Here is a 69,304-nt window from a genome sequence, read left to right as displayed (position 1 = left end):
CGGTAGCCCCTGTAGGGTCCCCAAAAGGTCTTTGTTTTTGGGCATGTAGTGGGAAGCACCCTGGGGCACAAAGGCTCCTGGATGCTCAGTGACTTTCCCTCAGTCCCACAGGAATTGAGTCCCTCAGTGTTGAGGCCAGAACTTGACCTGTTGTCTGACTGCAGATTAACCACGGCTAAAGTCAACCACTGGGCTGTATCTCCAGTTTCTGGTATGTAGGGAGATGCTGGGAAAGGACTGTGTGAGCTGGGGGAGGAGAGGTAAGAGTGTCGAGGCTCAAAGGTAGCCAAACAGGAGTTCAATAGAACAAAGTGCTTCTGGCTGCTTCTGATCACCTTAGATGGGAAATTTGGCTGGACATCATCATACCTCAGGCTTGGGCACGGACTGGGAGGGCTTGGCTGGAGTAAGGAGGTGACAGGTGAAGGAGACACCCCTGGAGGTCAAGACTAAGCTAAAGGAGGAGATAGGAGAAGAGAGGGCTGGAGGTCAGTGAAATGGCCATGGGCTACTGGCAACTGAATTCTTGGGAATCATTTGATTGTGATTCCCACCATAAATGTAGGACATTTGTTGCATTGTATGACATGGGGCTGTGGGCAGAGGCCAAGTTACAGGAGACTGTGGCAACCTGTCCTTCCCTAAGGTTTGTCGTGACCGTGAGGAGAGAGCCCTTATCCAGGAGGACTCTGTCCTGGCTGGAAAGGAGAAGGCTTCTACTGCAGTGGATTCTGACTCTAGTTTCTGATCTGGTCTTTCTGCTTTCACCCTTAACCTCGTATACTCCACTGTCAGAGCCACACGAGAGCCATCCTTAAAAAACTTCGCATCACTTCTCTTTTTGAGTCCTCCATTGGCCGTTCATCTCATTTGGAATAAAAGCCAAGATCCTCTAAGGCCCTGTGTGATCTGGCCTCCGCCCCACAGCTGCTGCTCACCCCTGGCTTGCATTTGTGAGAATTAGGCAACATTGCCACCACTGGGTGGAACATCTCTCAGCTGCAAGGTATAGTGAACAGAGTGAGGGTTGGAGTTTAGCTCCCCAGTATACAAACTCATTGTCTGCCGTGACCCTACACTCCCTCCATACTCGTCTTCTGTGTCTTTCTTGCTTACCAACACACTATTGTATTCTTGCATCCTCCAGTACCCCACGCCTGCCTCAGGGCCTTTGCTCCTGCCATTCCCTCTGCTTTGCACTCCTCCTTCCCAAGAGTGGTCTGGCTTGCTCCCTCACCTCCTTCAGATCTTTTCTCAGATGTCACTACCCTAGTGGGACCTTCCCTAATGTCCCTTTTTGAAGTAGAACCCCCAGACCAGCATCCCTATCCACCATTCCTGTGTTACTTGTCTCTAGTGTCCCTAAGGCCATCTGACACATGATATTTTTCACATGCCTCTGGGTGTGGACTCCCCAGGCCACTCACCACCCCGAATAGAGGATTCAAGCTCAGCTGACCAACGCCACGCCGGTGTCCCCATGGGAAGAGATGGACTCCATCCCTTTCCTTCATGAGGTCCCTTTTCCTTGTCTTTGGTTCTACAAAAGCCCTTGTGTCCATTTCTACTCTCTGAGTGTCCAAGCCTGACACTAGAAGGGCTGACTCGATTTGTCATTCAAATCATCTATTGAGTTATTGTCATATGCCAGACTATTCTGGGTGTTGGAGATTCAATTATAAACAAAACAGATGAAAGCCCTGGTTTCTAGGAGTTTCCAGTCTATTCAGAGGGACAGCTGTCTACACTTGGAGGCAATTCCAAAGCCCTTAGCATTTTATCAGTCCATGATACTTATGAGCTGTCTTCTCTGTGTTGGGCACTGTGTGTCCATGAGGCTGAGCACCTTGCATCCACAGGAGACCAAATCAGACACGAGCCTGCCTTCCTGAGGCTCCCCCAGCAGGGGAGGGATATGCTCAAACAGCACCAAGTGATGGCCAATCACGCTAGATGCTCCAGGGAAAGGACCATGGGCCATGAAGGCAAGACACCAGGGGGATGCCACTTTAGTTGAGATTGAAAGGGTAAATAGGCAAAGAGCTGGGGAGATCTGGGCCACTGGAGGCAGCAGGAGGTCCCTGGGGCTGGAGTGTCATAAGCAACAGGGAGAGGGGCATGGCAGGCGGGAGAGGTGTGCTTTTTCCAGTCCGAAGGTGAGCTCAGCATGATGCTCATTTCCTCTGTGCTGATGGGACACAGCCCAGGAGTGTTTTGGGGGCCTGGGAAAAAATCACAATGGCTTTCAGTGATTTTTCTAGCGATTAAATCCTCTTAAAATTGCCTGGCGCTCTCTGCAGCCAGTCTCTGCCTGTGCAGCTCGGGTGGCCTGAGAAGAAGCACGGGTTCTTTTGCTGATGGGCTCCGAGGCACCCCGTGCAGGGGAGAGGGTGCTCTGGCTAGTCGGCCCCTCATTGTTCGATGTGGCGATTCCTCATGGGCCCGTGAGATTTTTTCCCTTCAGTTCCCACAATCCTGAGCACAGGGCTGAGGCCCCATGTCTGTTTGATTTGTCTACCTTCTGGCAGGGCCGCTAGAGCAAAACTAAGCCCGGTGGCAGGAATTTCCCATGGGGCGCGGTTTGTTTCAAGCAGAGACAACCTGTGAGATCTGCTTGCCTTAGCTCTTGCTTTGATGAAGTTAACAAAAATGAGCCACGTGTTGGCTGTGCACGTCTCCCAGCCCAGAGTCAGAATCCGAAGGGAGTTAACCAGGGGCTGGCCCCTCAGAAGGGCAGGCTTAAGGGCGGGGGGTTTGGGGCATCCTTCTCGCTGCCACATTGTAGGGGAGTGTCTTCAGGGTTCTGTTCTGACTGCACAAAGCAGTGGGTTTGACACAACTCCCAGGAGGATTCTGGAGTGTGTGTGTGTGTGCGTGCGTGTGTGTGTGTGTACGTGTGTGTGTGTCTGCACCTGAGCAAAGCACAGAGGCATCCCTTGTCTTCACCTAAGGGTGGGAAGGGAGGTGAGGGCAGCCTGCAGAGGAAAGGTGAGGGTTGATCAGGGTCACGCAGAGCACAATCCATGCACTTGGTCGGCACAGCCAGTCAGCTCTCGACCCTGGACCTGATCTTTGTGCCCAGTTTTGGGAGAAGAGATAGAATATAGGATGATGTCCACTCTCCATTTTCTGTGTCAACGAATGTCAATGAAGGGAATAGCAACGTGAGTATTTCCCAAACACTAGGCACCCCCAAAGTCCTTACTTTGGGGCACAGCCATGCATTATACAACATTTGTGTGAAAAGTGGGAACAGGGGCACCTGGGTGGCTCCGTCGGTTAAGCATCTGCCTTCGGCTCAGGTCACGGTCTCAGGGTTCTGGAATCGAGCCCCACTTTGGGCTTCCTGCTCAGCGGGGAGTCTGCTTCCCCACTCCTTCTGCCCCTCCCCCCGCTCATGCTCTCTCTCTCTCTCAAATGAGTAGATAAAACCTTTTTAAAAAGGTAAAAAGTGGAAACATTTATTTTTAAAATTCTGAGTTCGCATTTAAGTGAGGTGACCTTCCTGAAACACACCCTGGCAAGCAGACAGTGGGGGCCTGCGGGATGGGGGCGCCCAGGCGGGTCTGCTCAGAAATCAGTATAATATTCTAAGTCAGATTGTTTCTTCCCTCTTACTGTCTCGTCTCCTCAATCAGAGAAAACATTTCAGCCACAAGGAGAAATGCGCCTCGGATGCGTTAGTGCTTCGGACGCCCTGCATCTCCGTTTCCTCACGTTGGCACGGAGCGCGGGGTGTGGGAGGGACGGCGCAGTGGTGTCCGTGGCCGCAGCTGAAGGAAGAGGGCACTCCACTGGAGGTGGTTTACTTCAAAACCGGAGTTAGCTTAGTAACTTAGCGCGAATATTAGACAAGTTGACCTCNCCGTTTCCTCACGTTGGCACGGAGCGCGGGGTGTGGGAGGGACGGCGCAGTGGTGTCCGTGGCCGCAGCTGAGGGGAAGAGGGCACTCCACCGGAGGTGGTTTACTTCAAAACCGGAGTTAGCTTAGTAACTTGGCACGAATATTAGACAAGTTGACCTTATAGCCCTTGGTCAACCATCAGAAACCACATTGTGCTCCGTGTGTCCTGGTCCCACGGAAAGGGAAGCCCTCCGATCCCAAGAGGCGCCATCTTAATCCTCTGAGGCCCAGATACGCTGTTGGTTGCCACTCTCCCTACTCATGGGGGTGCTTCCTGGGCCCACAGCCTGGGGTGAACTTGGAAGTCTCTTGCTCGCAGGTGCGATTCCTGGAGCAGCAGAACCAGGTGCTACAAACAAAGTGGGAGCTGCTGCAGCAAGTGGACACCTCCACTCGGACCCACAACCTGGAGCCCATCCTGGAGAAGTACATCAGCGAGCTGCGGAGGCGGGCAGACATTCTCGACGCCCAGCAGACGCGCCAGAACACGGAAGTTAAGAACATGCAAGATGCCGTGGAGGACTACAAGAACAAGTGAGACCCCAGGCACGGAGAAGGGGTCAGAGGGAAGCACGGCAGGGAACGCTCTGCTTTAGTGTTAATATGTGAGGGGTGGACCGGGGTCCCCAGGTGCAGCCACCCGGCTCTGTACCGCACAACCGCGGAGGGCACTGGCTCGCCTCTGGCAGCTCTGGTGGCAGGGTGGTGCCAGTCCGCTCTCGGTTGTATTGGACAGGGAAGGGCAGACGATCCCCAGGGTGCTGGACCCAGATGAGCCAAGTGCCAGTGGGTTTTGCCACTTTCTAGCTGCTGGCAAGTCTGTCTTTCTAAGCCTTCGGGTTTCACCTTAGTAAGGGGGGATGGTAAGCACCCTCCCTGTGGGGTTGCTGTGACGGGCAGATCTGGGCTCTCAGGCTTCCGTGTGCAGCAGGCCTGGGATGCGACCAGGGTGTTTGCATTTCTAGTATGCTTCCACGTGATGCTGGTGGACTGGGGACCACACTCTGAGAACCACGTGTCGGGATGACATCGTGCTTCAGAAGTTCCTAGACTGCCTATACATACTAAGCACTGGCTTTTATTAATCACAGTGGTCGGGATGGCAGGACTAGTCTAACTCCAGCAGCAGCTGCTCCTGTACCACGCAGGCAACCAGGGGCTTCTCCCTCCCCATGCTACGGGTGCCGACTGCTACTCTTGACATCACCCCGACACGCCAATCAGAGAGTCAAGAGTGAAATTCACACTGAAGGTGTTGGGGGGCAACATTGTAGGGCCTTTTTTTCTCTTTAAAGCAATTTGGTCTTTATGTTTTCAACTGCAAAAAATGAATGAGTGCGGCAAATATGCAAACGTAAAACATCAAAAGAAAAGCGGACCTTTCGGGATTCTTCTGCATGGCTCTGCATTTTCCACGTTGGGTTGTTGTCCCCTCTATTGACCTGGAAGGCCTGGAGCTGGCTCCAGCTGCTTGTCTGTGAGCGTGGCAGGCCCTGGCAGGGAACAGCCAAAGTCCAGGACACTAAGAGTTTGGGACATTCCAAGCCGCCTGCTGTGAGGAGAAATCTCAAGGAGCCAAGGTCAGCCTCAGCAGCCTATCTGCGGTTCCTACTTCCCCCCACAGATACGAGGAAGAGCTCAACCGGAAGGCCAACACTGAAAATGACTTTGTCGTCCTGAAGAAGGTGAAGGATGGGGGTGGTCCCAGGGGGACTGGGGGCCCGGCGGGCTGAGCAGAGTGAGGAACTCCTGTGGGATGCTGTGTGACCAAGGGGTGGACTGGTGACCGCTGGGGGCAGCTTGTTGAGGGTGTGGCCTGAATGCTGGGCCGCTGCACTGAAGGGTTAAGTCTGAAAGTGAGGTTGATATGACTCTCCAGGCTTCCTTGAGTGCTTATCTCTCCACAGTCCTGAATGGGAAGTCCAATCAACTGACACCTGTTGAGTGTCCGTCATGTGCAGCCTTGAGACCTGGGGAGGGACCCCGGGTGCTGCATGTGAATGACCGGGATGAGGGGCTTGGGGTCACATTTCCTTCTGGCCAGGAAAGCCAGAGTTTTTGGAGGTCCCTCAGTTGAGTGAGGTGAGGAAATGTGCAGGCATGGAAAGAAACCCAGAGAGGTTTTGCCACTTGCCCGGGTCACCCAGTGAGCTGGTGGCAGGCAACACCTGGACACTAAAGTCAGGCTAGTTTTGCTTGCTGTTCAGGACGTGGATGCTGCTTACATGAGCAAGGCAGACCTGGAGTCCAAGGTGAATGTTCTGTTTGGAGAGATCAATTTCCTGAAGTATTTATTTGAGATGGTGAGTTCAGTCCTCATGAGAAACCCTTCTCTTTCCTCACATGTCACAAAGGGTGTGGGCTATTGGAGAGGGAGGCCCAAAACCCAGGATGACCCACTAGGGACTCCTCTCCCCAGTCACCTCCACTCTGTGGGACTGGAATCGGCCTCCCAACCCCCGGTGCTCAGATTCCTGGGTGCGGGTGCAGGAGGTGGGAGGCAGGGAGAATCCCGAGGGAGGAGAAGATGGAACAGCCCTTGATTCAACCTGGAACTGAGGTTAATACTCAGCACATACAGGGACAAAACTGACCAGAAATCTTCATCAGTGCTGGGAAGCCGATAGGGCTATGGGGGAATTCTGTAGGCGAGGACAGTATGGATCCTAAAGGGAACGAGGAAGAAGGCTGCAGTGGGGAGGGATAATGTGCTCCTACCACCCCCGGCCCTACTGCTGCTCATGTCTACCTTGGGCCAGATGCTGTGCGAGGAGCTTTGCCATGTCTTGGTCTCCATTCTGCTGATGAGAGAGCTGAGGCCCTGAGAGACTCAATCACGAGCTCAGGCACTCAGCTAGCCGGTGGTAGAGCCCAGGCTCAAAAGTCAGTGAGAGGCTGCACAGCGAGAGAACTTTCTACTGCTCTGAGAGCTCATGTATTTCTCAAGGAGCAAGTCTGCCTGTTGGAGAGCACCAGATGACAGCCAAGCCAAGTAAGGCAGGGAGAGAGGGCACAGGAGAGGCATGACGGGCAGGTGGTGCCTAAAGGGACTCTGAATTCACACTCCTTTCTTCTCGGAGGCTAGATCTTGCGGCCTTTACCTCTAGTTAAAGCGCAACAACTATTCAGAGAACTTTCCCCAAGACTCCTATCTGGCCCAGGCTTCTGGTTTCCCCAGNAAGTAAGGCAGGGAGAGAGGGCACAGGAGAGGCATGACGGGCAGGTGGTGCCTAAAGGGACTCTGAATTCACGCTCCTTTCTTCTCGGAGGCTAGATCTGGCGGCCTTTACCTCTAGTTAAAGTGCAACAACTATTCAGAGAACTTTCCCCAAGACTCCTATCTGGCCCGGGGCTTCTGGTTTCCCCAAAAAGCCTTGAGGGGACAGTAGAGGGAAACTGAGGCCCCAGGAGGAGAGTGGAAGGAGTCAGCCTGTGTTCCATGCCTTGCAGGAGCTGTCCCAGATGCAAACCCACATCAGCGACACCAATGTTATCTTGTCTATGGACAATAACCGCTTCCTGGACCTGGACAGCATCATCGATGCGGTGAGGACCCAGTATGAGCTGATCGCACAGAAGAGCAAGGATGAGGCGGAGGCGCTGTACCAGACCAAGGTGAGCACCGCTGCCCTTCCACCCAGGCTCGGTACCCCAAATCAAACATACCCCCAGAACTTCCATCATCGTTCCCGTATTTTGGAAGTTACGTGTATATNGCACCGCTGCCCTTCCACCCAGGCTCGGTACCCCAAATCAAACATACCCCCAGAACTTCCATCATCGTTCCCTTATTTTGGAAGTTACGTGTACATATATATGTATATATATATATACACACGTATCTATATACATTTTATACATATATATGTATATAAAATTTCATTTACTCCTTACAACAACCCTGTGAGGTAAGGATCTAATTACCCCTCTTTTGAAGATAGGAGAGTACGAGCTCACCCAGTTTCCCCAGGGTCTTACGGCTGGTAAGCAGCAGAGGCAGGACCTAGGTGTCTCGTCTACAAACCCACGTGCTAAACCACTATAATGTTTTTTATTCTTACTCTTTTCATGACAATATCTTTTAAACTGTAGTACTGTCCTTTTCTCTTTCTCTTATTATTTGTGAATGCCGTATTGTGACATTAAATATTCGACATCATTTTCAATAGCAGAACGGTGTTCTGTGGTTAAGAATCTACCCTTATTTATCGGATAAACATCTCTGTGCCTAAATCTTTGGGCACATTTTTGATTACTTCTTTAATATCAATGGACTCGGATCTTCTTGGACGGTGAAGACTGTAGTTAAGGATCAAAGGCCAGTCCCTTCATTCTGAACTCCTGGCACTTGAGATCTGCTTTCTCAACTCCAGTCCTGGAGGACCTCTGTCCCACCGCCCTGCAGGCAGGCGTTCTGAATGGCGTGGATTTCAGCATCAGACTAGGGAGGAAGATGGTCAACAGTGAAAGCATCAGAATGCAGAGCTTCCCTTGAACCAGCAACCCCCCCGCTCCCGCCCCCCCCCNCCCCCCCCCCCCCCCCCCCCCCCCCCCGGCTGCCTTGCTTCCTCCAGAGCCTTGCCCGTGAGAGCCTACTGTAGATACAGAAACGACATAGAGAGGAGAGTGGGAGTAAACAAAGGGCGTGCTGAGGGCCTCTGAGGAAGTGAGATTGTGGCTGCTAGGGAAACCATCCTGGAAAAGGGTAGGAAGGAATATGATGTGGTGGCAAAAGGGAAGAGGTCCCGATGTGGGTAAGGGCCACTAGGGAGGCTTTGATGGGGGAACAAGTAGGTGGAACAGCTTTGTCTGTCTGGGATGTGGGTCTGGCCCAGAGACTGGTGAGAAGGAGGGAGGCTTGAACAAGACTGTGTGTGCATGTGCGTGCGTGTGTGTGTGTGTGTCACGGCTCAGTGAGGGACCTTTGGCGCAGGAGGGTGTGTGGGGGGTATCACAGCTCTGGGGTGGGGTGTGCCCGGGTACTGCCCTGAGACAGCAGCTTCAGGCAGCGTCTGGGAAGGTAGAGGGCCTCATGCTGAGCAGCAGGCTGACCATGACGCTGCCTCCGACCCGCAGTACCAGGAGCTCCAGATCTCGGCGGGGAGACAAGGAGACGAACTGAAGAACAGCAAGATGGAGATCGCTGAGCTCAACCGCACCATCCAGAGGCTGCAGGCAGAGATCAGCAACATCAAGAAGCAGGTGAGAAGGACGCTCAGGGTGGGCTGACCAGACACGCCGCCTCCCACCAGGCCCTGCCAGCGGGGGCTCCTGAAACTCAACCCCCGTTCGGTTCTCCTCTGTGACCGTCTCCCGAGCAGATCGAGCAGATGCATATGGCCATTTCGGATGCAGAGGAGAGAGGAGAGCGGGCCCTTCAGGATGCGAAGCCAAAGCTGCAGGACCTGCAGGAGGCCCTGCTCCAGGCCAAGGAGGAGCTGGCCCGGCTGCTGCGAGACTACCAGGCGCTGCTGGGGGCCAAGCTGTCCCTGGACGTGGAGATCGCCACCTACCGCAAGCTGCTGGAGGGCGAGGAGTGCAGGTGGGCCGTGCCTCTGGGGCCCACGTGCGGGCTGCACCTGTGGAGAGGAGGGACTGACTATTTGGAGAGAAGACAATCCCCGCTTTTCTGGGAAGACTCGTAGCGGGGGCTGAGCAGAAACATTCTAATCAGAGCTGAGCATGTGTCATTGTCATCATCCCCCTGCCTCCCAGCAGAATGGCCCTATACCCCAACCCAAGCCACTGCAGCCAGTGTAAACGGCTTCAAGAAACTGCGTAAAACCCCCTTTAGCCCCATGCTCCCTGACCTCCTGGCCTGTGCACCCACCTTTCCCTAACGCTTGGGGACAGTTTCACTTCACGGGGATACCTCTGTTCCGGATGTCTCCAGGCTGTCACCTGCCTGCCTTCCCCCTCCCTCTGATGTGGGTGCTTTGGTTTTACAGGATGTCGGGGGAGCTGCAGAGCCACGTGAGCATCTGTAAGTAGCAGGGCACAGGCCGGGGCTGGTTGGGCCGGGCGGAGGGAGGGCCCGGGAGGGCTGACCAGCAGGGACGGGCAGTCAGCCATGTAGTTTCCAGTCCTTTCACCCTGAAAATCCACTGTGAGCCAACAAACTGCAAAGCCTGGAGAAATTCGCTGAAATAAATTATGATTTTAGTTCTTATGTATCTTAATGTTTATGAGACCGAATCATCAGTAGCAGCTTAGAACTCGTCAGAGTATACGGCCAATGAAAACGGGGCCGTCCTGACATCGCTTTGTCCCATGAAGAATACTTGGAAAACGGGAATCCCTTCATCCCACGCATCTCTTTGCAAGTCAGAGACTGCCCGCCACTCAGGATGCAGGAGGCTGCCGGAGGGCAGGTGCAGAGGGGTGCAGGCGGGTCCCCTGGCCAGCTCTTCTGACCCGCGCTCCGCGGCCCTCTCCCCACAGCTGTGCAGAGCAGCCAGACGACCGTCAGCGGCGGGGGCGGCGGGGGCGGCGGCGGCCGAGGCTCTGGAGGCTACCGCGGAGGCTCCGGCGGCGGCTCCGGCGGCGGCTATGCGGGCTCTGGCAGCGGCTCCCGCGGGCGCGNGGTCTAGGGCCGGCGAGCCGGGCCCGGACACCCCTCCCCCTCCCACGCGGGCGGCGGCAGCGGCGGGAGCTACGGTGGGAGCAGCCGGAGCAGCAGCAAGTACGGGGGCAGAGGCGGCGGCGGCTCGTCGCGCGTGCAGATTATCCAGACCTCCACCAACACCTCGCACAAGCGGATCGTGGAGTAGAGGGAGGCTCCCACAGCCCCGCCGGCAGGGCGCTCGCCCGTCCCCTCCCCCGCGCCCTCCCCGAACCCCTCTCGCTTACCTTTGCCTCACGGGTCTCAGCAGCTTTGCCGATTCGTTCCACGCTAGCTGGGGAAGCAGGCGGATAACCCCAAGCAGCCCATCTGTCTTCGGAGGGCGCTGGCTGGCGGTAACAATCACAGCCAGACCGCTCTGCGCGCAGACTCCACTCAGCTGGACCTGCTCCTGCCCCTGGGGACACCCGGGGGCCCAGTTTAGCACTGGAGAGTATCTACAAAGCGGATAATGGAGAGTTAAAGTCAAGGACACCAGGTTTCTCACTCCCAGGCTCCCTTTCATGCAGCTGGGCTGCCCTGTGAACAATAATCCATCCCTTAGGGGACCACAGAGTGAGGCCTTCTGGGGAATAGGTTGGCAAGAGGAACCCCTGTGCCAGGGACCCATTCCTGTCTGTTGGTCCGTTAGCCTCATCCTTTCATGTCCATGGAGAGTATGGATTTGCTGTGCTCATCAGACACCTCGAAGTCATGCTGGTGCTGACTCTGCATCTCTGTCTTAAGAAGCATCATTGTCTGGGTTAGCAGCCCAAGGTGGGGGTACTGAGAGGGCATGTGCCCTTGTCCCCCGGGAGCACTAATTACCCGTGGGTGGAGAAGCCAGTGGGCAAGCAATGGGGTTCTGCTCTATCCTGCTCCTCCGAACAGCTCTGTTCTTAGGCAGCTTGGCCCCTCCTGAGAATTGTCCAGGAGGCTGGCCGCGTGCAGCCCAGCGCTGCCGTGTCCAGGTGCGCGGCCCTGAGGAGTTGGAGGATGGGGCATGGGTCTCGGGAGGGTTCCATCCTGTTACGGGAAAGGAAGCAGGGTGCCCTTTACTGGGCTCTCAGAGTCTCTCTGCCTCCTGTTCTCTCTGACTGAGCACTTGGTGAGAATTTGACCCTTCCTTTCAGGCCTTTCACAAGGTGTTTGAGCCGCTCTGGAGCGGAAGGAAGGGGAAACTATCAGCCAACTAGCAGGCCCGGAGAGGGGGAGGGTGATGTTGCTTCCAAGATCTGGAGTCGCCTTCTCTTCCTTGCTGAGTCCTAATGCAAACTCCAAGTCCATGATTCTCTTGGGGCATCGGACGGGTCCAGTACGGGTCCCTCGCGGAGTGCTGTGACTTCAGCATTTCTTGGTTGAAGGTTGTACCTCGAAGGGCTTGCCATTTCTGGTGTTTCTACAATAAAATTTTCTGTGATCTCAAACGGCTGTTTAGTCAGAGATAAGTGATTTCTTCTTAAATTTCTGCAGGCCTCTGAAATGATTCATATGTGGAAAGTTTTATTTTTATTATTTTTTATTGCATGACTGATATGTGATCTTAAAAGACCTGACAGACATCCACTTACTAGTGCTGAAAGTGGCTCAGGGTTCCAAAGTCAGTGACACATTCTTTCAGCATACATTTATTCAGCTCCTGCTGTATGCAAGGCGGTGGCCTCGGCCCTGGGAATGCGGTGTTGAACAAACACGTTTCTGACTCTTCAGGGACTCACAACCCAGATGATAGGTTATGGGGGAGGGGAAGGTTCAGAGGGAGGAGAAATCAGAGCAATGTGTCCCTGTGGACCTTTTAGCCCGAAGGTGGAAGCGAGGCCTGTCCTGTGGACAGAGACAGACCCTCCATTGCAGGAGCAGTGGGGCCATGCAGGAGCTGCCAATGCTGGGGAAGGGAAGCTTGGCCCCAGAGCTTGGCCGTCCTGGAGGGCTAGAACGTGGAACGGGACTGGGGAACAGAGTAGAAGTAGGTGTGGGCGGGAACTCAGGGAAGGGCCCTTCAGACAGGGGACTAGTCTGCCGGATACTCAAGAATAAGAGAAAGTGAATGTGTGTGAGTGAGAGGGGTTGACCTCCCAGGAGACATGAGCTCAGAAGACAAGAGACCGAGCCCATTCATCCAGTGGGGTCCTGGGCAGGGGTGTCTCGAATCCATGCTTCCGGGGGAAGCATAGATGCAGACATTGAAGAACAGAGCAAGTTGAGCTACCATCTTATCCTGTGTGATATTTCTGAGTCTGCGTAAAGGAGTCGCATAGAAGATGTGACCTACTTTCTCCTTCCCTGAAGGAGTGCAGATGGCAGTTGGATATGAGATTCATTCAAATATGACTGCGGCCCATACTGATAAGACTGTGTGTTCCCACGCACGCCCCACCTCCTCTCTGAGATGTTTCTCCCCATCTCACCTTAGCGACAGCCCTGTGGGGGGACGGGCTGGGAAAGGAGAGGTGGGCAGAGGGGCTGCCCGAAGGGAAGGAGAGAGGGCGTAGACAGAAGCCATGCCACACTTGAAATAAAAAAAAAAAACAAAAAACCAAGAGCACAGGGCAGGGGCAGGGCGAGAGAAAACAGCAGTGGGTGTAAACTTGCTTTAGAATCTTCAGCTGCCAGTGGAGACAGCACATGAGCCAACAGTGGTTGGCGGCCACTGGGGACAGGCGTGGGGACCAGGAAGGTAGTAGTGTGCCGAACCCGCTTTGGCTCTTCCATAGTCTGACCACTCTGAGGACATTACTAGAGAGGAGTCCATTCAGGTGGCAGTGGCCAGGATGCAGTGGTGAGCGATCAGAAACCTGGCCACAGGGGAACAGTGGAAGGCCCTGGAAGTCTTTGGGAGGAGACGTGACAGTTAACTGCAAAGATTGGAAGAGCTTCCCCGGCAAAGAGGGATTGACCCGAGCTGGTGACCAGATGGGCAGGTGGGAACTGTGGCAGATTTGGCGCAGTGTTGGAAGCAATTTTTTTTTAAAGATTTTATTTATTTATTTGACAGAGAGAGAGGCAGCCAGCGAGAGAAGGAACACAAGCCGGGGGAGTGGGAGAGGAAGAAGCAGGCTCCCAGTGGAGGAGCCCGATGCGGGGCTCGATCCCAGGACTCTGGGATCACGCCCTGGGCCAAAGGCAGACGCTTAACGACTGAGCCACCCAGGTGCCCCTAGAAGCAATTTTTATTGGTCCTGAGATGGGAGAGGCATGAGGAGTTGGCCCGTCTCAAGCAGAGGTTGGCCAACCATTGGGCAGGAGGTTGAGAGAGGGACTGTAGGGTATGTGGGAATATGTGTATGGCCGCCATGCATCCCTTTGCTGCCCTAAGAGTTCATGTGATGGAGCCTGAGAAAAAAGGAATTTTTCTGTCTATTTTATATGGGGGAAAATTAAGGTCAGATGCCAAGGAAGGATCAAGCCATGGAGAGGCCAAGGGCCCAAGGGCCAAGGATCGTGAACTGAACTCAAGTTTTCTGACACTGCAGCCCTAGTCCAGGGTGTGGACGAGAGTCTTCCCGGGATCACACATGTGCATGTGACGTGCTTAGGGAGTCCAGGCTGGCTCTGGATACGAACACGGGGCAAGGTGGGTCAGAGGTCATCTTGCCCTATCCTTCTCCTTCTGGGCGGGAATTGGGATTGTCCCAGAAAACATGGCCCTGCTTTTTCTCTTCAGAAGCCTTGACCTTCTCAATCACAGAGAACTGGGGGACAGATGGAGGGAACCATGTGCCTGAATCCTAGAATATTGGAACGGAGACTCCACAGGGTAAGGGCACGAGAAAGGTAGGGCAAGGAGAGAGGAGTTAGCCAAAGAGGATCTTGGACTCCAAGGAGAGGCCTCGACGTCATGTTCTGGGCCTCAGCAGGGGGCTAGCACTAGAAGATGCTGGAGGAGGCCTCCTGGTAGAAACAATACTCTCGTTAGAGACACTGAGATCCCATCAGGAGCAAGTGCCTCTCACTGTAGCTCACCCCGTGACAACAAGGAGACATTCCGTAGCCCCCTAACCATGTACAAAATGCTTCCACACACAGTATCTCGTACAAATGTCACAGGACCCTGGGGGAGGCTGGGGGGATCACCTGTGGTCCTTCCAGAGGCCAGGAAGCACTCCATCCCTGCTGTGGTCAGTGCTGTTCCCACGGTGCTGATACTCAGAGGGAGAGTCAAGCAGGCCCATCCACCCAGCAACAGAGGGGTGGGCAGGAGGGAGCACGGAAGAGGGCAGGAGGCCGCTCCCAGGGAGAGTTTGCCAGCTGCTCCTCCCGCCGAGAGGCTGGGGCAGGGCAGGGCGCTCTGGGAATCTAAATTTAATTCCACCAGCTTCTCATCTACATAGATTATCATCTAGGAACATGGTGACGGGAGGAGCAACCATTGGCTCAATAAAAGTCTAACTCTGTCTGACCTCGAACAAGGTGTACGTTTCTGGGCTGGGAAAGTCCTCGATGTCAGGAAGCCTGTGAAGAGCGTTGCTTCACCCTCCATTACTGGACCTTTGGCCCAGGGTGCATCTTCCAATTAGGAGCCAAGTGCTCCAATAGGCCTTCTTCAAGCTCCGTGTAACTCCCATCATTTGGTTGGACCTGCTGCCCTGGTTTTATCAGCTTTCTGATCAGTCCAGGAAACTGTGTATCTTCAGGTTGATCAATACTCGGCTGAAGACTGAGCTGGGAACCTGGGACGTTGGGAGGTACTCGAGCATGGAGGACTGGTTCTGAATGTCTCCGTGCTGGGCCGGAAGGACTTCTGGGGGGCTCCGAGGGTGTGTTCCAGCTTCCACACCTGTCCCAGCATGCTCAGCCATGGGGATTTGTCCCCACCCTGTGGAGCAGGCATTCCACAGTGACAGTAGTTCCCAGCTAGCCTAGCCCCGTTGGCTGCAGGTGCATTCTGCATTCCCTCCTGTGTGTGATGGGCCCCTAACTTCCCTGTTAAAGATTTACGTCCCCCTCCTCCCCTAAGGCTTTCGCCTACGAGATGACCTCATCACAAGAACTTAAGCTGCCTTTCCAGGTCCTTTTAGCTTCCAGTGAACCAGGAGCTTGTTCCAAAGCTTTTCCTGATTGTTATATCATCTTCTGGATCCTTCCAAATGCAATAGTGAGAATCCTTCCCGCATCTACTATACTTCGGTTTCCCTCTAAGGTAGATGCAGTCCCTCTTTAAGATGAGGAAACTCAGGCTCAGAGAGGGCTAGTGACCTACCCAGAGTCACCCAGCTAGAAATTTGCAGTCAGGAGTGGGTCTCTGGCTGACTCCAGGCTCAGACAACCTCCACCTCCCCTCTCCTACGTGCTCATCTTTGGCTTCCTGCTTCCTGGCCTCTATTCCACTCCAACACTGCTCGCAAGCCACTGGGGGCCTCCTTCCCTGCCGTCTGTCCTGAGCAGGCTGCCTCAGTTGGGCACCTCTCCCTCCTGCCTAAAAAGCCTCGGCTGGCTGCCGGCTTTCCACATCTCACCCCGCCTCCCCATTGTCTGTGACTCTCCTTTATGCCCCCCAGGCTTCAGCTTTCCCCACTCCCCTGAAATTTCCTGCTCCTACGTCCCTGGTGGAGTCCCACAGGGCTGGGTGGCTTGTCACTGCATGTCTCTCGTCAACTTTTTTCTCAGTCCCATCCTGCAAAAAGCTATCAAAACATCACCACCCCTGCCCCTGCCCCTGCCCCTGCCCATGGCCATGGCCCGCCTGTGGCGGCTGCAGCCCCGTGATCGGTTCCAGGGTGTGCTTGTGGGTCCTAAGGATTGGAGGTGCTCTGGCACTCTGATATCCAGCACAGATGGGGGTACCCTTGAGGTGCGGGGGACTGTGTGGGAGGCTGGAGCAAGTGGGGGTGCAAGGAGGGCACCCAAAGACACAGAGGACTTAGTTTTGCTTTCAAAGGGCTTCCAGAGCAATTGAGGGACTAGTAAACACACACACACACACACACACACACACACACACGTGTGTGAACATGCACTTGAATCTGGCAGCAACTGAGCTTAGAAAAAGAAACCAATGGAGCAGCCGAGTGGCTTTAATCGAGGAAAACTCCCTGGAAGAGGGGGTCTTGTCCACTGTCTGGAGGAGCAGGGGTGCTGTAGGCATTTGCTCTCAAGGCCTGATGGACAAATCCAGATTCAGGCCCAAACGCTCAGGAATTGAGATCGTGGGTGCCCCAGAGCTTGCCTGTGAGTAGAAATTCCGAGTGGGTCACTGACAGGCTGGAAGGCCCATCAGGGAGAGAAGCATGTGAATGGGTTTGGCAGACGGAGAGGAGCAGAGGAAGAGCGAAGAGGGTTGAATGGTTTGGGCAAAGCACGGGAGTGAAAAGGTCAAGGCGTGAGGGCGGCAGGTCCTGCCATGGGGGCAGGACCATAACACGAGGAGGCCTTCGGGATGGAGGCAGGCATGTTCTCGCAGTTTGACAGGCGTGGCTTGTCCATCCCCAGCTGCGGGCACATCTTTTAACCTCCATGGACCTAAGATGTCTTTTCTTTAAAATGGAGCTTATCTCAGTGACCACCGTGAGGACCTTGGGTGATGTTCAGATGAGACGTGGCTCCCAGCCCATAGTCGGTGCCTGTGGGTGAGGGTGCCTCTCTCCTCTTTCATGCTCTTTCTTTTATAAAGGCAGGGCCCGCAAGGAAGCCAGAAGGAAAGGTGCATGGCTCACCCCTTTCTCCCACATTCGCTTTTTACTATGGCCCACACGCTCACCACGGTCCTGGGGACATGGTGGGGAAGGATGAGCTGGGATGGCTGGTGACATTGTAGCTTCCCGCCCCGCTGGGTTCCCACGAAAGTGAGCAGTGGGAACAAAATGGGAGTTTGATTCAGAAACTGGACGGTTCCCAGGAATGGATTGCATGACTTGGACACATTTTTTGACCTCTTTGGGTCTGCCTTCTCACTTGTTTCATCAGCGGGTGAGATGGTGTGGTCTCTGAGTCCCTGCACATGGGAACATTCTGTGATCGTCTGACACTCATGTCCAGGAACCCGTTCCACTTGCCTGTCCTTGAGCCTCTTCTCAAGCCTCTTCCTTTAGAAGGAAGAACACTTGAACTGAAACGAGGAAACTTGGGTTCTAGTCCCAGATGTGTGTTTTCCCGGGTGGAGAGTCTAAGCAAGTCTCCTCATCTCCCTGAGCCTCGGTTTTCCGCTTTGTAAATGGGTCTCAACAGCCTGACTGCTTCGTTCTCGCGGCTGCCTTGGAGATAGTTTGGTGTATGCGCTCGGTCAGGCGACGTGCACAAATGTCAGCGGACGGTGATTTTTATGCCTTCTCGTTTCTTCTTTTCCCTCTGACTCTCCCTCTTCACGGTGCCCCCCACGGTAAGTTGTGCAGCTCTGTAAATTGTCTATCAATTGTCTGTCCACCTCTTTGCTTTTACTGTCAGTTTCTTAGTTTGGGGATGGAAGCACGGGTCCCTGAGAATCTGTTGTTGGCTGGCAGAGGTGAGAGAATAAACACACACACACACACACACAGGTGCACACCCCTCCAAACTGCTAGAAGGAGTCAATGTGCAGTGTGACATGTCTCACAAGGGAGTATGCTGAACTAAAGGAGTTTTGGTTGCCCGTCAGGAGGTGATTAGGCAACAGTCACTAGCATGCCAAGCCCGTCCCAGGTCCCATGATTCCTACTTAGGAACAAGATCTGAATTACTCATTCCCCAGATAGATGGCTGGTTTAGCAGCCCACGGATGTTAGTGTTAGGACCGAGTCCCAGACAACAGTGTCACAAAGATGAGGGGCGAGAGGGGGATTAGTGGAGAGGTGAGGGGCACTTTCTGGAGGAGGGTGTGTGCAAAAACTGTGGGAGAAGAGGAGGGACAAGGCTCAGCGCTGACGCCGGGGCTGGGGAGGGCTGACACGCAGCTGGGCTGCTTTAGGAGCTGCAGGGAGCCCGGCTGGAGGGTCTCCGCAGGCTCCCGCTTCTCCCGTGTGTCTTGTATTCCACAGTGGGACCTTGCACACAGGCCTGGGACCACTCAGACCCAGCTGAACTTAGTGCGGGGTTCTCACCGAGTCTTCCATTCTGTGTTCATGTGCAAGGGTGGGGTGCAGGCTGGGCTTCTAAGGAGTCTCAGAACGGAAGTCTTAGTGGGGTTCAGGTCGTTCCAGGTCTCAACCCCACTTCTGTCTATCAAGATTGATCAAAGGGTGCTCCTCCAGGAGGACCCCTGCGGCTTCCTGGCCAGTCTATGCAGTCGGGACACTCTTGCACCCGGATGGAAGTGAAATCTCCCCACGGAGCTCCGTGCCTGCAATTTCCCCTCCTGCGAGTGATTGAGGCACTTGGCAAGCGCTTGCATGTGCCGGGGACCAGCTCTCTGTGGCGGGAAGCTGCCTGTGTCATCTGGCTTGACACGCAGCGGCCAGCACACCCCAAAGTCATTGCCGTGGTGTCATACAACACGCTGGTCAGGATCCCGCACACTGTCACTCAGCATCCTCAGTTCAACTGCCCGCCATGCCCCTTACCACCTTTGGTGCCTCAGTTTCCCGGGTTTGTTTATTTATTTATTTATTTTTAAAGATTTTATTTATTTATTTGACAGAGAGAGAAAGACAGCCAGCAAGAGAGGGAACACAAGCAGGGAGAGTGGGAGAGGAAGAAGCAGGCTCCCAGCAGAGGAGCCTGATGTGGGGCTCTATCCCAGGACCCCGGGATCATGCCCTGAGCCGAAGGCAGACGCTTAATGACTGAGCCACCCAGGCACCCCCAGTTTCCCTGTTTTAAAAATGGGCAGCATAATAGCATCTGTCTCAGAGTTGTGAAAATGAGATAGATGAATACATATAAAAGCCGTAGAACAGTGCCTGGTCCCGTACCCCTTTCTCGTACGTCTTAACTATTGTCATAACTGTTGTCTGGAAACAGTTTTCACTTCTCGGATCGGGCTTTCCAGAATCACATCATTGTCCTCCCTTCCAAATCTACATTAGTCTCTCCATGCCATCTGGGACCACTCCTGACGCCCCCGTGAAGCCTCACCTCCAGCCCTTCGCTTTACAAAATGTATGGAATGGGTACTCCCTGTTACCTCCCAGCTCTCGAGGCTTCTCCCACTGGCATCCCCATGGCCTCTGTTTGCACCAGTTTCCTTTTGCTGGTGTCTCTGTCTCCTGCCCTGGCCTGTCTCTGAGGAAAAGGAACAATTGGCAAACTCAGAAAAGAACATGTCTTTCCCTCTGGCCCTTCCAGAGCCCCTGCCCACCCATCTTGTTCTTGGCCAGTGTCTCTTCCTATAATATGAATGCACATGTTGGTAAAGCTTACGTAATAAAAATAAGTTCTTTAAATTTTTCACGTATTAAAGCTCTTATTCGGGGTCAGGAGATATGACTTGATGAGCTCTGGGCTCCAGAGAGCAGTCTCAGAAATGGGCCGGAGAGTTCGTCCTCCGATTCGAGCATGAAGAGTTGCACCTGCCAGGCCCGGGGGACAGTGTGCTTAGCAGCTTACAAGGCCAAGGCAAGAATGGGAGCATCCATAGCTCTGTGACAGGAGGTTAGGCAATCCTACCACGAAGCACCAGGTGGCAGATGCAGGGTCCTGTTTTCCCAAAGTCACAAGCACTTGAAGGAGAGATTTTGTCTGATAAAACGATTACCACATGATCAATCTTGCACGCACAGCAATTTTGAGAGCTATCCTGGGAGCTAGGTGTGTAGTGTTTATCGTATTGTTGAGTCTCGTAAAAATCTTGTATGGCTGCAGGCAAACCAGGCTCTGCGTCCCGCTGACTCGAAGACCAAGCCCAGATGTGCTCCCTGTATATAAGGGACGGTCTCTGCGCTCGGGGTAGAGGAGTGTGAGCTCCTTTCCTTTCCCGACTTTGCTCCAGCTCTCTCCAAGGCAGCATGAGCCGACACTTTAGTTCTAGGTCTGGGCTCCGGAGTGGAGGGGGCTTCAGCTCTGGCTCTGCCGGAGTGGTCAGCTTCCAACGCAGAACCACGAGCAGCTCTGTGCGCCACGGTGGGGGAGGAGGCGGGAGATTTTCAGGGGGAAGATGTGGAGGCGGCGGTGGCGGTTTTGGAAGTCGAAGCCTTGTCAACCTTGGTGGCAGTAAAAGTATCTCCATAAGCGTGGCCAGAGGAGGTGGACGTGGTGGTTTTGGTGGTGGTTATGGTGGTGGTGGCTTCGGGGGTGGTGGTTATGGTGGTGGTGGCTTTGGGGGTGGTGGCTTTGGTGGCATCGGCTCTCTAGGTTTTGGCAGCGGAGGTGGCTTTGGGGGTGGTGGCTTTGGGGGTGGTGGCTTTGGGGGTGGTGGTTTTGGGCCCGTCTGCCCCCCTGGTGGCATACAGGAAGTCACCATCAACCAGAGCCTTCTGCAACCCCTTAATGTGGAGATCGACCCTGAGATCCAAAAAATAAAGACTCGGGAAAGGGAGCAAATCAAGTCACTCAACAACCAATTTGCCTCCTTCATTGACAAGGTGAGTTTACAACCAATTTGCCTCCTTCATTGACAAGGTGAGTTTATCTGCTCAGTGCACTGGGAGGGCTTCTCTTGGTCCATTTGAGATGGCTTGTGTTTCAGCCTCAAGTTTCCGTTTGGATACGTTGTGGAATTGTCTTCTAGGAGATACGTTCGAAGTATTCTTGTGAATGATTCTAATGACTAAACTCTCTCTTGAACAAAGAGACCTGTGGTCTACATCAGTGTGGGTCAATGTGACATCACCTTGAAGTGTCTTTTCATTCAGCTCTTGAGCTGAACTGGGACTTACATATGGTGAACGAAGGCAATAGAAATGGGGCTAACTCAGCTTTCTAGGGTGCAAATAAGAGCTCTGGGAAGGTCTTCCTAACCATAAAAAGGGAGTTGAGGGTGAAGAGAGCGCACTGTGATAATGTAGCTGAAAGGATGTAGTAAGTCAACACCAAACATCTTTTGCTTTCAGGTGGGGAGGTCTGCCCTCTGAAAATATTACATTGGTACCAGTTTTTTTAATACTTATATTCTGAGTATCTGTTCTGAAAAAACATGTAAACCACTTCTTGGTTTTTGCTTATTCATCAATAATGTCAACTCAAAGTTATCTACAATAGATTTCAGATTCTGTTTTGGATTTCCCAACATACCTCTGAATGTGTGAATGCCTACAGAATGCATTTCAATGTTCATGGCAATCTACCTAAAAAAAATTGAAAGGCAAATCTCGTGTCATGTATCTATCTCAAGTGTAATTTCAGTAATTTTATATGGGGCTTTGCTGTTTGGTGTTTGTTTAGTTACTCCCTTTAAAAGTTCCAGCTGCAACAGTACAGTAATTACCCTTCTCAGGGAAATTAAAGCTTCTGTGAATTAACAGTGAGTTAGATTTTGTTATAAAAAAAAATGATGCTAAGTGGATCTTCTTCCTGTTTCTCTGCCATGGCTAGGAAAACAGGGCTTGAAAGAACAAGTTCTTTTCCAAACGAGGCATGGGTCTCACTGTGCGGTAGCCTATGGCACTCAGTGGCCAGTGGACTCCGTTTCTGCCCCAGTCGGTAATGGGAGCTTGTGTTCTCAGGTGCGGTTCCTAGAGCAGCAGAACCAGGTGCTGCAAACAAAATGGGAGCTGTTGCAGCAGGTAGACACCACCACTCGGACCCACAACTTAGAGCCCTACTTTGAGTCCTACATCAACAATCTTAGAAGGAGAGTGGACCAACTGAAGAGTGACCAGTCTCGGATGGATTCGGAATTGAGGAACATGCAAGACCTGGTGGAAGATTACCGGAACAAGTAAGGAAGACTGGCCAGGCAACCTTTGACTTGCGTTCTAAAATATCTCCAGAAAGTGGCAAGCTAAGACTACGAGTCTTAAGCTAAGACAGTATGTAGCGATATCTTTTCTCAGGTTCGAGGCCAATTAATTTGGCATTTTCAGAATTCTTCCTCTCCTCAGAAGCTGGAGATAACTTAGCAGTTTTGTTGCTCAGAAGGAAGGGGTGGCCAAGCTGTCCTAGTCTAACAACAGGAGGCAATGACAGGTGATGCTAATCTCAGTCAGGGAAGCTGAACTTCAGGTCTCACCTTCTCCGAAAATCCAAGTCGCTCTGATTTCCTTGCAGGTATGAGGATGAGATCAACAAGCGGACAAATGCAGAAAATGAATTTGTGACCATCAAGAAGGTGAGCAAATCTGTAGGATGGACCTCACATCTGAAATAAAGAATAGAAGAGGGTCTCCAATTACTAAGCAGAAGGAAGTCATGATGTGGGGCACCTGGTGGGGGGGCCTGATGAATAGCCGAATAGAGTTCCCCCCACCCCGCCCCACATTATCACGGACCTGGGCTTCTCCAGGCCCTTTGCTTCTCCAGCTCTCTCAGCCCTTCGTGGAGAAGGCAGGGAGGCAAGTTCTTATCAACTCAGGCGAGCTGTCTTGTGATTGTGATTCCAAGGGGTGGGGCAGTCTAGGGATTGTGATCCGCCTGGCGTAGGATGATGTGAAGGAGACTCCAAACCCTTGTTCTACTTGGAGAAGCCTCTCACAGCTGGTGAGAGCGACTTGTCCTGGGAAGAACATGACGTCACGATGTCCATTGTTCCTCTAGGATGTGGATGCTGCTTATATGACAAAGGTGGACCTTCAGGCCAAAGTCGACAACTTGCAGCAGGAAATTGACTTCCTCACAGCACTCTACCAGGCAGTAAGTCCTCTGCTTTCGACCACGTTTACCCAAATGAAGAGCCTCTGAGCCAGTGCCCAACATTACCCAGAAGAACAAAGATACATCTTCCATCTCCTGGCTCCTCCCTCTGTCTAAGTTGTGCTTTGTTTTAACGCTGTAAGAGTCACTGAACTATTGTGTCTTGCAGGAGCTGTCCCAGATGCAGACTCAAATCAGTGAAACCAACGTCATCCTGTCCATGGACAACAACCGCAACCTGGACCTGGACAGCATCATCGCCGAGGTCAAAGCTCAGTACGAGGAGATCGCCCAGAAGAGCAAGGCTGAGGCCGAGGCGCTGTACCAGACCAAGGTGAATGGGCCGAATGTCTAGCCAGTTTTTCTGAAATGTCTTGTCTCACCGTCCTGTGTTTTCTCTTATATTCGTATGTGTGAGCCACGGTATGCTCTGCCTCATCTAACTGACTTGATCCACCATCTTTAGTATGAAGAGCTCCAGATAACTGCTGGCAAACATGGGGACAATCTGAAAAGTACAAAGATGGAGATTTCAGAGCTGAATCGGGTGGCCCAGAGACTGCGATCTGAAATTGATAGTGTCAAGAAGCAGGTACTTATTTCCTCCTTCTACTGCTCAGAGATCACTATATGGCATTGGGGAGGGAGGCTCAGGTAACTGGAGGACACTTTCCTAGTGTTGAACCTTGCAATCCAATCCGAGACTTTGGTGACTATTCTGGTTTCCACAATTCAGCTTTCATGCTGGGTTCTCTTTAGGGAAGCTTGCGAAAATGACCTAGCAGAGAAATGGATGTGACGGTCATGAGTGATCTAGCCCATGATGAAAATGCAGCCAGGAGGTTTCAGGGTAGATGTTTAGAAGAAGGTCTGTAAGGGGTGGAGAAGCCTCCAGTCAGGGCCAGGAGAGGCTGCTGCATTCCGTTTAAGGGCTTTTAAGGAAGTCAACGCAGTGATGAGCTATCCAGAGGCAGTGATGTGTTATCCAGAGCCATGAGTTGACTTAAAACTGTGGTGATTTGGTTGGCCCCGGAGTACTGGCCTCACCGAGGTGGACAGAGGAATCTGAGATAAGAAGCCCAGGGTGGGATTAGGTGATAGGACAGTGGGTAACATGTGAGCCTCTCCTCTCTCAGATCTCGGCGCTCCAGCAGTCCATCAGCGATGCCGAGCAGCGTGGTGAGAACGCCCTTAAAGATGCCCAGGGCAAGCTGGCCGAGCTGGAGGACGCCTTGCAGAAGGCCAAGGAGGACCTGGCCCGCCTGCTGCGTGACTACCAGGAGCTGATGAACACCAAACTGGCCCTGGATATGGAGATCGCCACCTACAGAACCCTTCTGGAAGGAGAGGAAAGCAGGTGAGGACAGAACGCTGGGCAGTTTGGCCATTTCTTATGGTGCTTCCTCCCTCGAAGGCTGACTGCTATCCAGCCTACAGCCGAGGGACTGTAGCTTGTGCTGGGTATGGGGAGAGGAAAGGTACAGGGCGCAGGAGGAAAGACTTGGTCTCGTGTTGGGACCCCGACGGTTGTTTGGAGGGCTGTATGAAGTGCTTTGAGAAGGAATAATTTATTCTCCATCTGGCCTGACTCAGATGTCCTCTGGCCTAAAGGTCAATGGCGCTGTTAGAGTTAACCCATACTCGCTGCAAGATTCTTGCCTACTTTCTAGAGATTTCTCCCTGTTTGTGTTCATGCTGCCAAAACGGCAGCAGTTTGGGAGGCCAAGGGGACTAGCTTAGGTTTCAGATCAAGTGGGGAGGACGAGCCCCAAATGCGGAGAATCTCCGCCGGGGCTGAGAGGGTTCATGCCCCTGGAGAGTCATGAGGGACTTGCTTTTCTTCCTCCTACAGGATGTCCGGAGAGTGTGCCCCGAACGTGAGCGTGTGTAAGTACAAGCCGCTTTCTCAGGGCCACGCGCAGGTTTTGCTGGGCTGGGAACCGGCGTTGGGCTGACGATCACCGCGTGTCCCCTTGCAGCTGTGAACACCAGCCACACCACCATCAGTGGAGGTGGTGGCCGAGGAGGCGGGGGTTTTGGCTCCGGAGGCGGCGGCGGCTATGGCTCTGGAGCTGGCAGTTACGGATCTGGAGGTAGCAGCTACGGCTCCGGAGGCGGCGGCGGTGGCAGCTATGGCTCCGGAGGCGGCGGCGGTGGCTACGGCTCCGGTAGCAGCAGTGGCGGCCACAGAGGCGGCTCTGGAGGGGGCGGCTGGGGTTCCGGCGGGAGCTCCGGAGGCCGGGGATCCAGCTCTGGGGGTACCAAGTCCTCTAGTGGCAGTTCCAGCGTGAAGTTTGTTTCCACCAGCTATTCCAGAGCAGTCAGATAAAGGGGTGTCCTCTATCCTGTTAGCTCTTCCTCTCCATCGCCACCAAATACGCTTGGCAAGACCGAGGTCGGTTGCCCCAGCCTCACTGGAGAAAAGAGCTATCATCAGCTACACCAGTTCACCCTAGTTCCCTAGCTCTTTCCTTTCTTCTCTGCTTCCCAAAGAAGTTTTTAGATCAGTGGCAATCTCTGTCCCTTTGGCTATGAGCCTGCTTTGTGCTTTACCCGAGAAACAGCCCAGCAATGACCACTACACACATTACATTTCAAAGCACCTTTTTAAGTCAGCCAGATGGGGGCCGGCTAGGACACAGCTTCTTTGCTGTGCGTGGAGCACAGGCTCTGGACGCTCCTTAGTATCTTGTTTCTTGGAGCAAGCTCTGTGCTGCTTTGGTTTTGTATATAAGGTGTGAGCAAGTTGATTGTCTTTTGTGTAGAGGTCTAAACTCCCCCCTTCCTTGTATTGCTGCAATAAACTGCATTTTGAAATTCTCTGTGAGTCTCGATCTCTCATGTTCACGGCACTGTCTCTGTCCTGCGCGGGTGCTTTGTGGGAGGGGAAGAAGACCTCGGAGCCACATGGCACACGGGGGAGCTGGGACACAGAAAAATGATTGGCAAGATGGGGAGGCTGGTCTGGCATCATTCATCTTTAAGCATTTGGTAGTTAAATACAACACACTCTTTCCCAGAGGGTGAAGATATAATGGAGAAACGGAGAGACCAGAGTATTCATCTGAGAAGCTTTTATTCATCTGAGAAGTCTTTCTTGGAAAGAGCAGTGAGCAAGCAGTTTGGGAAGGAGGAGTTCGGCATTGAGGAGAGAGGGGAGTATGGCGTGGAAAGTAATTGTTCATGTGGAACAGTCAGTGATGAGAGGGGCGTGGGTAACACAGGGTCGGCAGCTGCTACAGCCAGAATGAAGACTTTGGCTAGGGAGTTCAAGAACCAAGAGTGGCACTGAACAGCTAGATAGCCACTTCCCTTCTTCAGTCCCCTACTCAAAGCTCTGTTCAATCTAGAAAGTTCAGTGTGCACATATGTCTCGTACTCGTGAACTAGTTCAACGGGAAAGCATGGCAATCAGAAGCATGGGCATTTGGACTCAGATATGCTTGGATTTGAATCTTACTACCCCATTTACTAGCTCTGCGATAATGTGTAAGTTATCGACTTCTCCGTACCTCAGTTTTATTATCTCTAAAATGGAGATAACAATGGTTTCCCTGTGGGACTTATTGTAAGGATTGAATGAATGAACATGGTTTAGCACCGGTAAGCGCTCAGCGAGCACCATTTTTAAGAGTCATGCTGCTGCTGACCTGGCTGTTGTAACATTGCTTGTTGGTCTCTAGACGGTTCAGGAGATGCTCGCTCTAAAGACCCATGAACGTCGGCTTCCAAGGGGATCTATAACCGTGAAAAAGTCAGTCAACTTTCCTGAAGATCAATTTTCTTAACTTCCAATTAGGAAAAGTCTTCCTAGCTCCAGTGTCAACCAGAACTGAGGGGAGTAAAGAGAGTATAGACCAACGAGAGTATGATGGAAATACAATGTGGTCAGCGAGATCTCTCCTCTCCGATCCTGTCTGGACTGATGTGAAAGTCAGAGAAGCGGTGTGGTGGATAAAAGAACAAACTTCAATTCAGAGGAACTGGGTTTAAGCTACTGTGGTATTTAAGGGGCAGGCTCCGGAAAATAATGCGCATCTCACTGGGTGTGTGGATCCTTGGACAAGACACTTGGCCATTCTGAGCTTCATTTGTCTTGTAGGTAAAACGGGGATGAGACTATATGCTTCTGGACCCCAAAAGGATAAAATACATAATGTGAAATGCTTTGTGAACTGTGAATATGTTCTACAGAAGTAGTTAAATGAAATCGAAAGGGAATGGCAAAGAAGTAGAAAACAGCTGGCTGTCAAGGGCACCAGGAGAGAAGTGCCTTGGCGTGGTCGCTGTGGCCCAGTGATAGCTCTGTAGTGACCTAGAATTGATTTCGTTAATGTACCCAACTTGAATCCGCTCCTGAGGGTTAGTATTTGTGAACCAAACACACAAGCGATGGATGTGTGAACCATGATGTCCACGTATTAGTTCGTGACATATTCAGTCACTGAAATGCCAGAGCTCCCCATCCTGTTATCTAGATACCTAGGAAAATGAGTTAGTCAAAATAGGTGGTTTGGTGCTTGTTGATTTAGAACAATGGGAGTTGAGTGGCCTTGAAGGAAATGGTTTACTTTCCTCCGCAGGAGAGAAGACTTCTGGGGCCACTAGATACAACACCCGGTATACTACTGAGTGAATGAACCAATGAGAGTGTTCTAGGGCTCTGGCACGCATTTTCTAACTTCTTTCTTACAACTTTCTTTGGTTACATTTTACATTGGCGTTACCCTTGTTCGTCTTGTTTGGACTTGGGTTTTCTTGGTAAGGTCAGATATGAAACACAGACCCTACAATTTACGGTGAAACTTATCAAAACCTGTCAGGTCACGGGACTAAATGAAAACCACGTGTAGGTCAGTATATAACGAAGAACTAAACGGAGCACTACAAAGTGCCAAAGCGCACAGAGAGAGAGCCAAGGAAAAATCTGGGATTCCATTCAGTTCGACAAACAGCTCCTGCACACATGCTGTGTGTCAGGAAGAAGTCCACACGTTCAGGGATACTAGGATGAGCGAGACATGGCTCTTGCCATCAAAGAGCTCAGAGGCTTGGGTGATGGGGTGTACGCAAATGTGCCGTTACAATGAACCCAACCCATGCAATGATAAAAACACATATAAGGTGTAGAAACGATGCCTACGGAAGGGGTGCAGGCAGGGTTTTAGAGAATAAACAGGAGTTTGTCTGGCAGACAAGGCAGAGAAGGACACTCCAGACGGGAGGAATAATATGGGTAAAGACATGGGAGAATGAAGTCACATGAAGTGTTTGATCATCTGAAGGAGCATGAAGTTAGTGACAAGAAATAAGGGTGAAGAGTTCATCAGATCCACTCAGAAAGGACCTTCCCTGTAGGCATCAAAGGAGTCTGGACTCTAGTTTGTTGGTCAGAAGTTCTCAGGTGGGGTTTTGGACCTATGGGCTTATTGTAACGTACTATGTCCTGTGACAGTGGAAGATGAAGGGGTTGTTTTACTGCTGGTGGAATAAGAATTGAGTATGGACCACAGTATGTCTTGTCCTTGAGTATCCCATAAGAAATCTGGTCTGTTTATGGGAGATCTGCTCATGGAAACACCATTTTTTTAAAGGTATTTAGAAGCTGAAACAGCTATTATAGGTGAGAAGGAGCCAGCGAAGGGATTTAGGAGATTGGCATGGTCAGATGGGTGTTTTAAAGGAATCACTCAGGCCAGACTGGAGGGGACCATAGTGGAGTAGGAAGACTTGATAGGGAACGATTGCAAAGGTGCGGGCAAAAGATGATAAAGTCTCACACCTTAAGTTCAGGTCCTTCGAGGTGGGTGGGTGGCCAGAAATGAGGGTGTGGATCTTCATTCCACAGGTAGTTAGGATTCACATCGTCAGGACTTGGTGACAGATTGGTGTGTGGGTTGGGGATGGGTGACACAAAGGGAAGAGTTGAGGAATTCTCCATGTTTCTGGCTTGTGTGGTAACAGATAATGTAGCAAGAGGGCTAGTGTGGAGAAATGATGAGTTAGGTCTTTGAGGTGCCTCTACTCTATCCGTGTAATTATTGGGGCTAGGGGTGTAACTGAACTTCATCAAAATCTGGAAGTCAAGCTATGAGATAACTCAGGAAGAAGGGGTAGAGGGAGAATTGCAGAGAACACGCAGTAGCAAAGTAAAACACGTATGAGAGGAGCTTGCACAAAAGGAGAAAATTGAAAGGTCGTGAGACCAGACATGATTCTTTGGGGACTCTTCAGCCAAGACAGTGGGGTCCCCCAGATCTAGTGACGACTTCTCAAAATCTTGGACTCCCATATTTCCTTTTTTAAAAAGATTTTGTTTATTTGTCAGAGAGAGAGAAGGAGACAGAGCAAGAGTGTATAAGCAGGGGAAGCAGCAGGCAGAGGGAGAAGCAAGCTTCCAGATAAGCAGGGAGCCCGACGCAGGACTTGACCCCAGGACCCTGGTATCATGACCTGAGCCAAAGGCAGACACTTAGCCAACTGAGCCACCTAGGCATCCCTTAGACTCCCATATTTCATCCTTGGGTAAGTCTAGTGCGAATTTGATGCCTGGTGCTTATCCAAGTAATGGCATTCAGAAGGATGGAAATCTATAAGTAAAACTATATGATAACAATTCTCCCACCCCCCACCACTGAGTTCCCTTTCTCTGTGGCAACCAGTAGTTTCTTGGGTATCCCTCCAAAGGTGTGTGCGTATGCACATGCAAGCAAAAGTATACCTATATATTTAATCTCTTTTCTCAGAGGTCCTGCCGCCCTGGCCCCCCCACCCCCTGCACCAGACTTGACTGTCTCCATTGGGATTTGACTGCAACTTCTTCAGCCTTTTGGAATTTGCCTGTGGCTTCTGCCTATATGCCACAGCCTATGAGCCAATTTTAGCCTTTTGTCCTTACCTTAAATTGCCTGCACACAGCTCCTCTCCCTGGGTCTAGATCCATGTGTCTCACTCCTAACGTCTCAGCTGGAGGGACGGAATCCTTCCGTCGGCCCTTGGGCTCCATTTGGGCCATTCTTCTTTCTTGAATGGTCACAGTGCTGCAGCCATCAGTTCAGTGGTCCATCTTCCAAAGTTCTAAACTGGTCAAAGTTTCTTTTCATAACTGTCTGGCTTGAACGTAGCCATATCCCTAATAGAGTTCTGAGATTCATCTAACTCTGAAGAAGGACGGCCTTCCCACCTTCTCCCTTTCTCCCACACTGAGTGCCTCTCCTAAAATTCCAGGCTCGGACAATCATCTACTGCCCGTGGGAAAAAAGCAGAATCCAGCAACTCTTCCTGCAACGTCTCAGGTCCTAGTTCAGCTTAGCTCACTTCTGCCATCTCCACTCCCTCCCTTGGGGGAGGGTCTTCACTAGCCTCAGGGGCTGTTCTCTAGCCCTTGGGAGAGAGGATTCAAAAGATGATCTTGAACCAGAGCTTATGGCTTTGCATGGAATTTTAGGAATCATAACCTTCCAGGACAGTCTTCATTGGAATGGGGACCTTCTGTCAGTCTCTAGGAGGGATTATGAGGAAGCCTCATTCAACTCCTCTGTTCTCTCAAAAACACGTGTGGAAATTTTAACAGGGGCTTTATGGACATTGATAAAAGTTTACTTTGAAAAGGAATATTCTTTCTTTAGGTCAGTTATTCTAAAGGTATCAGTCTCATCGCCCTCTGTTTTATAACAAAAATTCAAACAATATCCTTTTACCGTCAGGAAAAGCATAGATGGTAAACCTTGCAATCACGTAGAATTAAAACAAAGCAACACAGCACTTTAACTGCAATATAAAGGAGACACAAAAAGGAAAAAACTGGTAATCATATGGCCTATATTTCACTTTGTAACTTGTCAGACAGGATTGTACTGAAAACATAATGAAGCATTAGATGTTTGCACTGACAGATGGAATTGCCATAAGTTCAACCAGCTACAAATGCAGGCTGACGCAGGTCTGCTTACTGGTAATCTAAATGCTGTGAGCAACTTTGCCATTGACCAACACAATTTTCCTAAGAGGTGAAAATTCCTGTGAGCTTTCTCAGGGAAAAAAAATATACTCCTCTCTTGATTTGCACAGCTGTTGCATTCCTCAACAACTCAGTTGTTGAGAACAGAAAACTGAGTAAAACCACTTTGTGTGTGTATGTGACATGGAGTTGGGTTCTGGGCTGAGCCATTATAAATGGTGGGGTGTTCAAAAGTTGTTAAGGAAGTCTAGCATAATCTGGATCATGCTCACTAAATGTCAGTAGCAGCCCCCCAAATCACAGTGACAAGCAAAAAACTGACTCCACAGATTTCCAAAAGATTTCTAGAGCAATACCGTTGTTGTGTGTGTGTGTGCGCGTGCAAAAAGGTGGTTTAATCAAAGCATAGGGACAAGAGTCGTGGGTAGAAAGAGCTGCTGCCAGTACTATTGCTTTAGGACACTTTTTGCCTGGGACATTCTTAGAGCATCCAGGGGAGAATATGAGGTACATATATTCAACTGTACTTCGTGTGTGTGTGTGTGTGTGTGTGTGTGTGTGTGTGCACATGTGCTCGTGGAGTGGGAGAAGTTGTGGAAAAGCTAAATCTCCATCTCAGAGGTGGACCCCGATTTGTGTGACTGTTTCCATTAGTTTCTGTTTCATTTGTAATCAAAGACTCTTACTCCCTTAAAAAAAAAGGAAAGAAAGAGGAGAATCAAGAACAGACTCCCAAGACCATTCTTCCTAAGGACAGAAAAGAAAGACAAATCAGTAGAGCGTACAGGAGCAGTCATGGAAGATGGGAGAAATGAGAGCGTGATGTCATGGAAACCAAGAAGGAAGGAGCACAGTCCAAGAAACAGCCGGGAAGAGAAGTCAAGTGTGAGTGGAAGGTTCCAGGAGGAGCTACACATTGAGAAGAGCCTAGAAACATGGTCAGGATTCAGGCAGGTGAAAGGGATGAAGTGGGCACTACTGGCCCATTCCCTCGTGAAGAGGATGTGGCTAATAGGCTGGCTACAGTGGGAGGCCAGAGAAGTGGTCTATAAAGTTGCTGAAGCCGGAGTTTGCTGGCGTCTTGTGCCAGATGAAAGGGAGGGTGAAGATACCCACAAGATATTTGGGTGGTGCCAGCAATTTTTGGTGTTTGTTGAAAGGATGGATACCCAAGCTGCCCTAGGATGCTCTGTGTCACTATGTTGCCCCTCCCATATCTGCTGGAGGGAATGCGGCACTCCCTGACATCCATTATCAGAAAAATGGAGCAGTCTTAGTCAACTTATGACCTTCCCAGGTTCACCTTGGGTTATTCCCACTCCTCCCTCATGCCCACGCCCAGTTTCCAATCTGTCAATAGGCTCTGTGAGTTCTGTCTAAGCAGCACAGGGTGTCCTCTGCTGGTAAAAGGCTCCTTTACACACAACGATGGGACCTGTATTGGGTATCGCAAGGCAGCTGTTCCCAGGGGCAGTGAGGGTGAAGATCATGTAATTTGAGTATTTCAGAGAGTTCTTGGGAATAATAAAAAGACGTTTTTCTGGGTTCTGTTCTGCTAGTCATGAAGACATATGGAAGCAGTTAAATCCTTCTTGGTCCAGAGAGCCTCTGGTAGTGGGGAAAAGGTCTCCCTGCAGTGTGGTGCTCAATCCTGAGCATTTGGAAAGTTTGTGTGACTCCCTGCAAAGCTAATGTGAACTCAGGGGCAAGAACTGAGGTGAAGGAAGGACTTGAAAGGAGATCAAAGATGACCAAGGGTGGGCATGATGGTCACTTTCACTGAAGATGGACCACACCATTGTTGAAGGAAGAGAGCGAGACCTGTTCTTGCTTGGCAGTGACAAGGGTCCCTCTGAAGAAGATCTTTCAGTTGTCCAGTTGTCCGATGGTGGTAGGAGCTGCCCCGTGAGATGACAACTTAATTTCCACCAGAGCTACGTGAGTAGACTGGCCTTTCCCAAGGCCGGGGTACTTCAGGAGAGAGTCAGCTGTGAATGGAACCACTTCCAACCTTGAGACCTCCTTCTTCCTTCCCCCATAATCTCCCCAAAATCTCCATATTCTTCTTCACCTCTTCCTTCTCCAAGTCTCAGATTCAACTTTCAGAATATTTTGACTCTTTATTTAAGAAAGTATCAAAGTGTGATCTTGGTTTGAACTGATTGGATAGGTGATTTGGAGAACATTTTTGTTTGTTCAGTTGAGAAAATGCCAGAATTCAATCCTTGAGCATGGGTTGCTCACGATGGGGTGTACCTGAGGCAAGGACTGAGGTGAGGCCATCTTGCCCCTCCTCTAGCTAAATAGAGGAATCCTTAATTAGCCTCAGTTATCTGGAAGGTGAGAAGGGGTGTGGGGCGGGTGGGTCTTCTACTCTCACTCCTACTCGGTATGCAACAGGGTAGTTGATTAGTCCCTTTTATTACCAGCCTTAAATTTCTCCTGCTGTCAGCACAGTGGATTCCCTTTTGTTCTATACCTGGTGGAACTGGAAGAATATTCTGGGCAAGTAGAAAACAGCGTGTGTTACCTCAGTGTCCCTGAAGAAAGCTTGAGATGTTCCTGCAGTTGAAACCACTCCTGATGAACATTCGCAGGTTGACATTCGAGTGTCTTCACTCACACTGTGCTCACCGCTAGGGTGTGCTGGGATTGGAGAAACTCCTCTGGGCTCCAGGGGAAGCGCCCAGTGTTGGCTGCCTTCTCTTCAGTAATCCTCTCTCTTGGCTTGATAATGCATAAACAAGGTTTCCATGGTGAGGACATCAGCCTTTGAGGCAAAGCCATGTGGTAGGAGCCTCACGCCATCTCATTGGCACGTGTGACCTGCCACGTGCCACCACAGGGAGGACCGTACCTGGCAGGACCAGGGCAAGAAATGCAGACTATCCCGTGGCAGGACAATCACCAGCCTGTGGTTGTTGAAGGTCTGATGGAGTGAAGGTTGGATGATCTTGCTGCTGGACCCAACCTATTAGCCTCTTCCTTGGCCATCCACAGAGGTGTGAACAGGAGGGAGCAGGCTGTTTGATGCCTTAACAGCCTGGGGGAAGTGTTGCAATGAAAGATTTAACAGCCTGGAAAGGACACAACTCCTGTTTACTTCCTATTTTCCATCATTGTGGGTAACTGAGCATTGATTGTGGTATCTATTAAGCCCTCACAGCTGGTTTACCTGAAGCCTTTTCTGGCTGGAAATCCCACGCTGTCAGGGGTAGGTGGGTCAGTGACATGGCTGCTGGGCTGGGTTCTTCTTCCGTCATGGGACCTTGACAGGTCACTGAACTCAGTTTCTCCTTACAAATGAAGGCATCAGTTGGGGTGGTCTCTAACCTGTTTCTGAGCTGTTAATCCAGATCCTGGAACAGAGCAGAGAGCCTTTCAGAGGAGGGCAGAGCACTCTCCTCAAATCTCTGTGTGGGGAGCAAGCATTAGGCAGAAGAGGGTGGAGTGAGCAGAAGTGGGGCTCACAGAGGGATGCGGAGCCTGAAGACGTTGGTACAAGTCCTAAGTCTGCCATATTACTCACCTGGTGACCTCAGGCACATCTCTTATGACCTTAGAGGCTCAGTTTGCTCATGTGCGAAGTAAGTGTCCTCCTTACTTCAGGAGATTGTGAAAGCAAAGTGACATCTGTGAGGGTGATCTGAACAGTTACGGGGAGGGCGCATCATGACCACTGTCCTTCTTCTTGGAGAAAGCCCTTGAGTGTGGGGTGGGGCTGGTGGGCAGCCACATAGCTGGGGTGCCTGGAGAAGGCTGCTTCCTTGGGGACAAAGGTTCTTCCCTATGGCTCATTCTTACGGGTCTTGGAACACTCAAGAATCTTCCTTTTAAAAGAAGTACTCATCCACGGGGCAGTTTCATATTCTAGAACCGATACCACTAGCTCCACAATGAGTGGCTGGTTAATACCCGAGCAGGGCTGAGCCGACTGCCAGTATCGGTCTCCTAGTGGGGACCCAGCTGGGGAAGGGACAGGAGCTGCAGGGAGCAGGGGACCGGGCAGTGGGCTCGAGAGCAGGGTTGGGTGGTGATGTTGTTTTTATTTTATTTTACCACAGTATTGACATTTCTAGACGTCTATGACTTCTGTGGGCAATGGGAAAGCAGAACCATGTGCTTCCTGTTAGAAACTGTGCTAAGTGCCACATGCATTATTTCCTTTATTTTCATATCAACTCTCTGTAGTAAAGACCACCATCACGCTCACTTTACAGATGAGGAAATAGAGGCCACGAAAGGGAAGGTAACTCTTTTAAAGTCACGGAGCTGATAAGTGGTGGGGCTGGGATTCACTGTAGGCGTGTGACACACATCCATGTCCTTAGCCAGAGTGTGATGTAGCCTTTGTGTATTACATGTGAGGGTCGTTTATCATCATAGCTTTCCTCCCTCTGAGCACAGAGTCCCTCAGAATCTTTTCTTCCTTTTTTTTTTTAAGATTTTATTTATTTATTTGATAGAGAATGAGAGAGAGCACAAGCAGGGGGAGCAGCAGGCAGAGGGAGAGGGAGGAGAAGACTCCCTGCTGAGCAGGGAGCCCGATCTGGGACTCGATCCCAGGACCCCGGGATCACGACCTGAGCCGAAGGCAGCAGCTTAACTGACTGAGCCACCTAGGCGTCCCCCTCAGAATCTTTTCTGTTGGGAGACTGTGGTCATTTTTTCCACGGAGGCAGAGGGCGAGGAGAAGACCAAAGGGGTAGGAAGAGCCCCCAAAGGCCCAGTTCTAGAAGGCAGTGCTTCCACCACCCAGTTAGAGCAGGGCAGCTTGGCCTTGGACCCAGTCTCAGAAGCTCCTTCTCATGCTGTTTCCCCACCAGGAGCCTCACAAAGGTTGACAAGGAGCCTTGCCCTCCCTGACCTTTGAAGGACCCCCGGTCTGCCCAGGTACAGGGGAGGCTGCTTTCCCCAGCACCAAGCAGAGAGCCGAGTGCTGTTGCTGAAACCCCAGTGAGGCCATCTCCTCTGCCATCTCCCGGCCTCAGCAGTAGCTTAACCTAAATCCCTTCCCTCCACTGCCTGGCATTACTCCCTTCCCAGGCTCTCAGGAGAAGCTGGTGGACACTACCACTCTCCCCACCCCCCCACCGCCAAAGGTGGTTGTTGGAGTTTTAAGGCAAAGGGAAAGCCTGTTTTTCCAGTGCCATCTAAGCAGTGTGAGGGCTGGACGATGACATTCTCCAGGTCACTGTCTGGGAAACAGTTTGCTCCTAGGAGAGCCACGATGCCAGACCCACAGGGTCTATGTGGGGACTGGGGCTGTAGCAACTTTCTGAGGGAACAAGGGTTAGGAAGGTTCAGGGTCGTCCTGGGGGTCAAACTAAACCCAATCTCCCAGCTACTGCTCTAGGGAAGCAGGGAAGTGGAAAATACGGGAGGAGGGCGCCTGGTGAGTAAGACGTCAAACCCCAAGGGTGTGGGAGCTATTAAAACACTGTGGAGACAGCCTGGCACTTCTTTCAACAGCACTGAGATTAGCAGCGGGACAGGCTCCTCACTCCCTGCTTTCTTGCAGCCCTGCCCTAGTCCTCCCTGGGGGATTCACTCATCAAGTCACAGCCACCCCAGGGTCTGCCCCTGGAAGGCCCTCCAGCCCCCAGGACACTCTTTAGCTCCCAGCCTCCCCACAAGTGCTGAGACCCATTCCCCCAGGGGGTTTAGTGGCCCTGATACAGCCTTGATTTCCCACTGGCCTGGAGCATGCCCCCGGAGCACTGCTGTGCCAGAACCTCTGTGCCCAAAGACAGCAGCTCCAGGGCCTCTGAAACCTGTTCTCAGCGAGACCCTTGGTTCGTCCCTGCTGTCTCCTGCAGTAACACACCACAGGGCTTGCGCGCTGAATTCACACTCTGTGAAGGGAGGAGAAGGCTGAGATTTGTCCTGTCCCTTCTAGTTGGTGACACACCCATTTTCGGGGAGGCGGGAGGAGGGAGAAGACCACCCCTCTTTCTCACACTGTTATCTGATGATCTGTCATCCTCCGTCTCCGCCCCCCCACCCCTCCGCCCACATGCACCTCCCCTTCTCCTTGCTCCTTGCCCGCTGTCTCCATCCCTTTGAGTGGGAACAGAAACCCTGGCCACCCTGACCTGCCAAAGGCCTCTTCTCTCGGCCTCCACGTGCCGCTGCGGAGCAGTGGCTTGAGAGAGACGAGTCCGTCAGCACATTTGAGGCAACATCGAGTGCAGAATCCAATTCTGGGAGTCAAGGCCTGGCGCAGGCGACAGGAGACACAAGGAAGTGAGATCAATTCAGGACAGTGGTGTGTCAGCATATTTGGGTCACGGGTCCCGGAGCGGCTCCGGAAGAGCTTTACCCCATCTCCTTAGTGAAACTGCACAGCCCCACACAAGCATTTTGTAAGAACACAGCTTTGCAAGCACTGCCCAGAGCCCCGCCATGGTCTCATGCTTTAGAACCCAGCTTGGGAGTCTGTGCGCTGAGATGGGCAAACACGGTGTCACCACTCGAGAAAAGGGTGCAGTAAACCAGTGAGGGGAACAAGGCACGGTGCTACAGAGTGCGGGAGCGCAGTGCTGGGGGGGGCGGGCACCCCTGGGGTCAATCGGAAAAGCTTTCCAGCAAAGGGGGATTTGGAACAGAGCAGGCTCTCCTTGGGGACGTGGGATGTGTGGGGAGGAGCCAGGAGGGCGGCCGGTCCAAACGATTGTTCCTCCGGTGTCTGGAGAGTCACTGGGAATCCCTGGGATGAACAACAGCGTGTGTCCTGGGCACGAGGCCTGTGTCCTTACAGCAAACCCTTCCATGCCTCAGTCTCGTCTCATACCACACCCTGGGGAAGAGAATGAGGATGGGAAAGCAACCTGCTAATAAAGGACAAAGTCCTGTGCGGGGGGGGAGACACTGAGGTCCTGCCAAGGAGGCCAAACCAGGTGGACGCGCCACCCCTGTCCCCTCCGTGGTCAGTGCCTCTAGCTGCCGTGTCTCCCGCTCCCCAGGAAGCCCTGCTCGGTGGCTCCTGCCCTCCTTTCTGCTGTCTAGGTGAGCACCCACATGGTAGCATGCCCCACGGGGCAGCAGAAGATGTCCTGGGCTTGCCTAGACAGCCCCACCACATCCCCATCAAAAAATTCTGTCATTTTCATCTCTCTTTCTTACCAGAGAAGCATTGTTTCTGTTTAATAGTGACCAGCATTGGAGCTAAACCTACAGGGAGAAGTATGGACATCATCCTGGTCCTCTGGGGACTTCCATTGTACGGACGGTGAGACAACTGCATGGATAGAGTAAGCAGTCGCCGGAGGACAGGCATTGACCAGAGGGCGCGGCTGCCTGGGAGCCTCCCTGAAAGATGGGGCCCGGGAAACAGTCAACATATTACCCTCTGGGGTCTAAGGGCCAGCTGAAATGCGACTTAGAGGCCTGGTGGGGAAGGCGGGCTCCATACAGATCTCCACCGCCGGTTCCGCCTCCAAGGGTCTTTGTCGGGAGGTCCTGTGACAGTCCCGTCTCTGGGTCTTGCTCTGCGTGGGAGAGAGACAGCACTGAAGCCCGCAAACCCAGGCCAATCAGTAGCCAGACAAATGCCAGAAACGGCAAAGCTATTTCCACCCAAGGGAGGAGAGAGCCTGGAGATTTCACATCCCAAGGGCTCCAAATCTCCGACCGACGGACTTCTCTTAAAATTTTTCTGACTCGCTCATGTGGGGTCCCAGAAGGAGAGGCAAAGTTCTCTGCTGCTCCCAGGGCTGCTGGTGAGCTCTGATGCCCAGGACAGGGAAGGGAAGGAGAAGCGGCAGATCTAGGTTTTAGCTGCTGCGCTCGGCGTTTGGAGATGGCGAAATGCTATTTCAAAGACACAACTAGTGATTACCAGCTCTATTTCTAGACATCTCTGAAACACAGAGATATAAACTCTGGAGGAGCTTCTGGGTGGGGGGGTGTTTTTTTTTTTTTTTTTTTTTTTTTTTTTTTTTTGGGGGTGGGGGTGGTGCTCAAGACTGGAGGAAATCACGCCTCTCAGATCCGAACTGGCCAAGCCTGCAGGGGCATCTCGGTTCCTGCCTGCTACCAAAGCTCTCCCTCTCCAGCTGAAGCCATACTTGTTCGAACTTCTCCTTCCTCTCCGGTTTCCCTCTGTCTGCCTTGCTGCTGCCATTTCCTCCCCTTCTCTCCCCTCCTGTCATTTCTTTATTTTCAGTGAGAAAATCAACGAAGGTCGGGGTCTGCATGTTTTGTCCTCCAGGTTCTCCCGGAGTTTGCCCCAGCTCGCAGGGCTTCACCTCTTCATGTCCCTTTGAAGCACAGACTGACTCCTGAGCTGAAGGGATCCTTCCGGCTCTGTTTTCAACACGTCCATTTTGCAGATGGGAAAACCAAGGCTCAGAAAGGCGGAGGGCTGCCCCTAGGTCCTAGAGGCGGTCGGTCACAGGGCTGCAAGGAGGATGTGGATGCTCTGACTCCACTTGCAAGGTTCTTCCCAGTCCTCTTGGTTTCCAAACCCCTCAGCCCACAGGGGAGGGGGGGAGCCTGGCAGGAGGGGGGCATGCCATGGTCACGCAGTCGCTAGCAGGCAGAGGGACTCGACCTTTACAACTGAGCAGGCTCTTCCCAGTTTGTCACAAAGCTTCCCTCATGAAAGTACTGCTAAATAGAAGCACACAGACTGCTTTGACCACCTGACAGGCTATGAAGAGTGCCCATGGCTCATACAGCTGTAGTTCGAGTCACGAACGTAACACATCCAGAAAGAATGGCTCTATTAGTCCTAGTAGTCATTTGCTGTTTAATGAGCAATGATTTCACTAGCTTTTCTTAAGGTTTAAAAGGTTCTTAAAGAAAAGTTTGGAAGACCCATGGTTTCTGATGTGGAAAAAAAAAAGGTGGCTGAGAATTTTGAACAGTTATCTTTTTTTTCTTAATAAAAATTCCTGGGCAAGCGGGTCATCCAGAGGCAAGCTCTTTGGCCATTCCTTCCAAATGAGGCAGCCCGGAGCCATAGGTCTGAAGGCATCTGAAGAGCTTTGTTGCTACACCGAGGAGCAGAAATCTCTCTCTCTCTTTTTTTTTTTAATGTTTTTTTATTATATTATGTTAGTCACCATACAGTACATCCCTGGTTTTTGACGTAAATTTCCATGATTCATTAGTTGCGTATAACACCCAGTGCACCATGCAATACGTGCCCTCCTTACTACCCATCACCAGTCTATCCCAATCCCCCACCCCCCTCCCCTCTGAAGCCCTCAGTTTGTTTCTCAGGGTCCATAGTCTCTCATGCTTCATTCCCCCTTCTGATTACCCCCCTTTCTTTATCCCTTTCTTCCCTTTCTGATCTTCCTAGTTCTTATGTTCCATAGATGAGAGAAACCATATGATAATTGTCTTTCTCTACTTGACTTATTTTCACTTAGCATTATCTCCTCCAGTGCCGTCCATGTTGCAGCAAATGTTGAGAACTTGTTCCTTCTGATAGCTGAGTAATATTCCATTGTATATATGGACCAGAACTTCTTAGTCCAGTCATCTGTTGAAGGGCATCTCGGTTCCTTCCACGATTTACCTATTGTGGACAATGCTGCTAGGAATCTCTTGAAATAAGAGGTGATTTGTTTGGTTTTCCACAATTCCATTTGTTTTCATGCTTTTCTCTCTCTCGTTTTTTTGAGGGGAAGGTTTCTTCACCTGCCTCCTCCTACCATTATCCGCAGTCAGGGCAACACAGGGAGCCTTGAAAGAAATAAAAGAGGTCACGTGGGTGGCAGCTTTAATGATGGGGACAGGAGAGGCGGGGGCTGAGGGTGGGAGGACAGGTGTGGTCTGACAGCTCGGCGCGGGGGCACTGCTGAAGGACCTGCAGGCGTCCAGGTAGAGGCGCCGAGGGCGAATGACAGTCATGCAAAGCCGACATAGTGGGAAGGCACCCCAAGAGTGAGGGGAAGGGGAGGAAGGAGGCAGCATTACATCTGGGGAGGCCTGGAGGAATCTTTGAACTGTGAGGAAGGCCTGAGTGGTGTCTCTATGACGCACTCACTTTTCTGAAATCACAACCAGGGTGGAATGGACTGTCTGACGGCTGTCTGTCCTTCCACACTGCGGTGGCTGTACGGTTAACGGGCAAAAAGAACATTAGTGCCAGCATAGGGGGAAAACATGGTCTGGGAAACAGGCCGGAATGAGGGTTGGGGCTGGGAAGGACAAGAACTTTCCATGAAGACCCATTTCTGGCTCTCTGTGTTGTGAATGAAGAAGTGTTGCAGGTGAGAACACAGAGGCAGACATGTCAGAGGGGTATCATGAACCAGACAGCATGGAAGCACCCAGACACCTGCCCCCGCAAGCTGTAGGTAGCCCCGAGAGAACCGAGTTCACGCAGCCATGCACTGACCCCGTGCCTTGACGCCGTGGAGAACGAAGCAGGGAGGGGTAACTTCCCATTGACTGATGCAGATCTCCTGGGAATTAGAAAATTCCCAAATAGAAAATGAGAACTGCGTGTGACCTCCATGGCCACAGCAGAGGGAAAGGAGGTGACGTTGCCGAGTGCCTGCTGTGTCAGGCCCCGTGCTGGAGGCTGCGTGTCAGGACTGCTGGGGTGCTTCATTGGTCCAAGCAGCATGCGACGAGGCCCTGCTGTAGCCTGGCAGCGTCCCTGCCCTTATCCCACTGTTGCTGGGGTCTGTGCTGCTTCCGAGCAGTGGGCACACTCTGATTTCCTGATAAGCCTGTTGCGTCCTATGTTCGAAGGACTCTGCGTTCCCAAATGGAGTCCACACGACACAGTGTGGGGCTTTTCATGCTCTGGGTGCCTGGCTGTCCACAAGCTTGGCGTCTCAGTTACACCAGTTTGGCCAGGACACCTTCAAATCAATAGCCGTGGGGTTCGTGGCTTTAAAGAAAAACAGGAGTCAAATAAAAAAGCCAAAAAAGGACACATCCAAGAAAGGAGATGTCTGGGACTGCAATGAATGACCCTGGGACCAGTGACTGTGTGAGCGGGGTTAAGATAACCGTTGACAATCCAGTGTCCCAGGGGAGATATTGAGCAAGTGGCTTCTCCTGGGAGCCTGGGAGCTTCCTGTCCCCCCTTCCCTTGGCCCCGGAGCCACCAGGCTTTGGAGCAGGATCTGGACACTCTGACGGAGTGTACCCTGGTTAGCAGCCAGTGCAGGGACCGGGACGGGACATCTGCTGCCTTTACGGGTCTCTGCGGCAGACTGGCCTGTGGGTGGCTGGTTTCCAGCCTGCGTGCTTTCTGAGCTGTTGATGTTATTGGGCTCTGTTGACTGTTAGCCCCTAGAGCACCCTGAACTCAGCAGCTGGGGCTGGAAGAGGAGGGTTTCCGGTTTGTTTTGTTTCTGAAATCCAAACACTTGGTTTCAGCAGCTTGGTTCAGTGATGCTTTGAGTCCTTGGAAGGAGGGACTCTCGTTGCTGGCTGGTGGAGGGGAGCCCCTCCCTGATAAGTGTGAGTCAAAAGCCGGAGACAAGGTCCAGGTGGGATCTTTGGGGAACAGGTGCAGGGCAGGCTGTAAAGACTCAAACGCCGCTCGCATCACATTCCCGTGTCAGGGAAGGCTGCCAATTCCCAATCCCAAACCCTAAGCATGATTTTTGGATCCTTAGGCTTCTTCTCTGAGTGACTGCTCTGTGCTGAGGGGTTGGAGGTTTGGGGTAAAGATGAATGCGACCCCAGCTCACATCCGGGGACGTGGCTCCTTGCAGCACAAGGAGGACATGACGGGCTGTGAGAGAGGTACAAGGGAGTGTGGGCAGGGGGGATCCAGTCCTACCAGGAGAGTCTGCCCTCTGTGTCCATGTGTATTTCTCACGGGCTGAACAGTTCCCTTCACAGCGGGGGCTTGCCTTTCTGCTCCACTGGCCACGTTAGAGGCTTTGATGCTTAGGAGGAAAGCGTTTAGGGGTCTGCGCTTGCCAGCAGCTTGTTGAAAGAAGGATTTCATCCTACAGGATGATCCCTCTTCTGTTATCAGAGGCAGTAAGGCCTAAAACCCATTACACCAACAGATCGATATCCTTGTGGGGTAGTGGGGATCCGGGGCATATGTTCCCATTTTATAGGTGAAGGCACTGAGGATCACAGGGGAAGTCAGCCGCCAAATCACAGGCAGACCTGAGTCTCCACTCCCACTGCACTCCCTTAGAGAATGCGGGGCATGTTATCTGGACGAGCACACCAAGGTGATATGAAAGGTAAAGCTTAAACATATGGAAATAAAATGTTATCTGATATATAAGCACATGGAGGTTACGTAAAAGGTAAGGTTAAGAGTATGGAAGTAAAATGGTGTATGACATCAAAGTTGCATTAATTCTACCCTCCACATTTCAAGAGAAGAGGAGGACTCTCCTTCTTGAACTTGACTTTCGAAAACCGGCAAATGGGTCTAGACAGGGCAGATGCCCAGTGGAGAGAAAGGGAAGGGAGACTTGGAGTGAAAGCAGAATCATAGAGCAGTAACGTAGGCAGACTGTGCGCTCGGCACAAGCCTAGGGCATAGCAGATGCTCCATAAATGTCCCTTCCTTTCCTTCACAGAGGGACTGAGGCACTCCTGTGGCTGGCGTGGCCTGGACATAGTCATGCTGGAGTAATGGACAATTAGGGCGGTGCTCAGATATCCACAGATAAGGATGCATTTGATTTTGGATTGAGGTTCTCTCCAAAGCTTTCAGCCTTAGGATTTATTTGCATGATTATGATTATATAAGCCAGAATGGGGGGAAAAAATCAAGGAGACACATGGGTTTGCTTCCTTCAGCATTCTCTTTCTGCAAACCAAGTAGCAGGAGCAGGTAGCTCCCGGTTCTCCACCCTTATCCCCGCTCCAATCACCGGACTGGGGATTGCGGGGGAGGGAATGTAAGGAGGAAAATGACACTTTCTGAGTTTCTGCTACTAACTAGGAACTGTGTTTAGCACATGCCACGTGCTCTGTTCTGTTTTTTTTTACAATAGCCATATTCTTCTTATTCGCTTTTGGAAGTGAGGAAATTCAGGCTCAAAGAGCATTTTGAATGATCCAGGGTCATTTAACTAAAATACGGTGAAACTGAGACTTAAACTCAAATGTATGATTTTTATGTTATTTTCTGCTCACTCTGTCCTGGGCCCTGAGAAATCCTGGTTCTGCACCTCATGGGCCTACGTGGAATGCACGACCTTAGCACCAGAGAAGAGAAGGAGATAGCTTTGCTTCACCCAAAATAGTAGTGATACCTAACATTTGTATCATGTCATGGTTTTCAAAACACTTTGTGTGAATTTCCCATTTTATAGCTAAGAGTACAGAGCCTCAACGTTGAATTCAAAGTCACAGAGCCTGGAAATCGCAAATTGGGGCTCACACCTAGACCATTTGACCTTAAATTCCATTCCAGTCCTCACATGCCTGGCGACACAGGCAAAGGAAGGACTGCAATTGAGTTTAGGGGTGGATGCTCTCTGCTTTTGGTGACTCGATGGGTTTTCTGATATTCATCCGTCCCTGGTGATCTTGAGAAGTCAGACTTCCCGGCTGCCTAGCAGAAACACCCGATAATACATGATAATGACTGGCTACATCAATAGACACTTGGACCTTGGAGTCATGGAAAGCCTTTGATGACAGCCTCTTGTTGGGCGCTCAGAGTAGGACAGACCCAGGAATAGAGAGGTTTTTCTCTAAGTCCCTCATCCTTTGGGTTTTCATGTGGATAAATGACAGAGTTGATAAATATGAGGACTTCTAGTTACAAGAAAGAAAATTCTCCCCCTCTCTCAGTGACTGACTCTTGTGCTCTCCTGGGGTGGTATGTATGGGAAGGAGTCAAGATATTTTGAAAAATGCCAATTTTTTTTGAAGCATCCTAGGCCAACTTCTTTCTGTAAGGGCATGCATACCTGCCCCTTTTACTTTGTACTCCACAAAATTACTTGTGGACACTCTCCCTGGAGCAGAGGGAGAAGCAAGAACTCTAAAGCTGCCACTGAGGGGCCCCATAGTTAATAAGTCTGTCACCTCTTTCATCAGCCTCACCGGGTGGCAAGCCGGCACAGGCCCGGTGGTAGCTGCCCTCCTTTGGGTTGGTCCGGAGCAGGGAACAACATTCTGCAGAAGGTCTTTTTTTTTTCTGATTGAGAAACCCACGTCCTGATCTCCTCTTTTGATGATTTCACAAAAATCGGATTGCATGACAGATGCCCAGATAAACAGGAGAAGTTTGCAGTCAAAGCAAGTTTGGGGATGGAGCTGATTAGTAGATTTTTAATGGCTATTAGCTTGATAATCACTAACCAGGCGTAGCTTCCAGGGAGACCAAACCCATGCATAAGTGTGCCCACACCCATGCACACCGACACCTCATTGGCAGGTATAAAAGGGGGGGACCCTGACAGTCTCCCGACAGCAGAGCGTAGTCTCCAGCCTTAACTCGTCTCGGAAACCTCAGTTTTCCTCGCCGGGCAGAGGCGTCATGAGTTGTCAGATCTCGTGCAGATCTCGAAGAGGAGGAGGAGGGTTCCGGGGCTTCAGCAGCGGCTCGGCCGTGGTCTCCGGTGGGAGCCGGAGATCGGCCTCTAGCTTCTCCTGCTTGAGCCGCCATGGTGGTGGCGGAGGGGGCTACGGCGGCGGCAGCTTTGGCAGTCGGAGCCTTGTCGGCCTCGGAGGCACCAAGAGCATCTCTATTAGCGTGGCTGGAGGAGGTGGAAGCTTTGGCGCCGGTGCTGGATTTGGTGGCAGAGGCGGTGGCTTTGGAGGCGGCAGTGGCTTCGGTGGAGGTGGCTTTGGAGGCGGTGGCTTTGGCGGAGGCCGCTTTGGAGGTGGCGGTGGCTTTGGAGGTTTTGGGGGTCTTGGCGGCATTGGGCCTGGAGGATTCCCTGGCGGAGGCATCCACGAGGTCTCCATCAACCAGAGCCTCCTGCAGCCTCTCAACGTGAAAGTGGACCCAGAGATCCAGAATGTGAAGGCTCAGGAGCGGGAGCAGATCAAAACGCTCAACAACAAATTTGCTTCTTTCATCGACAAGGTGAGTCACGAGAAGCTGGCTCCGTCCGACGCTCAGGATGCCCCACTTCCATTACACACTGGAAAGGAAACAGCTCAGGGTCACTTCTTCTAGGAGCCCTTGGTGTAGTCAAACTGGCCTGGCTTATTCCCAAATGGGAAAGATGCTGGCTTCGTGGGCTGCATCTTCTGAAACAGTCTGCAGTTAGGAATTATGTATGCCTTGGGGTTCACTCTTTCAGCCTAAATAAGTAAGATTTATGGAAAATTCGGAAAATCGTGGGAAAAACTGAAATAGACAGGTAATGGACTGAGGAGTTCAGGCCAAGCGGCAGCAGGTGTCGGAAGGAAGAAGTTGGAAAGACATCTTCTGAGATAGTCTTTCCTTCCCTGGAAGTTATTACTCTCTTAAGCTCTGGAAAGCTGAACCTGCTTGGGGTTGAGTGAAATTCCTGCCTTCAAGAGAAGCATTCTCAGTTTTGTGACCTGTAAATTCTTTATTGGGGTCACTTTTGAGCATTACAGGGTTTTGTCCTATTTCAAGGCAGATGAACTTGCCCAAGAAATTTATGAGGCTCTTAAAAATCAGACCAAGGAGCCCTGCCCTGCAGTGCTCGCACACTCAGCACCTTTAGGAGCAGTGCCAGTGGACGCCTATTTTTGGTTTGCCCAAGACTTTATAGGACTTTTGCTGGGAATTCAACTAGGATGGGAGAGGGAAATGGCCTGGAGTCTCGGGAGCAGCTGCAAACAAGATAGTGGGTGGTGAAGTAGGAGAAAGAGTTCTCTGCGTGGAAAGTGCCACATGTCACATTAGGAGTCTGTAGAACTTTCCAGGTGTGGAGGCAGGGAGCTCGGGCTGGATCCGGCATCCGGCTTGTGAGCACAAAGCCGCGCAGACGGTGGGAAGGGCAATCCAGAGCTCGTGCTCTTCCTCTGGTCCCCGCAGGTGCGGTTCCTGGAGCAGCAGAACCAGGTGCTGCAGACCAAGTGGGAGCTGCTGCAGCAGCTGGACGTGGGCACCCGCACCACCAACCTGGAGCCCATCTTCCAAGCGTACATTGCCAAACTGAAGACGTACGTGGATACGCTGTCTGCAGAACGGACATCCCAAGATTCAGAGCTGAACAACATGCAGGATCTTGTTGAGGATTTTAAGAAGAAGTAGGTGGCCGAGTAAACACTGAATGGGTATTGACTGCAGCCGTCCGATCACTCCCTCAGGAGGCCCCTCGTGTCCCCACTGCATTTGCGGTGATGGTCTGTGTATGCCTGTTCTTTGTGAGGAAGACATTGAGGGCTTCAGAGATCGTGTTTTCTTCACATGTTTGGGAGTTAATTTATAAAAAGCATCCTTATTTGGGACATTATAGTCAGCACTTGGAGAGTGAAGGAGTGTTCCATACTCTTAGTGGAGGATTTGGGGGTGAGTCCAGTGGGAAAGGGGAAAGAAAAAAGTAACCAAAGTAGAAGGAGTCTAACAGCTGTGTCCCTGGGTCCCCACAGGTACGAGGATGAAATCAACAAGCGCACAGCTGCCGAGAATGATTTTGTGACCCTTAAAAAGGTGAGCAAGAGAATGTCACGGCTGGGTGGGACGGAGGGGGCTCCAGAAGCCCACTGGCTCCAGGCAGACGGGCTGGAGAACAACTCTGAGTGGAAACAGCAGCAACCAGAGGAAAGGATGAGGCCTGTGCGCCGCTGGTTCTCTTGAAAACAAACGTGTCTGCAGTTCAAGCTGCTGGAGCGTTTCTACCGATAACCTCCTTAGAGCTTACGGCGGGCTGTGCAAGATGCAAACACAGAAAGCACTTCCGTTTTCTTCTAAAGAGCTGAGGAAGGGATGGACCACCCTTAGGATTCTAACAGGCGTTGTTGGTCGTGCTGACGAGTTTGGGCTAGAAGGCAGAAGTATGGCTTCTCAGGCCGGTTCCTGCAGAAGCTTTGGTGTAAAATCCAGAGAAGTTCCAGAGAGGTGGGATGGACAGACGCAATGGGAGGGTTGAGGGCTGTTAACAGGCATTGGGCCCTGTAGTGGGAACACACAGTGTCTCAAGCAGGAGGGAGAGAATGGTTGACAGGGCTCGTCCCGCCAGAGCTCTGATGGTCTTGGGGAACGTGAGCAGTGGACGAGGGCGGGGGCCCCTAGTCGAGGTGCACTGTGGACTCCGTGCCAAACGACGCCCCATGGAGACATGGCTCACCTGAGGTGCCTGGGATGTGGGACAGCAGCTGACAGGGACTGGGTGGAAGAGAGGGACAGAGAGTGTGGGGCCCATACCTTGAGCCGTGCATGAGTGTCGCCAGAGGCCCCTGACGTTTTCTGCAGGATGTGGACAATACCTACATGGCCAAGGTGGAGCTACAGGCCAAGACGGACGTGCTGACCCAGGAGATTGAGTTCTTTAAATTCCTGTTTGATGCGGTAAGGAGGTTGCTCCTGGAAAGCCCCTTGCTTCCCACTCTTCCCACCAAAGCATCCTTCTCAATGGGCGAAAAGGGGGGATGAGTGGGGTTTATGGACTGGCTGACTCCCATTTTGCCACCACTCCAGGCTACTAGGGGTTTCTGGGGTGCAGGTCTTGGAGGAGAGGAACTATCTCTTCTGATGTCACGGGAGGGAAGGCTCAGGAAACCCGGGACACTATCCCTTCACTCCATGCCTCCAATGTCCAGCTGCCCTTAGGAAGAGAGCTGTCCTTTTCCCATCCCCATGTCTCATGTACTTCAGACCTCCCCTCCGTGTCCATGTGTACACATATCTTCCGAAACATTTGTCATCCACAGGCTTCTTTCTGGGGGCACCAAACTTATCAACACTGTCTAAATGGTGGAGGCTAGACAGCAGGGAGCTCAGAAATAGACGCCTCTCCCATAATTCTATGCACCCCCTTGGCAGAGGCCTAAGATGGGGGGTGATCTCGCTTTCATCCCAGCCATCTTATTCCACCCAGCTTCGTCTGAGTGTCTGTGTTTCCCTAACACTGGGGAGGGGACTGCCTCCTCACCGCTTTTGGCTATGGGCAGGGAAGCCATGGCCAGACCTCCCGTTGTGTTGCAGGAGCTGTCCCAGATCCGGCAGACTATCACCGACACCAACGTCATCTTGTCCATGGACAACAACCGCAGCCTGGACCTGGACAGCATCATCTCCGAGGTCCGCGCCCAGTACGAGGAGATTGCCCAGAAGAGCAAGGACGAGGCCGAGGCGCTGTACCACAGCAAGGCAAGGACGCGAGAGCAGAGAGAGCTCTAACAAGCTGGGTTTCACCTCGGCCAGAAGTGGCCAGTGAGATGACAGGTGCCTTTGTCTAATGGAAGTTGGGCCTCATTCCCAAGCAAGAGTGTCCACGGGACCACAACTGCCCTCAACTAAGAATGGCACCGAGTCCTTTTGGGGATGTGAGACAGCCCCCCACCTCTCTCGAAGCCGGCTTGGTTGACCCGCCCTGTAGACTTTCCTTAGCTCCAGCAAGGCTTTCTCCAAGCTGCCACTGTCCTCCTCTTCCCATACAGTATGAAGAGCTCCAGGTGACCGCAGGGAAACACGGAGACAGCCTGAAGGAGGTCAAGATGGAGATCAGCGAGCTGAACCGCGTGATCCAGAGGCTGCAAGGGGAGATCGCCCACGTGAAGAAGCAGGTGGGCACAGCCCTGAGGGCTGTGCGGCTCCAGGGGTCGAGTGGGGCTTGGGCGGGTGGGAGGTCATGTATCGGTGTGTGTGGGGGGTGGAATGTGTGAGCGTGTGTGTATGTGTGTGTGTGTGAGAAAGAGGAGAAACTGAGAAATTCTCATCTAGCATATGTTGATCTCAAACATCTCGAGCATAACATCATTTAAGGCTTGTAACAATTTTTATGGTGGCCTAAGAGACATTCCAAAGTGAGGATTCGTGCAGGGAAAGGACTGTGTTACCTTTCGGATTGCTTCCACAAATGAAAGGGAGTGCGGACAGATAAAAGCACAAGGTCATTTCGTTGGGGGGGGGGTTGGAGGCAGAGGGTCCCCTCCCATGCTTGGCACAGGCCCTAAGCACCAGCGGTGGGAGGGGGGCAGCAGGTGTGGCAGGGAGCTGGCCAGCGGATGGGCGTGAGCTTGGAGGAGATCGTGTGGGGCAGAGAGTCGACTCCCAAGGCAGCAGAAGCTCTGTGAAGCGGCCCATGTTTCATTGGCAGCTGTAAACTGGGATAATGCCCTGTGTTGTGAGGACAGGGGGCATCACGGGGAAAGCATGAGGGTCCAGTCACAGGTGACTGGAAGACGATGCCCCAGAGATGACAGCAGGTCTTAGCATCATTGTTTGTGACTCGCATTAACTCCAGAGGGACCCAATCCTTCCAGGGCCAGTGAGTCTGGCTTCCCACACCCTAAACACCGCCCTAAACAGCCTTGCCCCCCTGCCAGGCAGACTCTACTCTCCAGACCAACAGAAACCTTTCCTCCTTCTCTCCCAGTGTAAGAGTGTGCAAGAAGCCATTGCGGATGCTGAGCAGAAGGGAGAGCATGCCCTCAAAGATGCCCAGAGCAAGCTCTCGGACCTGGAGGACGCCCTGCAGCAGGCCCGGGAGGACCTGGCCCGGCTGCTGCGCGACTACCAGGAGCTCCTGAACGTCAAGCTGGCCCTGGATGTGGAGATCGCCACCTACCGCAAGCTGCTGGAGGGCGAGGAGTGCAGGTGGGGGGCGCTGGGGAGGCAGAAGGCCCTCTCTCCTAGAACCAGGGCTGGAGGCCAAGGCAGGGAAAGCTGGGGTGGGGGGTGGGGAGCAGGGCCTCTGACAGCTGAGAGCTGACATCGCGAGGTTCCTCAAGCAGCCATTCTCGTCCCAAAGCATTAGTGTAGAGTTGTAGATTTATCGATACGGAATGACTATCAAAGCAGATTAAATTCAGCAAGTTAATCTTGGTCTTTTCAGAAAGAGAAAATAAAATGTGGTGAAAACAGGTTAGTCCTAGACAGCCTGAAACATTGGCTTATGGGTAAGCAGGGTGCACAGTGTCTTCTTCCTCCACCTTGTGACCCGGAGCCGGGGGACCATGTTGGAAGGCGCTGACTGGCTGGCTATTCCCCGGCAGCAGGTGCCAGACCCGGTTCTGTGCAGATTTCTGGCATGACAAACTGAATCATTTGCTAACCTCCCAAGGGGCATCTTTCCCTCCTTTGTTTGAAGACCCTGTCTGAGCCCTTTGTCCGTGTTAGCGGCATCCCCAGTGATTTCATCTGGCTGAAGCAACCGGAAGGGGACAAGCTACCCCAGGCCACCAGCAAGCCAGCATGACAGAGAAGGAGCCGCTTTGCTTCGGCTATTGCTCTGCACCTGTCTTCGAGGCCAGGCCTCCTATGCCCCGCCTGCAGGAAGAAGCGGGAAAGATTTCGGATGCAGCCAAGGCGGCAGGGGCAGGAGGGTAGACTAGGGAGGCTGTACAGAGTTGTAGTTCTTTCTGAGTTGCATGTTCACAGTGAAGTCTGGTTTCAAAATTTCTAGCAGGGCTTGGATCCGGACTATCAGACCGATGGGTTTCAATTCAAAACTGGGTTGCAAATCAGAAGTGAATTTGCTTGTCGTTCATTTTCATCTGAGCAAAAATCGAGATGCATTGGGCTGCTATGCCGTGTGGACAGATGTGGGGCCTGCCCGCCTCTGTGATCTGGCAGCACGGAAGAGAGAGGGCTCTGGAAGGCCCTGGTGGCTGGTGGTCGAGGTGCATGCTTGCAGGCGGAAGCTATAGAACACTGCACACCGACCCCAAGGGCCCTGCCCTGAGCTCTTTTCTCTGTTCCTGACAGGATGTCCGGAGACCTCAGTAGCAATGTGACTGTGTGTAAGTAGTGGGGGGCTCCTGTCCCATGGGGGGTGTGTCGGGGGGACGCAGGCCGAGGTAGTCAGAATTGCCATGGGGGCACCATCTCTCTCCACAGCTGTGACCAGCAGCACCATATCTTCGAGCGCATCATCCAAGGGCGGCTTTGGAGGCTATGGGTCTGGAGGTAAAGGAGCCGGTTCTGGAGGAGGAGGCTACAGCTCCAGAAGTGGCAGTTACAGCTCTGGAGGCAGGGGCTCAAGCTCCAGAGGGGGCGGTGGAGGGGGCTACGGCTCCGGCGGCGGCTCCAGAGGGGGTTCCGTCTCTGGGGGAGGATACAGCTCCGGAGGCGGCTCCAGAGGGGATTCCGTCTCTGGGGGAGGATACAGCTCCGGCGGCGGCTCCAGAGGGGGTTCCGTCTCTGGGGGAGGATACAGCTCCGGCGGCGGCTCCAGAGGGGATTCCGTCTCTGGGGGAGGATACGGCTCCGGCGGCGGCTCCAGAGGAGGCTCTGGCTCTGGGGGAGGCTCTGGAGGGGCATATGGCTCTGGAGGCGGCTCTAGAGGCAGTTCCAGCTCAGAAAAGGGTGGTTCTGGCTCAGGTGAAGCTTATGGTTCCAGTGTGACCTTCTCTTTTAGATAAGGGTGGAGGTCCCCCCTTGACCCTTCCGCTTTAGAACGTAGAAGCCTGTCTCTGTACATCCAATGAACAGCAGGTGAAACCTTGTCATCCGCCGCTGATGGCACTTTGGAGGAAAGGGATGCCCACATGCCACGTTTGAAATATCTTCTCTCCAAACCCATTAGTTGGAGCCAGTGACACCCTCTGTGCCCTAGGGAAGACTCTGAATTGCCTGGGCTTGTACTTCCAGCCATGCCCCCTTTCCTAGCCCCTCCTCACATTGCCCATTTGCTGGTCCTTCTCCTGACGGTTACTCTGTTGGGGGCCCCATCTCAAAGCCTGCACCTTTCTCGTGGCCCTGCCCCCAGGGAAACCTGTTCCTGTGTACATAGCCCACCTTGTGGCTCTGCATCTAAAGTGCTGTGGTCTTGGTGTCTGCACAATAAACTTCATTTGCAATTTATAACATGTGGTGTGTGTGTAATGTCAAGCCCTGGCAGAAGTGGGTAGCCAGGAGCTATTATTCATCGCTGTCTGATTAAGATACCAGAAAATGGAGAGATTGGGAAATGATAAAAGAGAAACTTCCTGGAGCAGGGACATGTTGCCTGGAGGCAGTGTGGCTGGGAGAAGCCAAGGGTGTTTTTTTTTCTGCAAGTCTCTAACATCAGAGACAGGAGGGGCTAGCCCCGGAGTCAGGGTGTGGGGGTGATGTTCTCAGAAAGTATTTGCCAGATCTGGGGACTGTGATATTGCCAGGAGGGTCACAATGGGATTTGTGGAAAGTTCTCTTTCCCAGGAAAAGCCACTCTTAACAAGCTTTTCCAACAGCTGCCCCCTGCCCCCCTAATCCTCTTCTCACAAGAGCTCTGATCTGAGGTCCCTTCTCCTCAGGGCAAACCAGCTGAGCCCCTGGAGTTCCATTCAGGCTGTCTGCTTCCAAGGCCGAATTCCCTTAGCTCAACCCAGGTCACAAACACTCTACATCCCCAAAGCTCTAAGTCCCCAGCAGGAGTTCTCAACGAAGGCTGAACAAGAGAGCCTGGGGAAGTCTCTGGAGGACTATAAAGTGGTCTTCAAAAAAAACCCAATCACTATTTTCACAGAACATTTTTCCAATTCTATCAGAGAAATCCCCCAACACATTCAGCAGACACTGGACCCTTTTCTTGCCCCACATCCAACAGCCCTCTGAGACCCCCTAGCCCCGGACATCCCAATCAGGGCAGCCTTCCACTGTGGTTGGAATGGTTTCAGCCTCTTCCCCGCAAAGGCCTGTCACCTCACTGGAGCTTCCTGGAGCTGAGGAAGGGCTGGGCTCTTGGGGTTGAGATTAGACTGGCCAGAGTTGCCCAAATGGGAGTCGGTAGCTTTGGTTGGGTCAGGTCAAGCTATATGTCTGTGGTATTCAATGCAGCAGACGTGGTTTAAAAAAAATCCTGGGGGATTCTTTTGTCTTTCATTTTACTTTAGCTTCAAAGCCTTGGTGAGGCCTTAGTTGAGTCTGTGAGACCCTTCTGCATTGCTCGAGGCTGTTGAGATGACTTTGAGCCATGCAAGGGAGGCGTTGAGAAGGAATAAATGCTTCCAGCTGGTCCTGGGTCTGAGGGTGTGGGACAGAAAGAGCTCTGAAGGCTGTAGGCCACAGGGTGACAGAGTACCTGAGGCTGACCTGTCAAGGGTGCTGTGCCTGCCGCAGCCTTGGTTAGGTGCGAGAGGTCTGCGGAGGTGAGGGTACCAGCCAGGAAGGGGAGGGGCAAGGGGCCTGGCTGTTCTAGAGTGTACTTACTATGCAGGCATGAATATGGCCTTAAACAGGGCCTAGTCGCTCAGACATTAGGGCTGGAAGGGAGATTTAGCCTCAGTGATTGTGAGCCCCCAGTGTAAGTAAGGAAACAGAGAAGGTCCAGGGTGGGCCTAGAGACCAGACGTCCCCAAAGCACGTGCTGCTTCCAGGCTTCAGAAACAGTGAGCTGTTCTGATAACTTTCTGAGGGGAAAGAAGGTGAGGCAGGCAAAGTGTCAGCTTTTATTCCCAACTACCTTAATTGCTGAGTCTTTCGGTGGTATGAGTCTCCGACCCCTTTTATGGGTCATACTCCTCACTTCTGCTCTACCCGGGACGAGGCCCTTCTCTTCAGATCTACTCAGACGCACGTTACTTTCATGTTGGGCTCCAAAGGCCAAATGAACCCACAGAGGAGCTCAGAGGGACACAGGCCTGAAGCCTGGAAGAAATCTGGCTGTAAGCAGGTAATGGAGTGAGGCTCCAGCTTTGGGGGATGGACTCTCCTTTCCTCCTAATGTCACAGGAGACTAGTCCGGAATCTGGGTCACACCCCTCCTATCTCTGCTTGTCTTCCACCGCATCTGCTAACTCACTTGTCACGGCTTGGGCTTCGAAAGGGAGATGGGCACAGGCAGAAGGGTTTTACGAGCTCTCTTTCCATAGGGAACTGGGCTGAATATCGACATCCTGACGGTGTGACGGAGTATTTGGGAAACCCGCCCTGCTGTGTGGTTCCCTCCCTTTCTCTACTTGTGAGTCCTGGTATGAATTCAAACGAGCTTCTTTCCTCCTTTGACCCGTTACCACCCTCTTTCTTCCCTCTCAACTCAAATGAGAGTCCTTGGACAGCTCACCCCCTCCAGAAAGCCTGCTTGAGGGGGACACTCATGCTCTGGTTTGCTGTGAGGAGGGGAAGGCCTTTCACCCGGAGCTGGGAGACTAACATGCTGACCTTCACCTGGGGGCGACTGCTGTGCAACATCAGACTAGTCGCTTCTCTTCCCAAGCAGATAGAATGAGATTATCCCTACACACCTCTCCAGCTCAGGGGGAAAGAGCCCTGTCCGTGCTGTGGAGTTGGGGAGGGCTGGAGCAGGGATGGGGCTTCAGTCTGGGGGGTCCAGAGGAAGGTGCTCCAAGGCGCATAGGGAGAGGCTGGGAGCAGAAGAAGGTTTGGGGACCCACTGCAACTGGCTCTTTCTTCGCCTATTTTGACTAGAAGCTCCTCAAGGGCTGGGAGAACACTTTCTCTGGTTCATGAACTTCCAGAGACATTGGTCCGGGGTCGAATGTGCCTGGGGTGCTCGAGAAAATTTTTAAGAAAATGATTTTCTTTCTTTCTTTCTTTCTTTCTTTCTTTCTTTCTTTCTTTCTTTCTTTCTTTCTTTCAGATTTTATTTATTTATTTGACAGGGAGAGAGGCAGTGAGAGAGGGAACACAAGCAGGGGAGTGAGGGAGGGAGAAGCAGGCCTCCCGCCGAGCAGGGAGCCCGATGCAGGGCCCGATCCCACGACCCTGGGATCATGACCTGGCTGAAGGCAGACGCCCAACGACTGAGCCACCCAGGGGCTCCAGAAAATGATTTTCAAAATAGTGATAACTTTCACTAGAATCCCAGCCTTGCCTAAGGAAAAGGACAAGACAGAAAGGACTGTACAGTCACATTCTGCCTCCACCTGGGAAGCCCAGTGGGCCTAGGCTGGTCTAGTGGCCAAAGTGCACCAATTCCCAGCAGGGTTCCCAGTCCGTGCCACTGCAGTTTTCATACGTTCAATATCTGCTTTAATTCGACATGGACGTATTGAGTTCTGGAATCAGCCCATCTTGGTCAAATCCTGCCTCTAACTCTTCACTAGTTGAAATATTTGGCAAAGCCCTTAATCTTTTGAACCTAGTTTCTCCTTCTAAAAACTGAAGATAAAGGTGATATCTACCTCATAGCGCTCCCGTGAGGATTAAATGAGATTATCTTTGTAAAGCAAGTCCCAATCTCCGGAACACAGTGACCAGGCAGTAAACGTTAGGGCTGTGGGTGCTATTTTTGCTGCTGGAGAAAGACATGGACTTCATATTTATCTTTATAGAATGTCAGTGGTGCAAATTAGTAGTTATTTCCATTCTCTTGATTGGTTACGAAACACCCTAGTTAAGTAGCAAGGACAGATGTCATGATCACCCCATTTGACAGAGGACAAAACTGAGGCTGAAAAACCCACAGTCACAAATCTGGGAAGTAATGGAGCTGGAATGAAGCATGAAAGGTATACATCTTACATTGCACATCATTTCCCGCTATAGCCCCCTCTGTTTTCCTCCTTTGTGCGGATTGCATTAGGGGTGTTTGTACAGTGGGTGGGGCCTGCTACTTAGGCCTGGTGGAGCAGGGAGGGTACAGTATTATAAGGTGAGGGAAACATCTCAGCTTCTCAGCCGCGGTCTGGAGAAGGAGCCCAACTAGGAGAGATTGCTGAGCCCTGCCAGTGCACTTGTGAACGCTAAGGGGTACCAGGTGACGTGTGGAGGGCCTGCAGGGTCAGGGGGCAGAGATGGGGCTAGGGGTCAGTGTGGTAACCTGCATTTTCCTGGCCTGCGTGACAGATGGTGAGAGGAGCCTGAGTCCAGAATATTCCCTTGGGCAGCTGCCCTCATAATCATGGGGGGACCGAAAGAAGAGACCGGTGTCCTTGGCCTACTGAGCATTTTCTAAAGGAAGGGCTGTTGCATTTCCTCGCAGAGGGGTTTGGAGCATTTCAGGGCTTGATTGCATGTATTATAAAAATAACAACTGCTCATTATTTCAAGTTTGGAAATACAGAAAGGTAAAAAAATTTTTTTTAAATCAACCATTATGTGCAATAACAATTGTTGACATTTTGATATGAATGTATCATATTTTGAACATATTTTTCTAAGGTGTGGAGCTTTAGTCAGTTTTAAAAAATACATAGCTATGGGGCGCCTGGGTGGCACAGCGGTTGAGCGTCTGCCTATGGCTCAGGGCGTGATCCCGGCGTTATGGGATCGAGCCCCGCATCGGGGTCCTCCGCTGGGAGCCTGCTTCTTCCTCTCCCACTCCCCTGCTTGTGTTCCCTCTCTCGCTGGCTGTCTCTATCTCTGTCAAATAAATAAATAAAATCTTTTAAAAAAAATATATAGCTACACTCCGACTCGCTCTCCCGTCTTATTCAAGGTCTTCTTTTTCTGGACCTCGGACTTCGTGGTCATACCGATTATTCAGCTTTGATTTCTCCCTTTCTCAGGTAACAATAAAACAGAAAAAAATCTTGTTTGCATAAAACTTATAACAATCATTTAAATTTTCTATGTAATATTCCATTTATGGATCCAGTTTATTTAACTATTTTCTGTTCTCTTTTGGACATCTGTTTTGGGAACACACACACATACTCACACACACGTATTTGGCGAGGGGGGAGGGTGGGAGTAAAGGAGCAGAAGCAACTCCCACCAACTATAGAAAACTCCATTGAATAAGTCTCTGAATCACCTTGCTTTCCAGATCAGTTTCCAGGTCGTCAGTGTCACTGTTTAAAGCCTTTAGAAGAGGTACCTTGAGTTTTAATACCACTCTGGTAGAAACTAAAAATGTTGAAATACAAATGGTTTCAGAAAACACCTTATCTGAGAGCTTTTGGGATATAATCGCACACACCCTGTGTTGCCTAGGTCAGCAGATAGTTAATAGATAAGTAATAATAAGAAAACCCTGCTAACTGATGATTATTTGACATACTGGTCCCACATAGATGGTACTGTTTTTGTTTTTTTTTCTTTCTTATCACTTTCAGCTTCAAGGGAGCCAAACCCAAGAACTTATCCTTGGCCAGCTGCCAACTCCAGGAGATATATGAGGGGATCCTTCTGCATCTCAGCAGAGAAACATTGAGACAGCCTCTTCCCACCTCTTCAGTGTCACTCATGCCCCTCATGTCACCATGAGCAGGAAGTGAAGTGTCAGAGCAGGAGTTTGGGCAGTGGCTTGGCCATCCTGTCAGGAGGGGACCGGGAGGGGCAGAAAGCTCACTGTTGGTCTGCAAGACTGGAGGCTGTTTCCAAGGCTACACCAGGCCGGGAGGTTACTGCAGCTGGAGTCTTGCTAGTTTTGGTGGGAGCAGGACCTTCTCCATCAGTATAGCTGGAGGTCTGGGCCAAGGCAGCCATCTGGGGAGGTAGGAGGGTGGGTGTTTTGGGGTGGGCAGCCTCAGGAGGGCGAGCTTTGGCCTTGGTGGTGGTTTTGGAGGACTGGGGTTTGTATGTCCAGCAGTCTGCCTTGAGGGCATCCAAGAAGTTGTAACGAATCACAGCTTGCTGGAGCCACAGAAGTGAAGATTGACCCTGAGGTCCAGGAGGTGAAGCAGCTGAAGTGACAGCAGAGCAAGAAACTTGATGACAATTTTTTCACTTCCTTCACTAACAAGGTGAGTCTTCTTCCAGGTCTTTCTTCCAGGATGGACACGGGCTAGTGGTTACCACATTGGACAGTACAGGTCTAGATTATCTGAGGTCAACTAGCCCAGTCCCTGTCTCTTAAACTTGGCCCTGATGGAAGGTGGCCACCTTATTTTTCATGTTCTCCAAGCCTCCCTAGGAATTGGACCTAACTCTCAGCTACCTGTCAGCACTTCATCAAACTAGGGCTTACAGTCTCACCCTGAAATCAAGGTGATCTATTCTGCGTGTATAGTGAATCAGAACAGCCTGACAGGTTCAGTCTCAAAGAAGTCAAAAGGGCCAATGGATATTTTCTCCCCAGCAGACTGGCATTTCCACTCTCAAAGCCAGTGAGTGGAGACCACCAAAACCACATGTTGTCCAGTTAATGGGCTCTGGAAAAAGGAGCATGGGGCCAATGCAAATGATTTGACTAGGTGATTTTCAAATTCTGCTGGCCAGGCCAAGAGTGGTGAACTATATTCACAGCCTGGGGGAGTCCTGACCTTCAGATCTCTTCCAGTCTTAGCACCAAAAGGAGGCCAGACTTCGTATACTAGCTGCACCAAACAGTGTGCTCTTGGAGCAATCTTGGATTGAGGTTTACTCTGAGTAGCCCTGGGGAAGATGAGGCGGGCAGGAAGGTTGCATCTTGTGTTTGTGCCAGTGGGACGCTCAGGATTGTCTGGGAGGAATGCTGTAGGTCTGCCCACCCCACCCTTCTCACGGTGCTCTTTCTTTGGGAGGGGCACCTATGGATTAACACTATTGCATAGACTTGGAGCTGGGAAAAAAATAAGAAGAAGCCAGTAAGAAGTAAAGTAGAATTGGTGAATGTGCCCAGAGCTCTGGATTTAGGGCTGTCTTACCACTGTAGACAGTATACTAAGGAGCTATGTTCTTGGGGCACCTGGGTGGCTCGGTTGGTTAAGTATCTGCCTTCGGCTCCAGTCATGATCTCAGGGTCCTGGGATCGAGTCTTACGTTGGGCTCCCTACTCAGAAAGGTGTCTACTTTTCCCTCTCCCTCTGCCCCCTCCACTCTTGCTTGCTCTCTCTCAAATAAATAAATAAAATCTTTTTTAAAAAAGGAGCCGTGTTCTTTCCTGATGACTGCAGTTGATAACACTATGTTGTGTAATTGAAACGTGCTAAGAGAGTAGAACTTACATTTCTCACACACAAAAGATAACTATGGGAGGTGATAGATGTGTTCATTAACTCAGTTGTGGGAGCCCTTTCATAATGTATACATAAATCAAGTCATTATGTTTACACTTTCAATATATTATCATTTATTATATCTCAATTATACCTCTATAAAGCTGAAAAAAATGTGGGAATTTGTATGGGGCTCCTGCTTAATTAAAGCTCCAGCTTGGGAAAAAAATTAAACTAAACTATGCTCTTCCTTCATGGCCTGACAAGGGCTGCTGGGCTGAAAGGTGGGGGCAGGAGTTGAGGGATGAGTAGGACAGGAACTTCACTGTAGGAGGACAACGTCTCATGAGCTTTACCACGAAGGTGCTCAACGCATTCAAGGTACTGATTATCAGTTAATTTTTCTCTTTTGCTACTAATGGTGGCTGTCACTTGCAATGTCATAAAAACAGAGAGAAGGGTGGGAAAAGGGAATGTTTCATCCACATCAAGTAACTGGCTATTTGGTAAAAGAATATTCCCGAGAGTGAGTTATTTTGCTGGATCATCGATAAGTCTCTTCCTGACTTCCTCCCAAATCATGCGGGGCAATCTTTCTCAAACTTTGGTGCAAGTAAGAGTCAAGGAGGAAACTTGCTGAACATTCAAAGGCCCAGACCCTATCCTACATTAGGAAACCCAAACCTCTGTATAAACATGCCTAAAATTGCTTCAAATAATAGGGCTAACTAGCCTCTATCATAGCATGTTGGGAATTAACATAAAAATGGAGTCACTTGTCGCCCTTGCCAGGCCCAAGCCCACTGTGGCTGTCTCCTGGGGCTGAGACCTTGGACTTACTGGTTCTAGGTGTGGTTCCTGGAACAGCAGAACCAGGTGCTGGAAATCAGGTGGGAGCTGCTGTAGTTGGGTGTCAGCACCCGCACCAACGGCCTGGAGCCCAACTTTGAGGGCTACGCTGGCAACCTCAGGAGGCAAGTGGACAAGTTCTCAGCAGAGAAGATACGGCAGGCAGCAGAGCTGAAGATCACCCAGGATGCCATGGAGGAATATGAGAAGAAGTGAGTGGCAGGGGAAAGTGGGACAGTTGGTGTTGGGCCAAAATACATGTGGCTTCCAAGTCTGGTGTGAGCAATGCTAGGGCACAGAATTGGCCTCTCTTTCCAGGAACTTGTGGGGTCTTTTTCTGTTTGTTTTCTTCCTGTGAATCTGTTTGTGGATGTACGTTCGGAGTGTAGGACAGCAGAGAAAAGAGAATGTCTCGAGACGTAACAGTCTCCTTATCCACAAATTGCCACCAGATACGGAGTAGAGGTCACCAGATACGGAGTAGAGGTCACCATCAGGACAAAGACTGAGAGTGACTTTGTGGTGCCGAGGAAGGGGAGAGGCAGCTGGCTTTGTCCCCCAGGGCTGTTTGGTGCTCTTTCCAGCCTGCTCTGCACTGGGCTCAGTTTCTTCCGCTGTGGGAGCATCCCCGGCCCCAGCTCACTGCCAAGTCTGCACTGGACTGTGGGCAAAACTGTGAGAAGTGGTAAGAATGAAGGCTACCCTGGTTTCTGTCTCAGAAGTCCTATTTTCAACTTCTTAAAGATATCAAATCCACCTGGCATTGTTCCCACTCTGTTAGTCTCCCTCAGCACCTGCCCTATTGATGTCGCTCTCTCCCTGGCATCCTGAGGCCACTGGGCCCACTGCCTCCTTTCTTTCAGGATGTGGACAGTGCCTACTTGGTCAGGGTGGACCTCGATGCCAAAGTGGACACCCTGCAGCAGGAAACTAAGTTCCTCCAGGTCTTCTATGCTGCTGTGAGTTTGGGGTCTAAGCTCCCTGGAAGCCCCAGGGATGGTTGGAAAACTGAGAAAGAGAGAGAAGTTTCCCTGGGGTGCCCCTGAACTTCTCTGCATGGCTGCTGGTGAGGTGGCTCTGGGAACCCCTAAATATGGGTGCTGAGCATTTCCAGAGGACTGACCCCTGTCCTGCTGCACGGGCCCAGGGGCAGCAGCCAGTCGATGACACCAACATGGTACTGTCCATGGACAACAACTGGCATCTGGACAACATCCTCTTTGAGGTCAAGGCCCAGTATGAGGAGATTGCCCAGAGGAGCAAAGCTGAGGCCGAGGCCCTGTACCAGGCCAAGGTGCCCACCTGGACAACTGTCCCCTGCTGGCTTATGCCCGGAGGACATATAGGATTCCCACTCCTGCCAATAGAGTTTGATCTACTCCTTTGGCTTGTGGTTGGTAGGGCCATCTTACTTCATCTGTCCTGTCCTGGAGATTAGTGGGGAAGGAACCTGCGAAAGTCTCTGGCTCAGCCACCGCTGGAAGTGGGTCTTGCTATTCCTATGTTGGGGGATGCTGACCAAACTCTGCAGACCCAAATGTATTTAGAGACACCACAGTGGCTTTCAAACCTGCACAGCTGGCTCTTCAATCCATGCATCATGGTAGCCAGTGTCTCACCCAGGCTGGCTTCCTTCTATCAGCACCTGCTCCCACTGTCTTCCCTCCCACGTATCTGCGGGAGCACATCTTCAGGGAGCCTGCACTTCCCAGTACCTACCTGAGTGGAATAGGGTTGAAGGCAGCTCCTTAACAGGAATAATGATTCCAGGTCCACACTTGAAATAGTTGCTGCCTTCTTCCTACTGTGGGTTGCCTGTTGGCTATCTCTCCTGTCAGAGTCTGGCTGGGAAGGACAGACCAGGGGTGTATTCTTGCCCAAGATTCGGTTCTGCAATCTTTGGTAGTTGCATTCCTAGGCTGGGTAGGAATGTTTTCTTTCCTCAGCCAGACCCTGCTTTCCCAGCAGATGTCTCCTGTATGTGTTGGTTTCAGCCACAATGACTAGACTGAGCAGGGCACATGAGTCCTGGCTGAGTGAAGCTTAGAGGTCTGGAGTGAGTTGCACTGGGTTTGGCTCTCCCTGTGCTACCTTTCACTCCTGCCTTTTCCTGGTTCTAGTGCCAGGAGCTCCAGGTCACTGCCGGAAGAAAGAGTGATGACCTCAAAGTGATTAAGATGGAGGTCAGCGAGCTGAACCAACCTTCCAGTGACTTCAAGTGGAAATCACCAATCTCAAGAAACAGGGCACCAACTTGGCAGTGGAAGATTTTCAGGGGTGGAGTTAAGAGAGATTATTTTATTTCTTTATTTTTCTAGGTTTGTACATCTTCCATAGTAAGTTATGCAGGTGGGCAAAAGAGAAGCACAGCAGGGGGGCTGGTATATGGTCTTCCGTGCCCCACTTACTGTCTGCTGGTGGCTTTTGGCAGAGCACTGCCCCCTGCAAGGCTCCAGCCTGGAGGCAGAGCAGAAGGGTGAGCTGAGCCTCCAAGATGCCCAGGATAAGCTGGCCGAAGTGGAGGCCACCCCGCAGCAGGCCAAGGAGATCATGGCCTGGCTGCTGTGTGACTACCAGGAGCTGCTGGGAGCCGAGCTGGTCTCGGATATGGAGATCGCCACCTACCGCAAGCTGCTGGAGGCTGAGGAGAGTAGGTAGGTGACCCAGGTGGCAGAGAATGTGTGAGTGTCCATCAGTAGTGACCCTCTGTCAACCTTCCCATCTGCGTCATGGACAATTAATTAATTCACTTATTCCCGAAACATCACCTGAGGTTTTTCAGGAGTGGGAGAGGAGGGGTCTGGTCAGGGCCTTTGTCCAGAGTGCACATGAGTAGTGCAGGTCCTGGCCCTCTATGCTGGGTTCCTAACTCCTTCAAACTTTCCCTCTGAACCTCTGGACCAAAGGGCAAAGTGGGGAGATTTCCCTGCCATTGAGAAAAACAGAGGAAAAAGAGTTTTCCTTAGGTTTCTTCAGTCCAGGTATGGTTGGCCGGGGCCCTAGCTGGGGAAAGGGTAGAGAAGGATTCTTGGACAGAGGGGGCTGGAGAGAGAGTATCAGTTGTGGGAGTCCAGGAACAACAGCAATGAACCCACCGAGAGTCAAGATTGTGGGCAGGGGAAACTGAGGACAGCTACCCTTGTCGCTCCAGGTCAGAAGTGATGCAGTTCTGGAGCCCAAGTATTTTCTAGAGTGAGACTAAATTACACATTATACATGGTATGGATCACATCTAGGGTATCCTTCCTTTGGAAATTGTCCTCCTCTGAGCCCCCATCAGAGGATTTATTGGTTATTTTAATTGTTTTCGTGCCAACAGGCTGTCTGGAGAAGTGACTGACAATGTGAGCTACTGTGAGTAATGAGGGATTCTCCTTTGTTGTGACTCAGTAGTCACCCCTGACCTTTCCTGAGATAAGGAGGGAGGAGCTCTCAGCTAGGAGATTGGGGACCTGCAGCCATGACCGCACTCTGTGGGCACTGGCTGTGCAGTCTTGCATTGGTTGCATCTTGTCCCACAGGTCACAAGACCAGGAGGGGATTTGAGTACAAGAGGTCAAGTTTTCCTTTGCTTCTAGGATCTCATGCCCCTCTCCAGGTGGAGGAAGCAGAGACCCTGCCATTAGGACCCCCTAAGTCTGATGTGGAGAGTTGGTGCAGAAGGATGGCTGGGGTGGGGGCACTGGCATTGGTGGCCATTGTTCGTTTAGGGACCACTTCAGGAAGAAGGCCCTCAATGCTGTGTGTGAGATGGGGGTTCAGGGACATAGAAGTTGTGGAGCGACACCCAGAGCTACCCTGAAACCTTCCTCTCTGTCTCCCCATGGCTGTGGTGTCAAGCACAGTCCCAGGCTGCTGATGTGGCTGCATCTGGCTTCAGCTCAAGGGGCAGAGTGTCTGCACGAGGCGGCAACATCTTCAGAGGATCTGGTGTAGCATCTGGGGCTGTGCCCAGGGCTTCAGGGTCTGCAGGGTGCAGTGGGAGATCCGGAGAGTCCAGACCTCAAGTTGGGAATTCTGGAGACACCGGTTTTGGTGTGGAAAATGAGGAGTCCAGTTCAATTATTAACCAGGGCTCCGGCTGAGGGTGCAGGAACCTGTAGATTTCCCTCCCAGAAGGAGAAGAAAATCTGGCCCTGATCTCACGGTGTCCATTAACCTGAGTATTTCACAGTATGCATATCTGCTCTGGCTGTATCCCACCTTTTAATTTTTTCATTTTTTGCAATTTGGAGGCAGGCTTCTGGATCAAAACAAAATCTTTTTTTTCCCCATACATCTAAAGGCGGGGGCCTCACAAGAAACCCCTCACATGCAGTCTCAATGGGCCTACAGGCCATCAGTCACCTTCTTGCCTATCTTACCTAGTGCTCTCAGTCTACACTGTCCCCTTCCATGGGACAGAAGCAAAATCTCTTCTTCCATCTCAGTCCTGAAGTACAGGCATACACATACCCTCTCTTTTACAATCACTATCAATTCTCAGTTATCCACCTTAATGGGTGTCAGTCATTATACTGATAATCTGCATCCTAAGTTTATCAAGAACTTACTTTCGTTTGATGATTTTCTAAAGCCCCATCTGACCCATTCTGGGGCATCAGGACACTTTGTCTCCTATAGATTCACAGACCCTGGGTACTTACCAAAGGGAGGAGTTGAGAGGAAGATCTGTGGGGACCTGGAGGGTGTGGGCATGCCAGCCCAGACCCACCCCTTTCCCTGAGAAAGCCTGTGTGTATCATCACCTGGAGATAAATGTGACAGCAGCTGAGTTCATGTGTTTCCTCTTTCCCAGGGATGGGGATAAAAATATAACAGAAGCAAATATGTCTTAGGACCGTACTCCAGGTAGAGTCCAGTTTAAAATACATACCCAGTGTGACCTGCTAGGCTAGAAGAATGTGTAAGCCCTGGGCCTTACTATCTAAGGAGAAGATCTTGTAACCTATTTTTCCTTTTGAAGAGCTGCCTCCTTCTACCTTCCTACTCCTTGTCCCCCACCCCCCACCATGCTTTCCAATAAACTTCATCAGAAACTTACTCGTTTGGGAACTTTACAAAATGTGCACTACTCAGACGGGCCCTGAGTATTGCTCTTCCCCAGTCACCACCCTGCAACACAGGCATACAGATATGCATGCTCACTGTCTCTTCTCCCTATGCCCACTTACTTGTGCTGACAGAAGGCTGTGTTATTTCTACTTGGCTTTGGAAGGTGGACAAAAATGACCCTTCTTTCCCCTCCTTATTGAAGAAGCTTCCGTTTCTAAAACAATGAACTGCAGGTCCTCCAGCCTTGCTTGGCAGCCAAGCTGGTATCATTACTGCCTAATTAAGGGATAATAGTCTTGTCATCACTCTTGTTACAAGAATTATTATCAGCTAATGGCCAGCAGGTGTGAAGTGGGAGGCAGCAGCCTGGGGGCTCAGGTCACAAGGGCAACTCCACTGCTTTGTCTCCTGCTTTGCTCAGAAAATAGTTCCCAGCTTAGCGCCCTATGGAGTCCCCGGGGTGGGATTGGGAGTACGGTCTCATCAGTTCCCTGTCATGAGCGCTGTTGGGAGTGCCAGGGAGAGGATGTGCATAGCTTCTCATCTGAGAAAGCCCTGGGTTTCTAGAGAGGCATGCATTCATTTGACAATCATTTATTGAGTACCTACTGTGTGCTAGATTCTGTCCTTGACACTAATACAAAAAGATGGCCAAGACCTATGTCTACAGGGCAAGAGAATGCACAGAGCACAGGATATAAGTGCTGTCTAGGGGGAGTGCCTACAAGGAGCAAGAGGCAAGACTAGCAGGATGGGGAGAACTTCCTTGACGGAGAGCCCTCAAACTGAACCCTGAAACCTAAATGTTGAGGAGGAGTTAGCCAGGGGGAAGGGATAGAAGTTCTACCTCCTACTGATGGGAACAGTGCTTGGCACACAGTAGGTCATCAATAAACATTGATTGTTGAAGGACTGAAAAAGAGCTTGACAAGAGCTTGGCTCTTCAGGCTCTTTCCCAGAAGAGAAGTCCAGCGCAGCTGAGAGAGAGGTGTGGCAGGAGAGGTTGATGAGGACCTTTCTGGCGAGAGTGACTAACTTGTTCTGTTTCCCCAGGACATTCCTGCTCTTAAAACTGAGCAATCCCATGTTCTGAGAACCCACTCAGTCCCGGGAAACCGGGATGGTTGGTCATCCTGCTGCTTCGATACCTCAAGTGATTTGGACTCCATCCCAACGTGTTTAACAGTAGAGTGATGCAGGGCAAGAGTGTTTATCTAGCAGACAGAATGTGCCCGAGCCTGACGGTTGTCCCCCAATATCCGTTCTCCTCTTCTACAGAAATAGAAATTACAGATGAGCACATGGCCACCCACCTATGGGCAACAATTTCAAGCCTCCTTTACAAATAACTGTGGCTATGAAACAAAATTCTGGACAATGGAATGTGAGTTGAAATCATATCATGCTCCTGACTGTGCCCTGAAAAGGCAGAGCCCCTAAGAGTGGGTCCAGTCTCTGAAGAAAAAATTGTGAGGAAGTTTAAGAAACTCTAAACTCAGGCTCTACCCCCAAACCTTTTGAATAAGAATCACAGGATTGAGTTGTTTTAAAAAGATTTCAGGCAGTAGTAGTTAAGAGGATGGGCTCTACAGCGAGCTGCCTGACTTCCATTCCCAGTTTCCAGCTGTGTGGTCTTGTCCAGGTAACTTAACCTCTCTGTGTCTCAGTTCCTGTAAAAAAGTTATCTGTAAAAAGTGCCTGTTGATCTTGCAACATTTATCCAGCACTTAATATGTGCCAGGTACTGTTCTGAGCACAGTAACATGAAAAGAATATTGATTCTGCTTTCGTTGGGTATTTTATAAATGCCAGTTAGATCCTGTTGGGTGAGAGTGTCAGTGAGATCTTTTATATCCTTGATGATTTTTTTCTCTAGTGGTTCTATCAATTGTTGAGGGAGGAGTATTGAAGTCTCTAACTTTAATTGTGGATTTGTCTATTTCTTGTTTTGGTTCTATCAACTATGGCTCCACATATTTTGCAGCTCTTCCATTTGGCACAAACACATTAGCATTGTTTTTTTCTTTACTATTTTATTTATTTATTTATTTGAGAGAGAGAACATGAGAGGAGGGAAGATCAGAGGGAGAGGGAGAAGCAGGCTCTCCCAGAGCACAGAGCCCAACGTGGGGCTCAATTCCGGGAGTCCAGGACCTGGAGGCAGATGCTTAACCAACTGAGCCACCCACGTGCCCCACACATTAGCTTTGTTATGTCTTCTTGATGGATCAGCCCTTTTACGTTTATGTAAATGTCTCTCTCTGTTTCATAATTTTTTTTTGCTCTGAAGGCTACTTTATCTGATCTTAATATAGGTATGACACATACATAACTCATAACAGTTTACCGCTATCACCATTTGACTAGTGCAAGTGAAGAAATCCTAACTCTCTGCATCCCTTTCCTCCCCTCCTTTGTGATATAATTTCTTAAATATTTCCCTTAAATATATTTAGAATTGCCCTAGTGTTATAATTTTTGCTTCAACAATTAAACATCATTTAGAAAATTCAGGAAGAGAGGGAAAGTCTATTGTATTTACATCGTTTTTTAATTACTATGTTCTTTCCTTCTTCCCAATGTTTCAAGATTTCTTCTTTTATCACGTCCTTTCTGTTTAGAGAACTTCTCACCATTCTTTTAAGATAGGTCTGCTGGCAACAAAATCTTTTGCTGGGTATAGGAAACCATGTTGACAGTTTTTTGCTTTCAAGCACTTGAAAAATACTATGCCAGTCCCTCTCGCCATTCTTTTAAGATAGGTCTGCTGGCAACAAAACCTTTTGCTGGGTATAGGAAACCATGTTGACAGTTTTTTGCTTTCAAGCACTTGAAAAATACTATGCCAGTCCCTTCTAACTTCCGTGGTTTCTGATGAGGCTTTGGCTGCCCTTTGAAACCCTTTCCTTTATAGGTAGGGTGTTGTTTCTCTTTTGCTGCTTTCACAATTTTAATCCATTCTTAGTTTTCAGAATTCTGACTAGGCTATATCTTGGTGTGGATTTTTTGGGATTTATTCTGTTTGGATTTGTCAGCTTCTTGAATCTTTAGATTTATGTCATTTGAGGAATTTTCAGTTCTTATTTCTTTGAGTACTTTTTCAACCAGTCCTCTTTCTTCTCTCATGAAACTCCAATAACATGAATGTAAGGTTTTTTATTATAGTTCCACAGGTCCCTGATGCTCAGGTCCTTTCATTCTCCCTTCCTTCCTTCCTTCCTTCCTTCCTTCCTTCCTTCCTTCCTTCCTTCCTTCCTTCCTTCCCTTCTTCCTTCCTTCCCTTCTTCCTTCCTTTCTTTCTTTCATCCTTTCCTCTTTCTTTCTTTCTTTCTTTCTTTCTTTCTTTCTTTCTTTCATCTTGTCTATTTTTGTCTCTGTTGTTCAGGCTGGGTAATGTCTGTTGTTCTGTTTTATAGTTCAGAGTTTTTTCTCTGGCCCCTTTATTCTGCTGTTAACCTCATCCTTTGAGTTTTTTACTTTAGTTATTGTATTTATCAATTCTAAAAC

The 69,304-nt window shown here is 51.1% G+C and overlaps 3 protein-coding genes and 1 pseudogene across 3 annotated transcripts in view; all 4 read left to right on the top strand.

The window, feature by feature from the left end:
- The window catches only part of KRT77 (keratin 77), a 13,487-nt gene extending 1,550 nt beyond the window's left edge, over positions 1-11,937 (top strand). Inside the window, 8 exon segments of the mRNA XM_034644901.1 lie at positions 4,225-4,439; positions 5,530-5,590; positions 6,113-6,208; positions 7,356-7,520; positions 8,982-9,107; positions 9,227-9,447; positions 9,854-9,888; positions 10,347-11,937. Of these exon segments, the coding sequence (XP_034500792.1) occupies positions 4,225-4,439; positions 5,530-5,590; positions 6,113-6,208; positions 7,356-7,520; positions 8,982-9,107; positions 9,227-9,447; positions 9,854-9,888; positions 10,347-10,675 (1,248 nt within the window). The 3' untranslated portion in view covers positions 10,676-11,937.
- Positions 11,938-20,287: 8,350 nt separating this feature from the next.
- Positions 20,288-25,964, top strand: KRT1 (keratin 1). Its single transcript, XM_019803803.2, has 9 exons — positions 20,288-20,936; positions 22,017-22,231; positions 22,561-22,621; positions 23,047-23,142; positions 23,312-23,476; positions 23,609-23,734; positions 24,279-24,499; positions 24,995-25,029; positions 25,122-25,964. Exons 1-9 carry the CDS (start codon positions 20,361-20,363, stop codon positions 25,469-25,471), a joined length of 1,845 nt encoding a protein of 614 aa, XP_019659362.2. The 5' UTR covers positions 20,288-20,360; the 3' UTR covers positions 25,472-25,964.
- A 19,131-nt stretch (positions 25,965-45,095) lies between these two features.
- Positions 45,096-52,932, top strand: LOC100465344 (keratin, type II cytoskeletal 2 epidermal). Its single transcript, XM_002923245.4, has 9 exons — positions 45,096-46,094; positions 47,022-47,236; positions 47,579-47,639; positions 48,402-48,497; positions 49,134-49,298; positions 49,589-49,714; positions 50,527-50,747; positions 51,858-51,892; positions 51,990-52,932. The coding sequence occupies exons 1-9, from the start codon at positions 45,543-45,545 to the stop codon at positions 52,511-52,513; spliced, it is 1,995 nt and encodes a 664-aa protein (XP_002923291.2). The 5' UTR covers positions 45,096-45,542; the 3' UTR covers positions 52,514-52,932.
- Positions 52,933-56,827: 3,895 nt separating this feature from the next.
- On the top strand, positions 56,828-63,400 carry LOC105239340 (annotated as a pseudogene).
- Positions 63,401-69,304: the final 5,904 nt, after the last annotated feature.

This window comes from Ailuropoda melanoleuca, chromosome 16 (genome assembly GCF_002007445.2).
Source record: "Ailuropoda melanoleuca isolate Jingjing chromosome 16, ASM200744v2, whole genome shotgun sequence".
NCBI classification, from domain to species: Eukaryota; Metazoa; Chordata; class Mammalia; order Carnivora; family Ursidae; genus Ailuropoda; species Ailuropoda melanoleuca.
Note: the sequence above shows the minus strand (reverse complement) of the source record. Positions and strands in the feature narration are given on the sequence as shown.

Bases quoted from the DNA above. Each gene is read 5' to 3' on its own strand.
- LOC100465344 (XM_002923245.4), top strand. From the start codon at position 45,543: ATGAGTTGTCAGATCTCGTGCAGATCTCGAAGAGGAGGAGGAGGGTTC. The intron at 47,640-48,401 runs GTGAGCAAGAGA...CGTTTTCTGCAG, and splicing joins ATTTTGTGACCCTTAAAAAG to GATGTGGACAATACCTACAT. The intron at 49,299-49,588 runs GCAAGGACGCGA...CTTCCCATACAG, and splicing joins AGGCGCTGTACCACAGCAAG to TATGAAGAGCTCCAGGTGAC.
- KRT1 (XM_019803803.2), top strand. From the start codon at position 20,361: ATGAGCCGACACTTTAGTTCTAGGTCTGGGCTCCGGAGTGGAGGGGGC. The intron at 22,232-22,560 runs GTAAGGAAGACT...ATTTCCTTGCAG, and splicing joins GTGGAAGATTACCGGAACAA to GTATGAGGATGAGATCAACA. The intron at 23,143-23,311 runs GTAAGTCCTCTG...TGTGTCTTGCAG, and splicing joins TCACAGCACTCTACCAGGCA to GAGCTGTCCCAGATGCAGAC.